The following is a 72,089-nucleotide window of genomic DNA, read 5'->3' as shown; positions in this document are numbered from 1 at the left end:
GATCTTACCAGTTATATAACAGTAAAAAAACAAATCTTTATAAAAAAAGTTGTTTGAAGGTTTTTTATTAATATAGCTTTTCAGAACTGTGGCTAGTTTGTTTGGCCCTGATAAACGTCATACCAAAGCCTCCCGTGACATCCAACTGAGCTTTTTTGTTAATTTATCTAATTTTTTTTCAAGAAAAACGCTGTTTCTCTGACTCCAAGCACATAGAACCAACTCAACGGTTCAGTTACAACAATCTCTATTCAAAAGTAGTCAGATGAGTTGAATCACAGGCCTAGATTACGCAAAAATTTTTATCACAGGTTTTTGTGGTGATAATATAATGTTTTTTTTTGATATATTATGTTTATTTTGAATATCGTAAATGGTCACTTCTCTTGGGCTTTCGTTCCTGAAGCTAATAAAAAGCTGGAGTAACAAAATTGGGCTCCAAAATTTTTTTGCCATAAAACAATTTTTCTCTCTGTCCTAAACAAGAAATTTCATATTGACCTTACCGGTAATACAGCAGTAAGAAAACCAAATCTTTTAAAAAACGTTGTTTGATGGTTTCTTTATTAATATAGCTTTTATTGGCTGTGGCTAGTTTGTTAGGCCCTGATAAACGTCATATCAAAGCCTCCAGTGATATCCGCCTGATATTTTTTATTAACTTATCTGACTTTTTTTCAAGAAAAACTCTGTTTCTCTGACTCCAAGCAATTAGAACCACCATAACGGTTCAGTTACCACAATCTCTATTCAAAAGTAGTCAGATGATTTGAATCGCATGTCTATGTTACGCGAAAAAGTCGATCATAGGTTTTTGTGGTGATAATATAACGTTTCTTGGTGATATACTATGTTTATGGCGAAAATCTTAAATGGTCATTTTTCTTGTGCTTCCGATCCTTTCCAAAATTATTCAAAATAAGAGAACGGCACTTCTACCGAGGCTAACAAAAGGCTGGGATAATAAAATTGGGGCCCAAAATTTTTTTGCATAAAACGATTTTTCTCTCGGGCCTAAACAGAGAATTTCACATTGACCTTTTCGGTGATATAGCAGTAAGAAAACAAAATCTTACTAAAAACGTTATTTGAAGGTTTTTTTATTAGTATAGTTTTTAATGACTATGGCTGGTTTGTTAGGCCCTGATAAACGTCATATAAAAGCCTCCAGTGACATCCATCTGAGCATTTTTATTGTTTTATCTGAATTTTTCTTGATAAAAACGCTGTTTCTCTGACTCCAAGCACATAAAACCACCACAACGGTTCAGTTACCACGGTCTCTATTCATAAGTAAACCGTTGAGTTGAATTTCACATTGACTTTACCGGTGATATAGCAGTAAGAAAACAAAATCTTATAAAATACCTTATTTGAAGGTTTTTTATTAGTAAAGTTTTTAATGACTATGGCTAGTTTGTTAGGCCCTGATAAACGTCATATCAAAGCCTCCAGTGACATCCATCTGAGCTTTTTTTATGGATTGAACTGACTTTTTTTCGAGAAAAACGCTGTTATTCTGACTCCAAGCACAAAGAACCTCCACAACGGTTCAGTTACCACGATATCTGCTGACAAGTAGTCAGATTAGATGAATCACAGGCCTAGATCACGCGAAAAAGTTGATCACAGGTTTTTTGTGGTGATAATATAACGTTTTTTGGTGATATTCTATTTTTATGGTGAAATTCGTAAATAGTCATTTTTCTTGGGCTTCCGATCTTTTCCAAAATCATTCTATGGCAGAACGGCACTTCTTCAGAGGCTAACAAAAAGCTGGAATAAAAAAATTGGGGTACAAGAATTTTTTGCCATAAAATTTTTCTCTCGGGCCTAAAACAAAAAATTTCATATTGACCTTACCCGTGATATAGTAGTAAAAAAACAATATCTTATAAAAAACATTGTTTGATGGTTTTTTTAATATAGCTTTTATTGGCTGTGGCTAGTTTGCTAGCCCCTGATAAACATCATATCAAAGCCTCCAGTGACATCCATCTGAGCTTTTTTTTATTGTTTTATCTGACTTTTTTTCCAATCAAAACGCTGTTACTCTGACTCCAAGCACAAAGAACCACCACAACGGTTCAGTTACCACGATCTCTGCTGACAAGTAGTCAGATTAGATGAATCACAGGCCCAGATCACGCGAAAAAGTTGATCATAGGTTTTTTATGGTGATAATATAACGTTTTTGGTGATATACCATGTTTATGATGAAATTCGTAAATGGTCACTTTTTTGGGCTTCCGATCTTTTCCAAAATCATTCTAAAGCAATCAGATGAGTTGAATCACAGGCCCAGATTACGCAAAAAATTGATCACAGGTTTTTGTGGTGATAATATTATGTTTTTTTTGATACACTATGTTTATTTTGAAATTCGTAAATGGCCACTTTTCTTGGGCTTTCGATCCTTTCCAAAATCATTCTATAGCAGAACGTCATTTCTACTGAGGCTTATAAAAATCTGGAATAATAAAATTGGGGTCCAAAAACTTTTTGCCATAAAACAATTTTTCTCTCGGGCCTAAACAGAGAATTTCATATTGACCTTACCGGTGATATAGCAGTAAGAGATAATAATCTTAGAAAAAACGTTGTTTTATAATTTTTTTATTAATACAGCTTTTAAGGACTGTGTTTAGTTTGCCAGAACCTGAAAAACTTCAAATGAAGGCCTCCAGTGACAACCATCAGAGCTTTTTATTGTTTTATCTGACATTTTTTCAAGAAGAACGCTGTCTCTCTGACTGACAAGCACATAGAACCCCCACAACGGTTCAGTTACCACAGTCTCTATTCCAAAGTAGTCAGATGTGTGATGATAATATAACGTTTTTTGGTGATATTCTATGTTTATGGCGGAATTCGTAAATGGTCACTTTTCTTGGGCTTCCGATTCTTTCGAAAATCATTCTATAGCAGAACGGCACTTCTACTAAGGCTAAAAAAGGCTGGAATAATAAATTTGAATTGCAAAATTTTTTGCCTAATAACAATTTTTCTCTGTCCTAAACAAGAAATTTCATATTGACCTTACCGGTGATACAGCAGTAAGAAAACAAAATCTTATAAAAAACGTTATTTGATGGTTTCTTTATTATTATAGCTTTTATTGGCTGTGGCTAGTTTGTTAGGCCCCGATAAACGTCATATCAAAGCCTCCAGTGATATCCACCTGATATTTTTTATTAGTTTATCTGACTTTTTTTTTCAAGAAAAACTCTGTTTCTCTGACTCCAAGCACTTAGAACCAACACAACGGTTCAGTTACCACAATCTCTATTCAAAATAAGTCAGATGATTTGAATCGCATGCCTATATTACGCGAAAAAGTTGATCATAGGTTTTTGTGGTGATAATATAACGTTTCTTGGTGATATACTATGTTTATGGCGAAAAACCTAAGCGGTCATTTTTCTTGTGCTTCCGATCCTTTCCAAAATTATTCAAAATAAGAAAACGGCACTTCTATTGAGGCTAACAAAAGGCTGGGATAACAAAATTGAGGTCCAAAATTTTTTTGCATAAAACGATTTTTCTCTCGGGCCTAAACAGAAAATTTCACATTGACCTTACCGGTGATATAGTAGTAAGAAAACAATATCTTATAAAAAAAAACGTTATTTGATGGTTTTTTTAATTTAGCTTTTAATGACTGTGGCTAGTCTGTTAGGCCCTAGTAAACGTCATATCAAAGCCTCCACTGACATCCATCTGAGCTTTTCTATTTTTTTTTATCATTTGAAAACGAAGAAGTTCGAAGTATTCTTGGCTTCAAGGGTATAAAAGACAGCTCGCATGGTGAATATTTTCATATTGGATACAAATCAAACAAAACTCTCAATAAACACCAAAGTGATTACCCAGTCGACATAAACTGTGGCTCCCATTTAATATTTGTCTACATCGACGTTATAGAAAATCAGAACATTGGTAATGTGAGAGCTCCTGTAATTAAAAATCTTGATTCCGAAGGAGGTTTGAGAAACGGTAGCATAAACACTGTAACAGCCATTCAACAAAATACGTTTACAATTCTGGATTACAAGCCCTTACTTTCTAGCAATATTCAAAACATTAAAGTGGAGTTGAGGAACGAAGCTGAAAAGCTCATTCCATTTGCTGGTACAGGAAAAGTGTTAGTAAGCTTAAAATTTCAACAAGTCAAGTGATATTGAAGCCTATTACAGCAATCAAGCATCACAATCAATGTCACTTTTCTTTGGCTATTATCGTCAAAGACGAATTGGCTTTGGAGCCCTCGCTGCTGATATTGGAAGAGTTGCCTTACCATTAGCAAGAAAATTTATATTGCCCGTTGCAAAAAATATTGGCCGAGAGCTTTCAGTACAGTGTGCACCCGAGTTGGTGGAAATAGCAAGGAAACGAAAGCCGATCAAGCAGGCGTTGAGAAGCACGGTTGCGAAAACAGCCCGCAAACAAATTGGTGGTTCTCGCTATTCACGCAAAACACAAGGCCGGCAAGCTATTAGACGTCAAAGACAACACTTTGCTACACTTCGAACCTACAAAACACGTTCCACTAAAAATTCATTTCTCGAAAACCCCAGCGAAGAAGGAGTCGACTTGATTTTTCCTCTCGAGTTAGAAATGCGAACTTATATTGTAATACCATCCGAAGCCACTCATAGCTCATTTGACTTATTTGAAAAACCACTTCTGCTTCTTACCTTTGATCAATCATTTGAACAAAAAACTGGACCCTTTTATCTTCCATCCGGATCATCGCTTGAATTTAAAGTGGTAGGTGATTGCAACAGTTTCATAGATTTGCAGAAAATTTAATTGGAAACCAAATGCCGAACACAAAACGTCGATGGAACTGATTTACGATATGATGCAGGTGATCCCGCTAATACTGATGCCGCATTTTTCGATTTTTCGTGAACAATGTCCTTCACTCCCTGTTTGCCGACTGCATTGTTTCTGCAAATGAAATAAAAATCTCTTCTGCCAATGGACACTATGTTCACAAAAGTTTCATTGAAACAAAATTCTCGCACGTGACATATGCAAAGAACACTTGGTTAAAGTGTCAGGGTTATGAGTACGAAGCAAACCACGCCGCAGTTGCAAATGCATTAAAAGACGCAAGAAAGCAGGCTGCGAGAGAATCAACTCGAATTATTTTTTATGGCAAACTTGCTGTCAATTTTTTCTTATGTGAAAAACAATTAGTAACTGGAGTTACCCTGAGAATTTTCTTCCGAAGACCTCGAGTTGATTTTGCTACAATAAGTGAAGCGGCTGGAAAAAGTTACAAAGTAGAAGTTGAAGAAGTCAATCTTTTTGTTAGAAAGATGACCGTATCAGACAACTTAGTCGGAGCCGTTGAAAAAAAAACACTTTTAAGAACACCGGCACTGTATCGATAAAAAGAAGTAATAAAAAAAAATTTCTTGCAACAACGGTTCAGCAAAGTTGGAAGCATGAAGATATTTTTACGAAAGAAACAATAAGACGACCTATAATTGCATTGCGTTCTGGCGATGCTTTCATTGGTACTAACACAGTTAACCCCATCAACTATCAACAATTTGTGTTGCGTGAGATTACAGTGTCCCAAAACGGTTTCGCTACAACCGGTCCACCAATGTCAACAATTGATCACAATTGTTTATACTACAATTCAATGAGCGCATTAGCATATGTAGAAAACGGTCATGGAATACCATTGAGTGAATTGTCAAACCATTTTATAATGGTTTTGACCTGACTAGTACGCAAGAAGCCACGCATGATTTTTTTTCATCCTGAACTAAAAAATTCTTCTATATCGGTGGAGATAAATTTTGATGCAGCTTTAACAAACAACGTCGAAGTTTTCTTCCTTGCGGAAAATCATCTACGGTGTATATTGACTCTGCAAAAAACGTATACAAAAATGTTCTGCCTCTGAACGCACACTAATGGACGAAGATCAAATTTAAATTCAAGTACAAAAGTGCAAACATCTTAAATTCAAATTTCGAGGTGTTTATACCGCTGACAATTATCCCCTTAATTTACCTGTAAACAGTTTCATAATTGTAAATGCATCGCGATCTGATTCGATTGGATCACATTGGGTGATGCTTGCCAAACGCTACGCATACCCAGTGCTATACTGTGCAGATCCGTTAGCACTATCTCTGACTGCCTACAAAAATATTTTCTCCCCTTTGCAGTAATGTAATGATTTGCATATGACGATGGGTATTATGGAGCACAGAACAGAAATTCAGTCTCCCCTGCAATCATCAGACTCGTAACTGTGTGGTTTAATTTGCATCTATATTGCTCATTATTTCTACAGCAATAAATTCCATTTGTACTGGATGTAAATGAACATTAATTGTTAGCATTTTCATTAGATATGAAGTAAAATTGAATTCATGTTTCTATGGCACCTTATTTTTAGACACTACATTTTTTACAGAAATGAAAGTTTATCAAATAGTTCGAAGTCTCACGTACAAAATTGCCGTGCCCACTCAAAAGAATATCCATAATCTGATAGAGAAAAGATGAAAGTTCACCAAGCATTAGTTGTCAAAACCGTCACATCGTAGATAGTAGAAGCATGTTTGTTAGAAGTTGTAGTAGTAATGGTTGTAGAGTAATTTAACAGGATTAGGCAAAGTAAGTTGTATTTTAGTTTTCTTGGTTTAAACATGAGTAAACTTTGACAAGTACTCCACAGCGACATGTAAGCTAGATACAATAGCACCATGTGTAACAAAATTATTTTCAGTAGGCAACATAAGGAATTTAAAACAAATCACTAGGCAAGGTATCGTCGCAGTAACATAAGAAGAAAAAACAATATTATCTTCCGGACTTGTGTCCTCAAAAATAAGATGCCAATGACTGGAACCAATTGAACAACCATCAATAACAGTCGAAGACCAATGATAACTGTACGCATAATTTTATATTCCAGAATCTTGAAATTTCGACTCTGTGCCGTAAATAATGTATTTGAATCGTTTTTGAACTTTTTTGATTTATTCAGGACTGTTTTCGTACATAGCCTCAACCATAGTAAGAGACTGAACTGAGCGAGGAAATAGTGAATTAGTTCTATGAATTACTGGGTTTGAGTTGAGAACACGATGTGAACAAAATTTCTTTCTAAGACGAAAATTAATTAAACTTTTGTCATTTTAACTGTTGTAAACAAAATCTGTCTAGACATTAAGTAAACAAACCAAGGTTCTCTTGTTTTTTCGACGCTCCGCAAATAGATCAAAGCTGTCGCATTTTCCCGAAGTTACAAAATCTTTAACCTGAGGTAAAGTTTTGGTTGTTTTCATTGCTTTTAAAAAAATTTTGTCTAGACATTAAGACAACAAATCAGGGCTGTCGTAATTTACAGAATTTCTGTACACGAATAAAAGTTGTTTCAATTTCCCGAAGTTCTGCATACTTTACTGTAATTGATCGACGACTCGAAATAAAACCTGTTTTTGATAACATAAAGATATATTTTAACTTTATTGTCCGTATTTTTTAATGAATACACCTTGAAGTTCTGCAGAACTTGAGACATTTTTTTACTCAAATTCTACGACTCAATTGAAATTTCCTTTTCTACAAAAAAAATATCTTTGATCATTCCATAGTTGAACCTACCCAGTTATAACGAAATGTGTGCAAAATATTGAAAGATAGCTAGCCATCGACTGTGAAAAATGTGGAAAATGTGTTGTAAAAAACCATATTGCTTGCCACAGAAAGACATGTATGATGGGCACTCATACTGTAAGAAAAAATAGTACTTTTGCGACAAAAAATCCTGCAGAATGGTCATATTGTATTGCGAAGGTTCACGGAGCAAAGTTCGTAACACACTGAACAAGTGTGTTGTCTGTCAGAAACATTTCCCAATTTCTACTCATTTCACTTTCATCGCAAAAAAGTACATCAAGCTAGCACAAAAATTGTGTCTTTAAGCGCAAACCGTGTTCGTGAGATTATGCAGAAAGGTGATAACGATAGCGAGTCCCTGAAAGAAGAACTGGCAGCGTGTCAGCATTTATTCGACGATATGCGTGCTGAGCATAGCAGACAGGAAGTTTTCATCTTCAGTTTATCTGATTTGGACACAAAAGAGACAACAAAAAACTCGATGAAGTTTTCGCAAACCTCAACTGTGCTGCAAAAATTAGCCTAGTTTTGGGGGTTCTGTTGCAAGATATAGAGACAAACGGTTACCGGTATTATTATTCGCATGCAAAGAACTTACTGCCGGACCGAGCTTTTCCGCTGAGCAATGGAAAACAATTTATTAAACCTTTAGAATGAAGTTGGGAAACTTGACTTAATTGAGACATGTACACAAAAGCGTAAGAACTCAAAATGACGATTCTCAGTAATTACAAATGTTACCGTCTTTGCAGCTCTTCATACGAATATACCTATGGGTTGCACTGATTCTTCTCTTCTAGAGCCAAGGAACACTGAAGTGAATTGTCTCGTTTCAAATGGATACGATGAACCTTATACCGATAAATTATGTTTATTCCGTGCAATTGCTATTCATTTATTTGGGTCAGTAGTAGATGTTGAACTACAAGCAACTGAAATATTTCACAATTGTGTTACTGCAAGTGATTGCGACCCCAAAAATTTTACGGGTGTTTCCTTTGATCAAATTCCAATAATTGGAGAACTAATCAAACAAAACATTTCGTCTACGATGTTGGCATTGAAGATGGTGAAATTACTGGAGAACTTCGACGCAGCGTTGAACAATATGGTGAAAACATTAAACTGCTTCGATATAACAATAATATCTGTTTTTTTAATGATATCTACAAATTCTTAAAAACTTTCTTTGTTTTTGTCCCAGCTGTGATGTCTTTTTCAAACATTCAGGTCATTTCAACCGGCACTTAAAAACGTGTAAAGAACTTGAGAAAAAGGTCTATTCGAGAGGTGCTTGTTCTTTGCAGAAAACACTATTCGAGAAGCTTGACACCTTCTTAATCGGTTATCCAAAAGAATATACCCTCTTCAAAAATTTTGTCGTCTTCGATTTCGAAGCAATATGTGTTCAATCAGTGGAAACCAATAACACAGCGACAACATCAGTTATTAGTACTCATGTACCTGTACCGGTATCAATTTCTTCAAATTTGTTGGACGCACCAGTTTTCTTATGCGAAAACGATCCCGATTGTCTCATCATATCCTTTGTAGCCCAACTGGAAACACTTGCAGCAAAAAGCAAAGCGGACGAGAGACCCAAGTTCTTGGCGGTGGAAGCAGAAATCAAAACCTGGTTGAGTGATATTTATTCTAGACTGCAAATTATTTCTGAAATTCAACCAAGTATCAGTAGCGAAACAGAAGATTGAAATTTGTCTGAAAATTTTTACGATTCCAGCAAAAGCAGCTCCTGGATCTCCAGCGTCATTTCAACAATTATGTTGACACTCTACCAGTTTCCGGATTCAATGACCTAAATTCAGTGGAAAAAATGACCTAAATTTAATCAATGCGTATCTCCTTCCTCATCTCTTTAACGATATATAGCTATTCAACCAACAATAATCAAAAAGGCAAATCTGTTTATTTCTTTCAAATTCGGTGATAATCAGTTTCTCAATATTTTGAACTTTCTAGGCGGGGCAGCATCACTGGATTCTTTTGTGAAAGCATATCAATCAGAGGAGACAAAAAAATTTTTTCCCATTTGAATTGTTTGATCCGTCGACGAAACTTCACTGCAATCATATTCCACCCTATGAATCTGCAAACTGAAAAATCTAAATCCTTTGGAGAAAGACTTCTGTCAGTTCAAGAAATTGACGGATTTTGGAAAGCAGGAATTAGATGCTCTCCGGGAAAATTATCTGGAAAACAGAATTATGCTCTCCTTGAAGAGTTGTGGAAGATAGAGACAATTAAAACATTTTGCGATTTCAATCGCTTGTATAGCAACAAAGATGTTGTACCAACTTTGCAAGCAGTGAAGAAGATGACGAAATTCTATCACGATCGAAAAATTGATATGTTAAAGCTTGGGTGTACACTACCCACTTTAGCAAAAATCTGTCTTCATAAATCGACTGATAGAACATTTCACCCTTTCATCACAGCTGACAAAGACTTGCATGAGAAAATACGAATTGAAATGACTGGTGGTCCGTCAGAAGTGTTTACGAGGAAAGCTGTTGTAGACAAAACGCTCATCCAGAGGTCAAACAATATCTGTAAAGGAAAAAATGAAAAAGATGCTGGCCAATTGTATCCTTTCTCCATGTCCCAGGCGCTGCCAACTGGACTCTACACTAGATGGGAGTTTGATACCAATCTTCAAAAGTTCAAAGCTCGTTAAAACAAAATCACGAAGTCTGAAAACATGGTAATGTCTTTCTATCAAACAACCAGACCCGAATGTACTACTGAGAGTTTCTATACGACTGGAAAACAGAAAAAAATGATTCTTTTATAGTGCCAAACAATTTTTGAAAACCTTGGATGCTACTACCATTTCCGGCGCTGTAGGGAAACTCAACCAAATCTCAGTGCGGATGAATTTGAGTCTGGTATCCGGTAACGTGAATCTGATAAGTTACGAAAGCTTTACCTGGAAAAGAAAGAATATAAAGTTATAGAGATGAGAGAGTGTGAACAGTTGGCTCATGTTCAGGAGAACTCCATGCTGAAGAACCACGTTAAAAAAATTTGCTCTACAAGTTACCTTTGAGCAGTGAGACCCTGTTGACTCGGATACACGAAGATAAAATATTTGTATAAGTACAATGCGATTTAGATTTTCCTGAAAGGCTTCGTGAACGATTTGCAAACTTTCCTCCCATTTTAAATAATTGTGATGTAGGAAGAGAGAATATAAAGAAATTCATGCAGGTGTATGCTGAAAAAATGCGTTATTGTTAAAATCTCAACGAATGTTGATTTAGAGTTACAAATTAAACAATGGAATACTCATAACACCATTATTAAAGTTTTATTTGACGCTGGTTCTACGCTGTACCAAAATCCACAGATTCATTGAGTATATCCCGCAAAAAAAGTTTCAACGATTTTGTACAATCTGTCGTGGATGCAAAACGAGAAGGTGATGACAATCCGGACTCTAGCGTTGTTGCTGAAACTATAAAATTACTTGAAAACTGCTCGCATTGTTATCAGATTATGAATCGAGGTCGGCACATAGAAGCTTTTTATCTTAACGGTGAAAAGACGCAAAAAGCTATTAATAACCGTATTTTTAGAAAATTTAACAACGTTTCAACAGATATATATGAGGTTGAGCTTGTGGAAAGCACTGTTGAGCATCGTGAATCAATAATTGTTGGATTCTTTATCTTACAGTACGCAAAACTGAGATTGCTGGAGCTCTACTACATCTTCTTTGACAAGTTATTTTCAGAAATTTGAGGAGCTTGATGGACACTGATTCTTTGTATCTGGCACTGGCTCATGAAAATCTCCATTGGTGCATTAAACCAGAAATGAGAAGTATTTGGAATGAGATGAGAAATAATGACTGTGCAGATTTTTTCATGCTAATAGTGTGGGTAATTTATTCCAAGAACTTGTTGCGATAAACATGTAAAGCATGACAAGCGTGAGCCTGGATTATTCAAGGAGGAATTCGGATGCACTGAAGTGCTATGTTTATGTAGCAAAACGTATGGTTGCTATAATTCAGTAACGAACAAAACTAAGTTCAGCAGCAAAGGACTCAGCAAGACTGTTCTGGAATAAAACATTGATGGTCTTTTGCAGAATTACAGACAAATCCTGGATGATGCTCGGAATATAGCCTCAACTAACAGATGATTCATAACTAAAAATCACAAATTCTCTCCTATGAGCAAACTATAAAAGGATTCTCGTTTTTCTATCCAAAACAAACTACGGATGCAGATGGAATTCATACGACATCTGTGATTATCTAAACTGTCTGATTGTTTTTCATACATTTTAATCTATTCAAATCATTTGTACGCTTGTGAAAATGTCATGTGATTGTAATTAAATTTTGTCACGTTGATGAGTCCACTGTTTAAAGTAAACATTCTTGAAGGGAAACCTGAACAGGGTTTTTTAATTTCCAGCTGAGCATGTAAAAGTTTTCTGACTCATTTCGCAAGGTCTTCATCAGATCTGTAGACAACCGTTGATGAAAAAAATGAGCAAGATATACTGTACTGATACAAATAAACCTGGAAATTTTTGTGTCCCTTTTGTTCTAGCAGCTTTGATTGAATAACTTTTACGTCACGGTTATCAATAAGATTTTGTTAGTGTATCAATGTAGTCATCAGTATAAGGAGACCAATACTGGTTCATTAGAGGTCTAACTCGAAGCTTTTTTATTCCAGTTAACCCAGATTTAAGTTGAGTATTTCATATTTTTTTAGTTGATTGATCGTTTCAGTTGTTTGAGATATTCCATTTTAACTGCACAGCCTCTGAAAATCGAAATTAGCAATAGTTTTCCATGACGTCATTCATGATAAATTTGTGCTTTATAAATAATAATTTACAACAATCATGAGTTTCATCGAAAAGCATTTTCTGGAAAACTCATTAATTAGAATTAGGTTGTTCTGATGTTATTCAGAATAATCAAAAATGCATTAGCACGGTAGAATTTTCTGTCTCGTATTTAGTCTTATCGAGCACTGTTTGCTATCAAGTACCCTAAAACATCAGCATCAAAATGATGACTCATCGTGAAAGAACAGGTATAACACCGCTTCATTTTCCAATTTGCTATCTGTTAGCTTTTTTTCTTAATTTGTATGAAAAATTTATTGAGAAATCTTACACATAAGAACTATTATCTATCCTAATGTGCTGCTGATTACAAATCTTAATACGTGTAAAATCCTTTTCCTATCTTCATACATTATTGTCAAAAATCAAATCTTAATACTTGTAAAATCTATTACATATATTTATACGTTGTTTCCATAACTCTAATATTAATATCTTTAAGGTCAATTACCTATCTTTATACTTTGCTGCAATAATTCAATGGCGACAAAGATTTGAAATCGCTGTAGCCTATCTGAAAACATGTGGGTCGCCACGCCGCCACCCCGGGTAGCTCCGTCCCGCTATATATTACTAATATTAGAGAAAGGACTATCTTTTATATAATATAAAAATCTAATTGTATTATAAGATTAATATCTAACTATAATATAAGATAAAGACCAATCTTTTTTTAAAGATATAAAATCTAATCTTTATTTATAGTTTTAATCTAATATTATTTATAGATATAGATCAATATTTTAATCATAGATTTAAATCAATATATTATTTATAGATATAGATCAATATTCATTCATAGATATTGATCAAAATTTATTAATAGAAATAGCCTAATGTTTATTTATGGATATAGTCTAATCTGAATTTATAGAAATAAATCAATATTTATTTATAGATGTAGTCTAATATTTATTTGTATATAAAGTCTAATATTTATTTATAGATATGAATCAATATTTTATATATAGATAAATATCAATATTCATTTATAGATATAGATCAATATTTATTTATTGATATAAACTAATATTTATTTATGGATATAGTCTAATCTTTGTTTATCGATACAAATCAATATTTATTTATAGATATAGTCTAATATTTAAGTGTAAATAAATTCTAATATTTATTTATAGATATATTTCAATATTTTATTTATAGATATAGATCAATATTCATTTATAGATATAGATCAGTATTTATTTATAGATATAGTCTAATCTTTATTTATAGATATAGGTTAATTTTTATCTATGGATATAGATCAATATTTTAATTATAGACACACACTGATCTCTATTGATAGATATAGTTCAATATTTATCTATAGATGTAGTCCAAATGTTATTTGGGGATATAGTCTAACATTATTTATAAAAATAAATCAAAATTTTATTTAAACATATAGATCAATTTTTATTGAAATATATAAGCCAATAATTATTTATAGATATAGTCTAATATTTACTTATAGATATAGTCTAACCTTTATTTATAGATACAGTCTAATCTTTATTTATAGATATAGATCACCATTTATTTAAAGATATAGATCATCATTGTAATTATAGACATAGTCTAATATTTATTTATAGATATAGATCAATATTATATTTACAAACATAGTCTAATCTTTATTTATAGCTAAAAATCAATCTTTTTTATAGATATAGTCTAATATTATTTATAGATATAAGTCAATATTTTATTTATAGATATAGATCAATGTTTATTTATAGATACAGATCAATAATTATTTATAGATATGGTCGAATTTTTTTTCTAGATATAGTGTACTTTTATATATAGATATAGATCAATTTTTGTTTATAGATATAGATCAATATTATAATTATAGACAAAGTCTAATCTTTATTTATAGATATAGATCCATCTTTATTTATAGATATAGTCTAATATTATTTATTGATAAAAGTCTACATTTTATTTATAGATATAGATCAACATTTATTTATAGATACAGTCGAATATTTATTTATAGATATAGTCTAATCCTTTATTTATGGATATAGATCTATTTTTATTTATAGATATAGTCTAATCTTTATTTAAAGATATAAGGTCATTTTTATTTATAGATATAGATCAAAATTTTAATTATAGATATAGTCTATTCTTTTTCATAGATATAGATCAAAATTTATGTATTGATATAGTCTAATATTTATTTGTAGATAATGTCTAATGTTTAATTTTCGATATATTCTAAACTTTATTTATAGACATAGATACATCTTTTTTTAGATATGGTCTAATCTTTATTTACAGATATAGTCTAATATTTTAGTTATAGATATAGTCTAATCTTTATTTATAGATATAGATCCATTTTTATTTACAGATATTGATCAAAATTTTAATTATAGATATATTCTAATCTCTTTTTACAGATATAGATCAATATTCATGTATAAAAATAGTCTAATATTTATTTTTAGATATAGATCAATATTGTAATTACAGACATAGTCTAATTTTTATTTATAGCTATAGATCAATCTTTATTTATAGATATAGTCTAATATTATTTTTAGATATAAGTCAATATTTTATAGATCAATGTTTATTTATAGATACAGATCAATATTTGTTTATAGATATAGTCGAATTTTTTTTTCTAGATATAGTCTACTTTTATATATAGATATAGATCAATTTTTGTTTATAGATATAGATCAATATTATAGTCTAATCATTATTTATAGATATATATATATATATATATATATATATATATATATATATATATATATATACATATATATATATATATATATATATATATATATATCCTCATTTTTGGATGTAGTCCAATATTTTTATGTAGATTTAGGTTAATCTTTAATTTTGGATATAATCTAATCTATATTTAACGAAATAGATCAATCTCTTTTTTTAGATATAGACTAATGTTTGTTTTAGATATAGTCTAAACTTTTTTATAGATATAGTCCAACATTTATTTTTAGATATAGATCAATGTTTATTTTTAGATATTATACATTTAAATTTTAATATTATAATTCTCAGCATACTCTTTGAATAGATCTTTGGTGTGTCTAAAGGTATATCTGTGTAAATATACACACAATCTACATTTAGCTTCCTTAGATCTGAAACCACTAATGGAGTGATTTATTTTACAAATGGCACATGTTAAATTTTAATTAGGATCATTATAATGTTCTGATAAATGATTAACATAATCTCTAGCTTTTATTTTTTGTTCACATACCAATCAAATATTTTCATTATCTGAACATTTACCACAACATTTTCTCGATGTTTTATCTTTACAGTTGTTACATTTATTTTCGATAAGTAAATTAACAAACTATATTATGTTTCTCATCACCAAGCTTTCTTTACACTTATTGCACTTGATTCTGGTTTGATATTATGAAAAATATTATATTACTAATAGTAAAATGGATTTAAAAAGATGTTTAGCTTATAGAAAACAATGTTATTCTGTCTGTGAAATTATTTGTCATGTTAACAATCCAAAACATGATAAATTAATTCATCATACTAAGTATGTAGATAAACCTGAGAAAGTAATAGATTTTATAGAAAACAATAAAATTATAATTGCTAAAGCTGAGCCAATGGGGGTAGTTATGGCAGAGTCGATGACATATAATATTTTGACTACTAGACCGGGGTAAGTGTTACTCGAACTAAAATAAACGAAAAACTATTTGAAGAAGCTGTGAATAAAAAACTATAATTCTTTATATAGACCAATAGCAGCAAGAAATAGTTCGCGCCCATCATTAATAGTTAGCTTTTTAATAATCTCAATGAGTAGATATGTGTCTTTGCCTATATCCAGTTTCCTTATTAGCTCTAACGATGCATTTTTGATTTTATTCATTAAATCTCTTTCGAAAAGAACTAGGTTATTATCACGAGGATCGCTTTTAATATTGTTTACAGAGAATCTCTTATCATCAAATGAGTTTAGGCTTCTTTTGGTTGTATTGACTGTGACTATATCTTTATGTATCTTTTGTATTCTATTTTCATTTACAGTTCTCTCGCTATTATACATTAACGCATTATGGTAGTCTTCATGTTTAGCTCTATTCTGATTTTTTATTCCTTTTCCTTTAGTAGAATTGCTCTGCTCACTATACTTAAAGCAATGTGTTTTGATAATAATGCTATAAACTCATCTATGATTTCACTTCGAAACTCATTTTTAATATTACCAGGTGCTTTATTATTGGTTTTGATTGACATATCAAGACTGCTTATGTCCAGGAACCGTCAGGGATAATACCTTCACTATAGCTTTTTTATGGAGCTTTCAGTATCCATATAATGGAGCTTTAGATCTTGGAGTGTTGGTTTCAGAACATTATAGAATGTATCATTCATAGGTAGTTTACTTAGTTCTATTAATGTAGCACCCAAGTATTTTGGCTCGTCATATTTTTTTCTTCATTATAAATTTCTATTAGAGCTGTGCCTCTATATCTAAATAGATCTTTGAATGTTGGTGTGGATACAAATTTAAATATTTCATATACATCTGTTATTATCTTGGCTTTAGAAGATTCTCACAGGTTTTGCCAAATAGCGCATTATTGATTAGCTTAGAGGTAGCTCTCTCAGGTTCAGTTTTAACATTACCTCTCATCGCAGTATTAAGATCTGTATAGTCTCTAGTAAGATAATTCTGTTTACATTTAATTGATCTATAAGCATTAGTAACCTCTGCCCGCATACTAACAACAAACTTTTACATTCTCTAGTGGATTGGATATTCTGTTTTATTGTTTTGGTCTAAGATTAGTCTCTGCTCTTGCGCTACTTTTCTCTCTTTCTCTGAAGCATAATTCATTATTTTCTTCTATTCTTTTTTAGTGGGAGTAGTTGTAAACACCTAGTATTATCTTTACATATATCTGTATAGTTTATATCACAAATATTCCAATACCCATAATCACTATCATCAGTAATATTTTGCACTTTTTCTAATTAAGTGTCTGTAAAGCTGGTCCGTTCGTACGGTAATTTCTGTCTTAGAGCGTATTCGTATATTTTGTTAGCCTCTATGTATTGGATGGACCTCTTACTAGAGCTGACACTAGAGTTGAAACTAGAGTTGAAACATTTCTTGAATTTATTACCTATGACACCACACATACCACCTCTTGTTGCATCAATGAAGTCCATCAACTTTTGTTTATCTTGAACGGTTGAAAGGTATCTAGAGCTACTCCACTTCTTCTTAGAAAACAGTCGAAGCTATAACCAGAAAGGCTTATGTAGTGTAGTGGGTTCAGTTTATATGTTTTTTATATTTGATCTAATATATGAGCTAAAACCAGTCTGTAATATATAAATATCAAAAAGCATGTATTCTGGTGCTGACTCTTTACCAGTCGTCTTGCCATCAGCTTTATTAAATTATCAACTTCTTCTTGAGATGGTAGTTTGATTGTCGGTGAAGATTTGAAGTCCTCTCAAATTAGGATACCTAAAATATTATAATACGATTTTTCTTCTTTAAAGTACTTGTATGGATATTGTTCGTATGGATATAATGATTCCTTTGTTAGATTATAAATCTCAGCTATTTTGCATATGGATGTGCCCATGAAATTATAACTATCCATAAATTATAATATACCTACTCTAAAGGATCTGGTTTTACCATTGCCACAAGGGAGAGCTTTTGTTTTTCTTTTATTATTATTTTGATTGAATATCTCATCAAACAGTAGATTGAAGACATAGCCTTTACCGTTGAGGAACACAACTGGTATAAATATCTGATCTTTATAACTGAGAATACATATCTTACATGCGGGGCTTCTGTATTTACCTGTTTTATGGCAATGGTCTCCGACTTTGTATATGCATTGTTTGTCGCATATGTGGCATATATTATTAGCGTTATAGTATAAATCATCTTCGGTAGGTTTGTTTAGTATGATATTACATTTACTTTCTATATCTTACAAGTCTTTAAGAAAACCTTTAATACAATCATTACCAAAGTCGTCTTTATAATAGTCATTGACCAAGCTAAACCCAACTGAATTAGGTAATGCTTAGATATTACAAACATGTTATCTTCTATACTTACTTTCCATATGGCTTTCAATATCAGCGTATATAAAATTCTCTACTACTTGTTGTTTGTGATAGTTCTTCAATGTTATATGTTTCTTTGTTGGACAACCAGTCTTGGCTTTATTTGTACACAACATTTGTGTTCATTACATTTAGCTTCAGGGTCGTACCAGTTTTAACAGTTATCACGATACCATAGTTTACATCTTGTGGTACTGGGTCTTTCTAGTAATACGTCTATATTTTTAATTAGTTCATAGTGTTCATTCCAAGCTAATAGTCTAATGTCCTTTCTATCTTTGGAATAAGTTTGAAATCTCACTAGTATTTCCACCTTACCATTGCCACAAGATGTATATAAATTATATATATATATATATATATATATATATATATATGTATATATATATATATATATATATATATATATTTATATATACATATATAAAAATATATATTTATATATATATATATGCATATATATATATATATATATATATATATATATATATTAAGTTTATATTTATCTTGGATTCTAGTTATATGCTTGTTATCAATTTCACCACGTTTATAATCATTGATTCAGTTAGATACATATTTACTTTCCCTAGTCCCATCTTTATACACAGGATATAGTGCAGCAGTGATTGATAATCTAACACAATTCAATTTTAAGTTTTTATGTTCGATATAGCCTGAGTTTTATTTTTTAAGTCATCTGATAAAGTAGTGGTAGCTCCTAATGATGGTATAGTTACTTCTACATTTAGCTGACTATCTACTACACCAACAAACTCATAGTCATAGCCTCGACCCTCAAATGTTTCTTTTAATAGCTCTAACCATTGGTTAAGATCTTGATTAAAAATTCTGGTCATGTATTCATCGGTCCTTGGATTTACTAGTCTAGTTTTTACCTCACCCTCAGGTGTTCTCTTCTTATATAGGAAGTAAGCAGGGACTTTATATTTAAATGATTCATATGGTAAAATATTATCTAAAAGATAGTTTACAGCTTCATTAATATCAGTAATATACCCTTGGTCTAATCTGCTGATACAGATTTGGTGATGATTAAAAGAAGAAGTAATATTAAATTTGTCACTAGCTTATAGAAAACAATGTTATTATGTGTGTGAAATTATTCGTCATGTTAACAACCCAAAACATGATAAATTAATTCATCATACTCAGTATGTATATAAACCTGAGAAAGTAATAGATTTTATAGAAAACAATAAAATTATAATTGCTAAAGCTGAGCCAATGGGGGTAGTTATGGCAGAGTCGATGACATATAATATTTTGACTACTAGACCGGGGTAAGTGTTACTCGAACTAATATAAACGAAAAACTATTTGAAGAAGCTGTGAATAAAAAACTATAATTCTTTATATAGACCAATAGCATCAAGAATTAGATCGCACCCATCATTAATAGTTTTAATAATCTCAATGAGTATATTTGTGTCTTTGCCTATATCCAGTTTCCTTAAGAGCTCTATCGATGCATTTTTGCTTTTATTTATTAAATCTCTTTCGAAAAGAACTAGGTTATTATCATGAGGATCGCTTTTAAAACTGTTTACACGGAATCTCTTATCATCAAATGAGTTTAGGCTTCTTTTGTTTGTATTGACTGTGACTATATCTTTATGTATCTTTTGCATTCTATTTTCATTTACAGTTCTCTCGCTATTATACATTAACGCAATATAGTAGTCTTCATGTTTAGCTCTATTCTAATTTTTTATTTCTTTGCCTTTTGGTAGAAGAGCTCTGCTCACTATACTTAAAGCAATGTGTTTTGATAATAATGCTATAAACTCATCTATGATTTTACTTCGAAACTCAAATTTAATATTACCAGGTGCTTTATTATTGATTTTGATTGACATATCAAGATTGCTTAAGTCCAGGAAGCTTCAGGGATAATACCTTCACTATAGCTTATTATGAAGCTTTCATTATCCATACAATGGAGCTTTAGATCTTGGAGTGTTGGTTTCAGAACATTATAGAATGTATCATACATAAGTAGTTTACTTAGTTCTATTAATGTAGCACCCAGGTGTTTTGGCTCGTCATATTTTTTTCTTCATTATCAATTTCTATTAGAGCTGTGCCTCTATATCTAAATACATCTTTGAATGTTGGTGTTGATACAAATTTAGAAATTTCATATACATCTGTTATTATCTTGGCTTTAGAAGATACTCAAAGGTTTTGCCAAATAGCGCATTATTGATTAGCTTAGAGGTAGCTCTCTCAGGCTCAGTTTTAGCATTACCTCTCATCGCAGTATTAAGGTCTATATAGTCTCTAGTAAGGTAATTTTGTTTAAATTTAATTGATCTATAAGCATTAGTAACCTCTGCCCGCATACTAACAACAAACTTTTACATTCTATAGTGGACTGGATATTCTGTTTTATTGTTTTGGTCTAAGATTAGTCTCCGCTCTTGCGCTACATTTCTCTCTTTCTCTGAAGGCTAATTCATTATTTTCTTCTATTCTTTTTTAGTGGGAGTAGTTGTAAACACCTAGTATTATCTTTACATATATCTGTACAGTTTATATCACAAATAACCCAATACCCATAATCACTATCCTCAGTATTATTTAGCACTTTTTCTAATTATGTGTCTGTAAAGCTAGTCCGTTCGTATGGTAACTTCTGTCTTATAGCGTAGCCGTATATTTTGTGAGCGGCTATGTATTGGATGGACCTTTTACTAGAGCTGACACTAGAGATGAAACTAGAGTTGAAACATTTCATGAATCTATTACCAATGACACCACACATACCAACTCTTGTTGCATCAATGAAGTCCATCAACTTTTCTCCACTTGTTCTTAGAAAACAGTCGAAGCTATAACCAGAAAGGTTTATGTAGTGTAGTGCTATCAGTTTATATGTTTTCATATTTGATCTAATATATGAGCTAAAACCAGTTTGTAATATATATATATATATATATATATATATATATATATATATATATATATATATCAATATGCATGTATTCTGGTGCTGACTCTTTACCAGTCTTCTTGCCATCAGCTTTATTAAAACTATCAACTTCTTCTTGAGATGGTAGTTTGATTGTCAGTGAAGATTTGAAGTCCTCTCAAGTTAAGATACCTAATATATTAAAATATGATTGTTCGTCTTTAAAATACTTGTATGGATATTGTTCGCATGTATATAATGATTCTTTGCTAGATTATAAATCTCAGCTATTTTGCATATGGATGTGCCCTTGAAAATATAACTATCCAAAAACTTTAATATACCTAATCTAAAGGTTCTGGTTTTACCATTGCCACAAGGAAGAGCTTTTGTTTTTCTTTTATTATTTTTTTGATTGAATATCTCATCAAACAGCAGATTGAAGTCATAGCTTTTACCATTGTGGAACACAACTGGTATAAATATCTGATCTTTATAACTGAAAATACATATCTTACATGCGGGGCTTCTGTATTTACCTGTTTTATGACAATGGTCTCCGACTTTGTTTAAGCATTGTTTGTCGCATATGTGGCATATATTACTAGCGTTATAGTATAAATCATCTTCGGTAGGTTTGTTTAGTATGATATTACATTTACTTTCTATATCTAACAAGTCTTTAACAAAACCTTTAATACAATCATTAACAAAGTCGTCTTTATAATAGTCATTGACCAAGCTAAACCCAACTGAACTAGGTAATGCTTAGATATTACAAACATGTTATCTCCTATACATCTATTCATAACTTTCCGTATAGTTTTCAATATCAGCGTATATAACTTTCTCTACTTCTTGTTGTTTGTGATAGTTCTTCAATGTTATACGTTTCTTTGTTGGACAACCAGTCTTGGCTTTTTTGTACACAATATTTGTGCTCATTACATTTAGCTTCAGGGTCGTACCACTTTTAACAGTTATCACAATACCATAGTTTACATCTTGTGGTACTGGGTCTTTCTAGTAATACATCTATATTTTTATTCAGTGCATAGTGTTCATTCCAAGCTAATAGTCTAATGTCCTTTCTATCTTTGGAATAAGTTTGAAATCTCACTAGTATTTCCACCTTACCATTGCCACAAGATGTATATAATTATATATATATATATATATATATATATATATATATATATATATACATATATATAAATATATATATATATATATATATATATATATGCATATATATATATATATATATATATATATATATATATATATATATATATATATATATATTAAGTTATATTTATCTTGGATTCTAGTTATATGCTTGTTATCACTTTCACCATGTTTATAATCATTGATTCAGTTAGATACATATTTGATTTCCCTAGTCCCATCTTTATACACAGGATATAGTGCAGCAGTGATTGATAATCTAACACAATTCAATTTTAATTCTTTATGTTCGATATAGCCTGAGTTTTATTTTTTAAGCCATCTGATAAAGTAGTGGTAGCTCCTAATGATGGTATAGTTACTTCTACATTTAGCTGACTATCTGCTACACCAACAAACTCATAGTCATAGCCTCGACCCTCAAATGTTTCTTTTAATAGCTCTAGCCATTGGTTAAGATCTTGATTAAAAATTCTGGTCATGTATTCATCGGTCCTTGGATTTACTAGTGTAGTTTTTACCTCACCCTCAGGTGTTCCATTCTTATATAGGAAGTAAGCAGGGACTTTATATTTAAATGATTCATATGGTAAAATATTATCTAAAAGATAGTTTACAGCTTAATTAATAACAGTAATATACCCTTGGTCTAATCTGCTGATACAGATTTGGTGATGATTAAAAGAAGAAGTAATATTAAATTTGTCACTAGCTTATAGAAAACAATGTTATTATGTGTGTGAAATTATTCGTCATGTTAACAACAAGTGTTATCTTAAGCTTTATCATTATAATTAGACTCAACCTTAGCTACAAAATCGTGTTTTTGCTCATATTCCTCTCTTGCTCCGTTTATGTGATAATCACTTAGATTGTGTTTGAGATAATCTTTCTTTGAGTTGGAATATAAATCGCAAATGTCACACTCGAATCGACTGTTAGTATTCATTTCTAATAATAAAAATATTGAATTTAAAAAACAGATAAAATGATTTTAAATTGTAATTATTGTGAGATCAGCCTTATCAGGGTTTTATATGTCATATCATAATAGACTAAAGAGATAGAACTGATCATATGAGTAATCACTATAATAACCCGGATCTATATATAACTTGTAGTTTGTGTAAGATTTATAAACATATTTCTTACTTTAGATTTAAAAAAGAAAAATCTCGATTATATATCTATTTGCAGAGATTAAGATTCCGTCATACTAAAGATAAGTTCGGATAACATGCTATTAAATATAATATAGACCTTAACCAAGTAGTGGGAAAAAAGTGTCCTGTGCGTCAAAGCTAGATCTTTTACAACAGCTAAGGCTCTAGCTCGAGTTGAGGCCTTAACTCTAATCCAAGTCTTAGTTTATATCAAAGCCAAAAACCAAGACAATGTCAAAGACAAAGTCAAGGACAAAAACATAGTTATTACCAAAACCAAGGCCCTAGCTTAATTTAAACCAAAACCATAACATAGTTGCCGAATCGCGGAACTACACTAGGGGTAAAGTTCTATTATAGATATAGTTAGAATATTAAATTTAAATAAAATTAGGATTAAAATAGTTGAATTTTAATAAAATTAAAATTTTAGCGGTAGCAGAGAGTGCTGTGTGCGCGCCGACGATAATGGTGTGTTGTGTGCGAGCAGAGCAAAGATATTGAAAAAACCCTAATTTTGCGCACAGGGCACTTTTTTCCCCACCACTGTCTTTTCTATCAGTTAAACAGACTACGGTAATCAGCTGGTTGGCATGGCGTGTTTTTGTTTCAGGGACTAGGGCGCTGGATAGCGGCTGTAATCTGATACTCCAAATTCAATTACCAAAAAAAAAGAAATAAAAACAGACCTTTTTCAAAAAATAAACATCAGCTTTTCAGCATACAGATCTCTTTATTATTTCTTTCTAAACCTTTGGGCAAGCGAATGCAGTAAATGTGGGAGGGGCAACATTTTGTTGCTGAATATTTTGTATAAGAAAAAATTAAGAACATCAGTTGTGGATAAAACAAGGATTCCAACCACCAGTAAAATTTGTCCCTTTCTCCTAACGCTAATCGCGCATGTCGAATCGGGCCAAATTTTACTGTTTGTTGGAATCCTTGTTTTATCCACTACTATATATTAGCTCTAAATTCAATAAAAAAAATCAATTAAAGTCAAAAATAAAACAAAAAACAAAAAATTAAAGCAAAATTTACATTTCACTCTTTAAGAGTGATTCACTCTTTTCGGAGTGATCCCCCAGTAGAAAGATCGCTCTTTATCGCTCTCAACGATTGATTCCCTCTTTTTTGATATATTTTTATTTTTTTATACTTTTTATTATAAATTTATTTCAAAAAATTTATATTTTCTTCAAAAAATTTATATTTTCTTTTACTTTTTCTATATTTATTCCATTATTAGTAAGAAATGATACAAAATTATAGTATTTACATGAACAACTATCAGTGAAACTGCTTCGCAGATCCTCTGTTTGGACAATAACTAAAGGACTTACAGCTCTAGGATTTTGTCTTTTATCTAATAAGCTTCTACTAAATCCTCTAGTTAACTCTACATCTGGATGTTGTTTCTTTACATGAGCCCGTATCCCATCATATCTCACAACAGAAGTACAATATGGACAATTAACTTTAGCTGATGTACAACCTCTACATGTATACTTACTCTCATCAAAATCAGTTAGTGGTTTTACATAATTACATTTATTACAACTTCTAATTAAGACTTCTGGGCTAAAGTTAGGGTTATGGTTAGGGTTAGGGTTAGGGTTAAGGTTAGGGTTAATGTTAGGGTTAAGGTTAGGGTTAAGTTTAGGGTTAAGGTTAGGATCTGAGCTAGAGTTAGAGCCATAGATAGAACCAGAACTAGAACCAGAACCAGAACTAGAACTAGAGCTAGAACTAGAACCAGAACTAGAGCTAGAGATAGAGCTAGATTCATTTTTTAAAGAACAACCCCATGGAGAAAAATTATTAGCACAAATACCACTTAGTATTATATTACCACACATATATTTATCAGTTTCATCTTTATGACATGATTCATAAAGATATTTTAAAACAGCAATGTTTCCATATTTATAGTTACACTCTAAACATTTTAAAAGCAATTATAATAGGGTAAACTATAATATTTACCTAATAATAGGACTTTGCCCACCAGTGGATCTGCTTCGCGGATAATATTTAACCATGATTTCAATTAAATCTTTAGTATTATCTTTAGATATGATACACTCTGCTAAATATTTATTTCCTAACGTATTGAGTGTATTAGTTTTACATCTCTTATCCAGAATCAGTTCAAGGTCTAATTCTTTTTTATCTCTAACAAAATTTATAATCTCTTCTCTAAATTTTTTCATTATTTCCATATAGTCTGGTTAAAAACTTTCCTCCCTTTCTATTCAAAATTCCCATCTCTTCATTGACGAAGTCACAGCTACACTGATTTATATATTCTTCTTGTATTGTATTTCGTAGATTAGTGAACGAACTTTGTTCGTGGTTCTCCAACAAACTTTGTTCGTGGCTTACCAAACTGCTTCGCAGATCATTATCCAACTCTTCTCCATATCCAACGTTAACTAATGTATTTACTCTACTCAACATTGTGCTTGCTCCCATTGCTACACTCCCAGCATTTCTTGATATTATATCAGGATAAATATAACTAAATATAAAAAAACCTGAGCTTATAATTCCACCAATAGTTGATAAACTTTTTATACTCTTTCCCATAATCATTTCTTTAGTTAAAACATCATTCTGTATTTTAATATTATTTAATTTAAGAAGTTTATTAAAATAAAATATATAGTTATTGTGATTAAAAACATTTCTATCTGTTGCATTTATCATGATTGGTCTCATATATGCTACAAGTTTATTTATATCTTCTCTTTCTAATTCATCTTTTAAACTAAGAGCTTTAAATCAAGGAAACCAACTCTTGAATTATATATCATTGTTTTATTACTATTAATAATAATAAAAGTATTTTCCTTCTTATTATATTTCATTATACCATAACGAAGTTCATCTGACATTCCATCTGTACGATTATAATGATTACTATTTAACTCACTAATTATTTTACTAAAGTCATGTTCAGATTTATATATCTCATTAAATTTTTTAAATAGATCAGTTCCATTATAAGTTGTTAAATAAATGGTATCACAACTCATTCTTGCTGTATTAATTATTTGAGCTGGTTTATGACACATTACAATCATTTGAATATTATAATGTCTACCTTCAGTAAAACAATAAGCTATATCCTTATTTAATCTATCACCCATATCATCAAGTACTATTACACAATTTTGAAATTTGTGCATATTATTTTTTGTGATCATATTTATATCACATTTATTAAACCAAGTACAAAATTTATTAGACTCCGGATCTAACCAGTCTCTGTCATCTTTACACACTATAACTATATTTTTAGCTTGGTCTCGGTTTTGGTTTTGGTCTTGGTTTTGGTCTTGGTTTTGGACTGTGTATAATTTTAAGTATTGTCTAATAAAATATGTTTTCCCTGTACCAGTTCCACCCTAAACAATAGCATGTAATGGTGACTTTTCATATTCAAATCTTACTAGATTTCTATTCATAAATACACCAAAGCTTTCTTCTAGTTTTGTGTATTTACTCGGTATTGAAACATATATTATAAAACAAAATATAATTATAATAATAAGAAAAAAAAGTATACCACCTTTGTCCATTTTTATATATAAAATTTAATATATAGAAAATGCTTATCCTAATTTTTGAGGAATTCAATAATAAATTTTATATTGATAACAATGCTATGAGTGATATCAGAATAAAAGATATAGGTAAAGATACAAGTCTAACACCAATTGAAATAGTAATGAGAGATGAGACTCCAGATAGTAACCGTGAAACAACTTCACCGATCTGCGAAGCAGGTTCCCTGATTGGGGAACCTAACTTCAACATTATTGTCAATCTACATCCAACTGATGGTACACATTGGGTTTTAGTTATAAGAAGAGAAGGTGGTCCTGTGTATTACTTTGATAGTTTTGGTGTCTAGACCCCACCATTGTTTTTAGAAGAATATGTTGATCTAGGCTCCAATGAAAGAATGCAACAATATGATGAATCTTATTGTGGGGCTTATTGTTTATATATGATCTATCTTATTGATAGAGGATTTAGAATTAACAATGCTTTGAATATTCTAGTTAATCAATGTAAATATCCAGGAATATATCATTCGTGTTTTTGTTTAGGCTGTAGTAAAGATCTACGAAGTAGCCTTGCTGAAAATGATAATGATAATGATAAAGATAATGATAGTGTTAAAGATAAGGATAATGTCAATGTCAATGATAATGTTAATGATAATGATAATGATGAGATTCTCTTTACACACAATGATTATATTTTTAGCTTGATCGGTGTAACCGCTTTGCGTATCAGTGAAACCACTTTGTGGATCAGTGTAACCACTTTGAGGATCTAAGTATAACTTTAAGTATTGTCTAATAAAATATGTTTTGCCTGTACCAGTTCCACCATAAAGAATAGTATGTAATGGTGACTTTTTGCATTCAAATCTAACTAAACTTTTATTCGTAAAGCCACCAAAGTTTTCTTCTAGTTTTGTATATTCACTTGGTATTGAATCATATATTATATAACAAATTACAATTAAATAAATAAAATTTATAACTGGGCTACCTGTCTCCATTCTTAATATAAAAACATAGAAAAATATAGACTTATAATTAGACTTATAATTATACTGATAATTAGACTTTTAATTAGACTTATAATTAGACATATAATTAGACTTAGACTCAAACCTATAATTAAACCCATAATTAAACATTAATAATTTTTATATAAAAAAAGTTTATTCTAACTTTTGAGGAAATCAATAAAAAATTTTAACTTGATAATAATGCTATGAGTGATATCAGAATAAAAGATATAGGAAAAGATATAAGTCTAACACCAATTGAAATTGTAATGAGAGATCAAACTCCAGATAACACAAGTGAACCCAACGTCAACATTATTGTCAATCTACATCCAACTGATGGTACACATTGGGTTCTAGTTAAAAGAAGAGAAGGTGGTCCTGTGTATTACTTTGATAGTTTTGGTGTCTAGACCCCACCATTGTTTTTAGAAGAATATGTTGATCTAGGCTCTAATGAAAGAATGCAACAATATGATGAATCTTATTGTGGGGCTTATTGTTTATATATGATCTATCTTATTGATAGAGGATTTAGAATTAAAAGTTCTTTGAATATTCTAGTTAATCAGTGTAAATATCCAGGAATGTATAATGAGTGTTTTTGTTTAGGTTGTAATGTTAATGTTAATGATAATGATAATGATAATGATAATGATAATGATAATGATAATGATAATGAAAATGATAATGATAATGATAATGATAATGATAATGATAATGTTAGGGTTAATGATAATGATAATGATAATGATAATGATAATGATAATGATAATGATAACGATAATGATAATGATAATGATAATGATAATGATAATGATAATGATAATGATAATAATAATGGTAATGATAATGACATTGATAATGATAATGATAATGACATTGAGAATGATAATGATAATGTTAATCAGGGAACCTGCTTGGCAGATTATCTACGAAGTAGCTTTGCTAATAATGTTAATGATAATGTTAATGATAATGATAATGTTAATGATAATGATAATGACATTGATAATGATAATGTTAATGATAATGTTAATTATAATAATAATGTTAATGATTATGTTAATCAAGGAACCTGCTTCACAGATGATAATTTTATATATCAGGGAACCTGCTTGGCTGGCCACAAGCAAAGCTCGTTCGCACATCTATTTGGTGAAAGACATCAAAAGGGTAAACCTAATAACAATAGTCCTACTAACACTATCCGTGAAGCAGTTCAACAGAATTGTTTTGCAAATTCACCGATCACTGTAAATATAAATGAAGATCTACAATCATGGCTAAATGATGATGATGATATAATTACTGAATCCACAATCCCAGATAACTTTAGATGTATAATATCTGGTCCTAGTGAATGTGGTAAGACATTCTTATTAAAAAAACTAATTCTAGCTAGTATATATTTTGATAAGCTATACATCATTGGACCTACTGGTGATCAATACAATGGATTAGAAAGAAAAAACGCAAAAACAATTATAGAATTTACTAAAGATATAAAAGATTTACCATCTCCTGATAAACTACCCAAAGACTTAAAGAAACTAACGATATTCGATGATGTTAGAGCCAAAGAACCAGTTATTAATGAATACTTTTGTAGAGGTAGACATAATAATTGTAATATGATATATCTTAATCAAAACCTGTTCTCTCTGGATAGGCAGAGTGTTAGAGTGAACTGTAATCTATTTATTTTATTTGAACAGAGAGTTAAAGTCCTAGCATCAATATATCAAGATTTCTTTAATAATGTTGAACTTAGTTATATTGATTTTGCTAATATATGTCATAAGGTATGGAAAGAGCCTTATAATTACATTGTCATTGATATAGCTGAAAGTAAAAATATTAATGGTAAACTAAGAATTAATTTGGATCGGAGAGTTTTGTAGTTTAGTTTAAGTTTATATCAATATCTACACCAGATGGGGCTTCGCCCAGCAAGTTACACTAGATCAACGAAATTGTTGACTACGTCAGATCAACGAAGTTACACCAAATGTAAAGTAAAACTTAATACATCACCATTAAAATCTATAGGTCTTCCATGCTCATCTTTAATTTGAAATTCTATATATTCTATTCTATCTTTGGTTACATTTTGATACAAGATATTAGTTGGTATAATATTTATCAGGTAATCTGGTGGTTCTGTTAGAGTAAAAGTTTATAATATATCTGTATCTTTACCATTATCTTTAGCTCCAGATATAATTTTGCAATGAATGTTATTTTTATTGAAACTCATAATAACAATAATTTTCTGAGATTTATATTTACCTTTTTTATAAACTATTTTTCTAAATCCTAGTGATGAGGCATTTGAGTTTTCTATATCAAAGCTGATTGCTCCTTGTTTTATTTCCATTAAACATTTCATCGTATTCTTATCAGGTTCTATTATAGCATTACCATCAGTTTCTTCTTTTATTAATTCTGCTATGTCAGTTAACTCATATGCTCCCGGTGTAATAGTTGAATATAGCAACGGGACTCCTTTATAATTATAATTAAGGATAGATGTAATGTTTGGGCTTGAGGTAGAGATAAGGTTAGGGTTATGGATAAAGTTAGGGTCAGAATTAAGAGCCTGAGGTAAGCCTTCATCGTCTCCTATAACAGTACTAGCAAATAAGAATTGATTATTCCCTCTATTCACATTAAACACCGAATTATAAACAGATAATCTAATTAAACCTAATTTTGTTGTATTAAGTATAAGTTCACTAAAATTAAACGTTTCTGTTGACTTTATCATTCTAAAGTTAAGTGTATGTTCTTCTTTAGTTTTAGTTAAAGCGTCATGTATCTTTTGCAGTTCCCATAAGATTAAATTTTCTGTCATTTTTTATCTAATAAAAATGGATTTTAATTTGGATACAACTTATAGTTATAATAATGATGTACACAAAAGTAAGATTATAAAATTTAAACGTAATAATCTAGCAACAATGAATACAATTAATACTAACATTAATATCATTCTCAATAGAGACGAGAATCATTTAAATTTGCGTGATTCCTATCTAGAGATAGAGTTTGTTGTATCAGATGATGATGGTGGTGTATTTGCTAATGATGCTAATATCAGATTAGTTAATTATGGTATGATGGCATTGTTTAGTTCAATTAAGCTTGAAACTAGTGGTGGTAGGACTATTGAATATATAGATCACTGTCATCCTAATCTATTGAAGTATAAGTTTTTAACTCGTACTGATGATGAATATGAGAGTGGTTTTGTTAAAAATCAAGGCAATAGAGATAGTCAACTTAAAGGTGACCATATTGCTGCACAACGAGGTCATATGTATATGATGATTAAGATCAGTGATCTATTTGGTTTCGTAAATGATTTATAAAAGATTATATATGGATTAGGATTTAAACTAATATTAAAAAGAAATAATAATGATAGTGCTCTATATAGAGTTAATAGAGTTAATCCTGGTGCAGTTGCTAATGATAGTAATATAGAAATTAGAGATAAATCATGGTGTGTACCTAATATTGATCCTAGTAATGATAATAGAATTATTGAGCAAAAGGGTTTAAATAAAAAGAATAATGTAGACTTTAGCTATTATGAAAGAAAGACATTTTATAAGAATGTACCCAATGTTACTAACCTCTTGTTTGATCTTGGTATGGAAAGTGGTATGGAAAGACCACACTATATAATAGTTGGTTTCGAAAATAATAATGTTAATGAACAAACTCATGATGCAAGTACATTTGATATAATGAATGTTACTGAATGTTATTGTAAGAGTGGCAGTGAGTTTTATCCCGAGGATAGAATGAATATTAATTATGGTACCAATAATTATCATTAGGCTTTTAAAGAGATTGTTAGCTTTAATAAAGATTATAATGGGCTACCACATAATATAAAACCATATATAAATCAAAGAACATTCAAAAGTAGCTATAGAATATATGTATTCGATACTAAATATCAAAGGAATCATATAGGACCACAACCAATACAACTTAATTTTAAATTTAGTGCTGCTGTTGCAGATGTTATATGTCACGCATTAGTATTAACTAGAAAGGTTATTAGTGTTAATAGTGGTGGTAATAAGATGGTTGATATAGTTTCCTAAGGAAACTAATCAGTGAAACTGCTTTGCAGATGACCGAATGTCTATAATCTCATAGACATAGTCTTAGATATAATTAGGTCTTAGTTATAATTAAGTCATAGTTATAATTATAACTATAATCCTTCTCATTATTTCCTACTAGTCTTAACAAAACCCTCAGCATAAATAATATCTAATTTCTCTTTATTCTCTAGAGATAGACACTTAGCTTCAAGCTTAATCTTAGCCTTTGGCCTAACCTTGGGCTTAGGCTTCGAGCTTCGCTCGCGGGTGGAACCCGTAGACTTAGGCTTAATAACAACAAAAGGATTATACTTTTTAACTTCCATTATTTTTTATATATAGAAATGAGTCTTTTAAATAAGTTCAAAACTAATTCTTATTGTGTTGGTGGTAGACATTATAGTGGTACTAATAATATAAGAGGTTTTATTACTTCAAAAGGTACTAAAATGTTAAAGGGTAATTGTTTTAAGTGTAAGAGAAATAAATCAATGACTGTTAGTGATGCAACAATAGAAGCAAAGGGATTGAAAGATTTCTTTAAAAGTGTTGGTAGGGCTACAGTTAACTTTGGAAAGAAAGTTGCCAATAATCCAGTAAGAGCATTAGAAATAGCAAGTAAAATAGGAAGTGCAGCTGTGTCTAGAAACCCTAGAGCTGCTTTATCAGCCACACCCGATTTAATTAAATTTGCAACTACTGGTGAAGGTATAAAGGTAGTACAAAAAGGAAGAGGGTTATACTTACGTGCTAAGAAGAGATAATTAATTGATTATAATCAGGATTAAATTTATGATTATGTTTATATTTATGTTTATGATTATGATTATATTATATTTACAATTATTGATAAATATTAATACTGAAATTATTATTACTAAATACATTATTATAACTAAACACTAACAATTTTACTTTAAAAAAACATTCAGCTTGTTTTTCTTGTTCTTCTTATAATCCTCATATACCTTAACTAATTCATTGTACTCATCATTATCTATTTTATTATCATTCATTGATTTAGTATATAGTCTATTAAATTTATTACTAAACTGTTTACTTAAAAAATACATTTGTGATTACTATATAATTTTATTTCTAATTTCAGTATTAATTGTTTTTGATAATGAACCACAAACAGTTGCCGTAGCAAAAGCTGTTGGTATAGAATAAGGTAATCCTATACCTGTTTATGCAACTGATGTTGATGTTGCCGTTGTTGCAGTTGATGATAATACTATTTCTGTTATCTCAGCTACGTTAATATAATTCTTATATCTACTTAACTTATTATAGCTCTTAGTTTCAGTTTCATAATAATTTCTAATATCTTTTATAATGTTAATATTGTTGTTAAATTTATTATTAGCTTGAATCTTTTCGTTTATCAATCTTTCTGATACTGATGACAAATCTGGATATAGTAATCTCTCACTCGGTGATGTTGGGTTATTCAAAGTTTCGGTTATTTTAATTAGTAAAAATTCTTTCTATTTCTTTAGTTTTATCTTCTTGTTTAAAACCATAATGCATCTCAAGTCTTGCTTGCTCTTTATTATCAACTAACGTACTTCGTAAAAGTACAGCAATTATATATTGCACTATTGTCCTTTTATTCTTTAAAAAGGCTTCATCTATAAAAGAATTCGTCTTTTTATTAACTTCTTTAAATTCTTTTAGCCCAGTAGTAAACATTTCATCTAGTTGTTTGTTAGTGATATTTTGGTCAAACTTATTATTATCAAATTCTTGTTTTAATTGATTATATTATGAGATAGTATCAGACGCAACTTTATTAGAAAAGTTTACATTATTTGTGATGTCATTTGCTGATTCAATAAACTCATTAATTAGTTCATCATTAACTCGTGTTATGTTTTAATTGTGACTTTATCAAAATGACCTTTCCTTAGTTCAGTTATGTTTTTACTTAAAATGTCTATTTTATTAGAAGAGGATAATAATTTTATTGTCACAATACTCTTTATTAACAACATCTTTTTCATCTATCGGAGGATGTACATTTGTAATTTTATAGGTATCCTTCATATCAATATTATCATTATCTTCTAGGAATAACCCACGAGCCTTACTTAGTGTTAAGTTGTTTGTTGATGTTAAAGTTGATTGGTGTTTAGACTGATTGAATCTGTTTCTTGTCATTATTTTTTTAAGAAATATATTTAATGATTCTAAAACTTTATTATTAGACTCAAAATCAAACTCGGATTTTAATAATTCCTGTTCGTAATATTTACCTTCTATTATCTCACCTTTAATATCTTCTATTTTATAAGTTGGTGGTTGTGTTTTTAAAATCTCATTAACTTTAAACAGCTCTATATTCCAATTAGAAGTGTATCCCTTAGAGAATATATTACGTTTATCTACATTTTTAACATAATCACCGACTTTAAGTTTAGGTGTTGCTTTGGTAGATTTAATCTGCGAAGCAGTTTTACTGATATAGTATTTAACTCTATCAGGATTATTAGATGCGTCAACTGGTGTCATATTAATTGTTGAGTGAATGTTATTGTTATATGTTACAACAGCATCATTTAATATATTTACCCAATTACCATCGCCATTGATAAACATAGGTTTATTTATTATGTGTAATAATGTTCTATTAAATCTCTCTATGAATACAGCCTTTAAATCACAATAAGTAGAATATAGCTCTATCCCTGAAGCGGCTTTGCCGGTTCCATATTCTTTAAGTAAAGATTTAAATGTTGTTTTGTAAAACTCATTGCCTCTATCTAAGCATAACTTTTCTGGTTTTCTAGGTTCAGAGCCACCTTGTGGATGTTCACTAATTATTATTTTAGAACCATTAGTTATAGATAAACCAGATTTATTCTTTAATGGAATAGCCCATGCATGTTTTGTGAATATATCTATAACAGTTAATATAAACTTATATTTATTATTGTATTTACTTAGAGATGACTTATCAATTAAATCAGCTGACTATGTTTCATCTTTATATAATGGTATTATTCGTTGTCTTCTAAACTTTGTTATTTGAGGACTGAATACTTCTTTAGCTAGTTGTTGTTGTTGTTGTTGTTGTTGTTGTTGTTTATCCATCATTATTTATTTACCATAGTTAAAAACAAAAACGTCTAGTTGTTCTTGATCAATAATATCCATAGATAATAGTTGCTTAGATATATCTAGCATTTCATCATATAATCCATCATGAGCAGATTTTGTTTCTAGTATTAATAACTCTAGTCTCTCTATTAAACTATTTGGATCTGGGTTGCTATTTAATCCCCTACCATATACATCATATTTTACCCCTATTATACGTTTTATTGTTCTATACCTAGCGGTTTTCTTATCCCTTTTTCCTAAATCATATCTAATATCCTTTAAAAACCTTTTAATTTTGTTTTCATCTTCCTCGATTTCACCATGTTTTATATTAGGGTTAGTAAGAAAATTTGTAAACTCATCTGACAATTCTTATATATTATCCTTAACTATAAATGCATTTTCTTGGTAAATTAGTTTAACACCGTTCATTTCAAATTCACTAAAATCTAAATTTCCGAACTTTAACTTTAATTGAGGGTTAGATTGAACTGACATTAAATTAGTAATTTGAGCTGTGTCTTTATCTACTAAAAGTCCTGGTTTATCTCGAGCTTCCTCTACAACTTTGCCATTGGACTTCATTAAAGCTTCATTAAACTGGAGGCCAGCTTGCTGGATCATCTTAGTTTGTTTATCTAACTCTTGATTTTGCCAATCTGTTGCCCTCAATGTTTGTTCACCTAATGCTAGATTCCGTTCAGTGTTTGCATTCAGTGTTTTAGTTAAAGGATCAAATAACTCTTCTATTTCTCCGTAATATTCTTGTTGTTTTAATTTATGTTCTAATCTATTCTTTCTGTTTAGTTTTTCTAGATAGTTTATTTCTATAAGTTTATCTAGCTTAGCCATTTTATATGTATTGAAAAATTATAATAAGAGTAAAAATGGATAATGAAAATTCTATTGATGAAAACTACCCTGAGTTAAAAAAATGTTTAGCTTGAGTAAAACAATATCGGACTATCAGGGAACCTGCTTCGCAGATGGAAGAGTTTATAAACCATGCTAAAGATCCCTGGCATGATGAATTAATAATATCAAGTTATTCTAATTATATAGACGAAAGGGAAACAAGTAAAATAATAAAATTTATAGAATATAACAAAAACAAACTAACTAGAGGAAATAGTCATTTGGAAATAATTTTCGGAGGGATAATGATCTATAATGTACTAACTACTAAACCAGGAGATGCAATTGATCATTTTATAAAAGGAGTTATAGAATATTATTAACAGGTTTTTATTATGATGATAAATCACGGAGAACCTGCTTCACAGATAGTGAAACTGCTTTGCAGATCATTATATAATCTAATAGCGGCTTCAATAATTTTTCTATCATGTTTAGTTCTAGAATATTATCAACCAGTTGTTCTTTGTTTAAATTTAATGATGCTTGGCTTGCCATGGATGAAGTCCGTTGGATAACCACAGACGAAGTCTGTTCACAGATTTTACTTACTAAATCTCTTTTGAATAGATATAGATTCTCATCATGAGGATAACTTTTTATATTGTTTACATAAAACCTTTTATCATCAAATATATTTAAACTAATCTTACTTGTTTTTGTTGTTGTCATGTTATCGCCAAATTTTTGTATTCTGCATTCATCTATAGTTCTCTGTGTATTATTTATTAATGCATCATAATAATCTATGTGCCTAGCATTATTATGCCTCTTTATTCCTTTTTCTTTAGTGTTTTTAGGATAATTTTGTGAAGCTATATGTTTTGGGGGATAATGCTATAAATTCCTCAATAATCCTACTCCCCAGCTCGTGCTTAAACTTGCCGGGGACTTTATTACTAGTTTTTATAGGTATGTCTAGATTACTTAAATCCATATGCTCATCACTAACTTTACCTTCACTATAACTTAATACGAAACTGTCCGTATCCATATAGTGAAGTGTTAGATCTTTGAGGGATGGTTTTAGAATATTATTAACCAGTTTTTATTAAGATGATAAATCACGGAGAACCTGCTTCACAGATAGTGAAACTGCTTTGCAGATCATTATATAATCTAATAGCGGCTTCAATAAACTTTCTATCATCATTAATGTTTAGTTCTAGAATATTATCAACCAGTTGTTCTTTGTTTAAATTTAATGATGCTTGGCTTGCCATGGATGAAGTCCGTTGGATAACCACAGACGAAGTCTGTTCACAGATTTTACTTACTAAATCTCTTTTGAATAGATATAGATTCTCATCATGAGGATAACTTTTTATATTGTTTACATAAAACCTTTTATCATCAAATATATTTAAACTAATCTTACTTGTTTTTGTTGTTGTCATGTTATCGCCAAATATTTGTATTCTGCATTCATCTATAGTTCTCTGTGTATTATTTATTAATGCATCATAATAATCTATGTGCCTAGCATTATTATGCCTCTTTATTCCTTTTTCTTTAGTGTTTTTAGGATAATTTTGTGAAGCTATATGTTTGGGGGGATAATGCTATAAATTCCTCAATAATCCTACTCCCCAGCTCGTGCTTAAACTTGCCGGGGACTTTATTACTAGTTTTTATAGGTATGTCTAGATTACTTAAGTCCATATGCTCATCACTAACTTTATCTTCACTATAACTTAATACGAAACTGTCCGTATCCATATAGTGAAGTGTTAGATCTTTGAGGGATGGTTTTAGAATATTATAGAATACATCAAACATATGTAAATTGCAAAGTTCCAGTATTGTTACTCCTACATATACAGGTGAGCTATATTCTATTTTTTTCTTTATATATTTTATTTGGCTATAATCTCTATATCTAGTCATATTCTTAAATGTTGGTTTACTTACACTTTTCATTATCTTTTCTTCATCATGCAAGAACTTGCTTTGAAAGAAGTGTAGAGGATTCATGCACATTCTTCCATATAATGAGATATTCATTAATTTCCTTACATCGTCTTCTGCTTCAGTTTTAGCTGTTGCTCTTTTATTTGTATTGTTTTGTATATAATCTCTACATATATAATCTTGTTTAAATTTAATTACTCTGTGTTTTTTTGTTACTTTTACTCCCATCTTAACATAAACTTTAACCTCCTATAATGAACCATATATTCTGTTTTGTTGTTTTGGTCTAAGATTAATTTCTCTGATCTTGCCTTGCTTCCATCTCTTTCTCTGTAACCTAATTCATTATCATTTATCTTTCTCTTATTAGGCATTAGTGCTAACTGTTCTGTTCTCTCTTTACATTCATTAGTATAATCAATATCACAAACTATATAGTAACCATGATCACTATCATCTTGAGTATTTAATATAGTATCAAGAGTAGTAGTAGTAAACTGGAAGTCTTTATAAGGTAGCTTTTGCATAATTGCATAGCCGTATAGGTTGTTTGCATCAATGTACCATATGGTCTTACCATCACTGTTATCTATATATCTATCACCCATTATTCCACATATACCACCTCTCTTTGCTCCAACAAAATCATCTAGCATTTGTTTATCTTGCAATGTATCTAATGTTACATTGCTTGACATTAACCAACAATCAAAACTATAACCTGGGAGACTAACGTAATGTAGTGGATTGAGCTTGATTTCTTTCATACTTAGTTTAACATATTCCTTCATGCAGTAGTCTAATATTTCCGCACCACTTTGTAAATACTCTATAGTTAGATCTTTACCAGTTTTATGACAGTTTTCATCATTAAAGTTATCTACTTCTTCTTGTGTTGGTAATTTATTATGTAGAGAGGATTTGAAGTCTTTTCTTTTAGCTTGCCTATATTTTCTTGGTAGGTAGCTTTGCTACCATTGGCAACTTCGCTGTCATACGGCTTTGTGGTGGTTCCCCTGCCATCTAAACCAAAGTATTCATATGGATATATTGTCTTAGTTTTACATCCGTATATTTTTGCCATTTGATCTAGAGGCATAGCTAAGAAGTTATAGCTATCTAAGAATTTAAGACCCCCATTGCTAAACATCTTAGACTTACCAGCAGCTAGTGGTATGCTATCTACTTTTCTTTTATCATTATTCTGTTTGAAGAGTTCACTGTATAGTAGGTTGAAGTCATAGCCATTTCCATTATGGAATATTACTGGAATGAATTTTGTTGTTTGTATCTTAGATTACATATTTTACATGCAGGTCCTCTATATTTACCAGTTTCATGACAATGATCTCTAATTTTATTATTACATGTTTTGCTGCAGATATGACAGGTGTTATTGGTTTCATGATATAATTTATCCTCTTCTGTGAAAATCATTTGTTTGTTGCGCTTGAAGTTATTCTCAGTTTCTATTTCTAATAGATCTTTTTTTTCTCAGGACAAACAATCTCTGGTTTGAATGAGTTGTTGCATTCGTGTTTATCATATTTAATTTGTGAGTTAAACCAATAGGTACACCTATCACAATAATAATATTTAATGTTGTTTTTATTTGGTCATTCTAACAGGTTTTCTATATTTTTTATTAGGGCACAGTGTTCTATTTAACCATTACTCCAAACTATTATTCTTACATCTTTTCTATCTTTTTTAAAATCATCCACTTGTTTAAACAATTCTATTTTGCCCCCACCACAAGGTGTGTATACCCAAATATTAATATTATACAATTTCTGTATTCTTATTATATAAGCAAAATCATCTTCATGTTGTCTTGGTTCAATTAGTTTATCTACATATTTACTTTCTCGAGTTGCATGGTGTGGGGCGGGATGTAGCCAAGCAGTTATAGTTAGATGTAAGCAATTGTATTTATAACTACGTATATTTAATATTGATTTAGAGTTTTTGAGATCGGGAGGTAAAGCTATATAACTACCAATAGATGCTCTAGTTGGTTCAATGTTTAACTGAATACTTCTTATTCCAAGAAACTCAAAATCATAACCATAACCTTCATATATTTCCTTTTCAAAATCTAGCCACCGATTGAAGTCACCATATTCATATATTGCATTATTAATAATATAATCAGTATTGAAGAAAATTTTAGTAGTTTTAACTTCTTCTTTTGTTCTCTTCTTATAATCACATTCAGCCGTGATCTTAAATTTAAAACTCTTAGCTTTTTTGAACTGGTAACAGTTTGTAATTTCTTCTAAAGAGTAATTAGTTGCTTCATCTATATCTTCAATGTAATTCCCACCTTTATCAGTAATAAAAAATTCTCTCATGTTCTGACTTGAGTTTATATCGAAGTCTTCTGTGTTTTCTAGATACATGCGATTGTGACTGTATGAGTGAGTAGTTAGAGCTATTTTATTCCTAAATTTTTCATGACATTCTTTACATTCATACTTAAATCTAGTGGAGATATCCTCTTCAGTTTTAGTTTTAGGTTTGGTGGCTGGTTTAATTTTAACAGTATAATCATCTTCATCCGATTTATACACCCTCTCAGATATTTCTTCTTCTTCAGACTCAAACATTTTCTACAATAAATCCTTATGTTTGAGATCGTATGATTGATGCCATGGAGTCAGACATGACTTCCAAAAAGGAATATTTAATATTTGAAAAACTTTATTCAGAAAGACTGAAATACTCTTTCCTGATTGGATAAAAATGATATATTATTTTATCCTCCTTTCCCTTTATGTGTTTACCCATCTACCCTCTCTCAGCAGAAGAGAAAGTAATTTAGTCAGTACCAGTTACCATCCTGATTTAATAATAGAGTATATTTCTCTCTCTCTACTCCGCTCTTGTTTTGTATTGAGATAAACGTTAGACCGTAGCATTGGGGCCCGTGCACCGTCTACTGAAGCTCAGATAGAAGAGTAACAGACTAGAGGAATAGAACTTTAGTTAGTCAGGTAAGCCTTAAGATTAACTATTATTCTTGAGACAACCATAAGACTGTTCAGGAAGTATCCTAACAAAGGTAAGCTCTAGAACACGTCTTATCTGGTGCGACCAGTGCTGAACTAAATTGGGTAAACAATTATAATTTCTGAGGGATATAACAAAAACTATTGTTAGAAAAACAGAACGGATTAAAATTCAAAGAATAACAAATGGCTTCCAAATTTGATACACAATCAAACCATAATAACGAATTAACACCTTTTGCTATCGCAAATGATTGTCCACAAGAAAATACAGAATTAATTTACAGAATAATCCTAAATTTGAAGAGAAACCTCTTCAAAGAGACAGATCATATACAACAAATAAAAATCAACCGCAACCATTTGACACACTATCTACCAGTAATACTACTGAATAGTGATAGATACAACAGAAACTATACATTCGTATTAACAAATGAAAATAACAACAGAAGAACATATTTTAATTTCCAAAATGAAACAACATTAACAGATATGCTAAAAATATTTTTAAAAAGACATGAAGAATCACAGGATAGAACAAAACTAACAGCAATAACATCCACAACATACAACATAATAAGAAACACAAGTGGATATCTCAATGAAAGTCGTCAACAGGTACAGTCTGTGAATGACAGATTAAGATCTGACATCAAAAACTATAATAATTGGCTGACAAAAATAAAAGAACTAAAACCAGAAATAAAAACAGCATCAATAGATATCATAAAAATAGTATCTGAATTTACTTTCCTCTTTTGGTCAGACAATTTTGAACATATAAACGAAAAACGAATACAGTTCGGAGAGACATATCCTGACGAAATAGGATATCTCTGTGATGAACTTAAAAATATTTGGGATAAAGAATATTGTTCAGAAAATTTTGAAAGCACTTTACAGATGAGTTCAGACAGTATTAATTTCATTGAAGGAATAGAAAACTACGTGAAAATACTGGATCAAGGACAATCAGGATCATCATCATTTAATATAACAAAAAGTTCAACATCAACGTCAACACCAAAAGATACACAACTGAGCAACAATTCACAAATAAAACAAAAATCAACAATAAAACCAGATAAACTATTAACATCAAATTTGTTCGGAAACAACAATAATACAATAGAAGATGTAGACAATTCTGATTCAGATGAAAGAGAAATTAGATCTGACAATCAATTTCCACCATCGGTAAACCAAAACAGACGAAAATACCAAAACAAGGACGAAATTAACAGCAACAGAATGTACACCAACTCGGTAGATAACAAATATAGAAACCAAGAACAAAATTGGGAACAACAACAATATAATTATGAAGACTTAAAAAACGAGATTACACAAACAGTAACAACACATACTAATAAATTAATAAATAACCTAGAAGAAAAATATCATCGAATGAGCCGAAATATGGAAAAAAGACAAGAAGAAGCACTAGAAATGGTAATCAATAAATTGGATAGAACTCTTGACAATCTACAAAGACAAAAAATAACTATAGAACGGAATACGAACATCCATTATATAACAGAAATCAAGAAAATCCTTTTCATAACAGAAATCATGAACATACAACAAATGAAATCATACAAAATACTGATAGACATAATAATCAACAACAAGGAAATCAAAATAGAAGAACAAATTCAATCACAACAGAAGAAAGGGAAACAACAGTAGTAGAACCACCTTTACCATTTTATAAACAATTAACATCAATGAGCATAAACGAAGACCCTCAAATTGAACAAAACATTAGCAGTGGTTCAGTACCAACAACAATAAGACCATTCGATGGAACAGACCCAGCATATACTGTTGAAGAATATTTAAATAGCATTGTCGCTGCTATGATATTCAGCAGTGGCATTGAACCGGTAAATAAACCAGGGCATCACCAATGGAAAGTAAAAAGAGCAGCGTTAATACTACATACTTTACAGGGACCTGCACAAAAATGGTATTCGACACTTCCAAGTGAAACAAAATAAGATTGGGAAACATTTTGCAAAGAATTTTCAGATATGTTTGATTCGGAAAAATCAAAACAACAAGCAAAAATCATACTACAACAATTACAAAAACATACAAACGAATCATTAAGATCATTAGCATTAAGAATAGAAACTCTTGTCAAGACTGCTTATTCTCTATACACAGAAGATTACAGAAATAGTGTTATGAACCAAACTTTCATAAGATGTTTAGACAACGAATTAAAAAACGCAGCATTAAAGAAACATGCAAACCACAAACAAACTCCACGAGAACCAGAAATGCCATTCAAAACATTAGTAGAGAAAATAGACCAAATGGACCTAACAAGAACAATAACTAATAATCACAAAAGATTATAAGAAGTAAACCAAAGTACAACAAATATCAATGAAGATCTAAAACAAATGAATATAGCCTGTAATAATATAAATGAACTTAATCAAAACGACTTAGAACAATTCGAAGGAACAATATGCAATGTTCTAAACGGAATTAACAATACATATGACAAAAAGAATTTTAAAGGAAGACCAAAGTTTGCACTGTTTTGTAGCTATTGCAGCTCACATGGACACACAAAGGGAAGATGTTTCAAGAGACCACGTCGAGATAGTGTTACAAGACCGAAAGAAAGATCATTTTACAGTCACATGAGAAACAACCAAAACTTACCAAATAGAAGAATTGACTCAAATAATGTCAATGGCAGACGACTACCACCGACATCACCAATATATAACAACTCCAGAAGTCGGACACCATACAGATCACATTCAAGAAATAACTACCATAATAGAAATTCCAGAGATAGTAGAAACAATCAAGGATATCAAAGATCAAATAATTATAATAACAGAAGTACTAGTTATAACAGGAATAACTACAATAGAAACAGAAGCAACAGTTACCATAGAAGCAACAGCTATAACAAATATAATAATAATAATAATAATAACAGATCAAATTCAAGATACAATGACGGAAATTATTCAAGACAACAATCACCTTATTCAAGACAACAATCACCTTATAATAGTAACAAAAATAATAATAATAATAATCGACAAAGATACAACAGTAAAGATTCAAATAGAAACGATAACTATAGACAACGTTCTAATAGTAACAATAGAAATCATTCAAATAACAATAGCAGAGATAATAGAGGATACTCATCCCAACGAGAACAAAATAACAGACATTATTCAAAAGAACGGAGAAATGATGGACACAATAATAGCAAAATTAGAATAAATAGCGTAGGACAAGAAAAATCAAATAACGATCCACCAGGAATCAACGAATATGAGTACACATCAGAGTCCTCAGAAGAAGATCAAGAAATACTAGATAAATTTTACAATGCCAATGAAGATACATGCAATACTGTAATAAATACGTTAGAATGTAACCCAACATGGATATTACCAATGTATCAATATCAAAAATTTGAACAGGACTTTGCAAAACAAAAACCTATGTTGGAAATAGATTTTCTATTAGATTCAGGAGCAACATTAAACCTACTAAATGAAGATACATGGAATGAAATCAAATACAATAATACAGAAATGATCTTGGACAAAGCAAGCAAAACACTAACAGCTGCAAATAATACAAAAATAGACACATTCGGAACAGTAACACTGAACTTAACACCAGACAGAATTTCTAACAATAGAAACAAACCACAAAACAATTTTTGCATTCACTTCTATGTAACACAATGCAATCATAATATACTGGGTACACCATTCTTCAAAGAATATATCGAAACGATAAATGTTAATAACAACAAACTAACATTAAATACAAATACAAATTTAGACAACGATATTATATTCTACATGAATAGTACTAAAGGTTATCCTTACTACTCTCGATTATACACAATCATTAATAGAGAAACAATCTATATAGAACCAATTCAACAGAAAAGCATAACATTTCCAATACCAATATTTAAACAAATGAAACACTCAAATGATAAAATAATACAGAAATTGAAATTCTATTTCGAACCAATAAACAAATATCATAACGTATCATTTTCAGATATAAAAGATTTTTCCTCAGACGAAGAATACTTTATGGACATACTATTGATTAACAAAAATAGACACCGAATAACAATAAATACAGGACTCATTGGTTTCATGAACAGAAATATTAGCTTCAAAAAACAAGATAACGAACTATACCAAACAAACTCTATCGACTTATTCCAAGCACTATACCATCTGACATACGAAAATGAAAACGATATCGATGAAATATTAAACATACAAGAAAACGAAACTATTGAACAAGTCGCAACATTTGAAAGAAAACCAAACTTCAAATGAAAATTTAACACAAACAAATATTCAGAACAAGAAAAAGAATTCATAAAAATGTTTGATTTTCAACATTCACACTTAACACAAGAAGATTTTGAAAAAGTAGTAAAAATCATATTAGACTATAGACAAATCTACGCAACAACAAAATTTGACGTAGGAAAAACGAAAGTAAAATTGAATCTACCAATAAAAAAAGATGCAATATTCAAAAAACAAAGAATAAGTAAAGTACCTATACATCTTCGAGAACGAATACAAAAACTATTAGATGTTCTCAAAAAATATGACATAATTGCACCTGTAAATAAAGAACAACTATCAACAGGAAATACATTCACAAACCCGGTAATAATACTACGAAAAGGAGGATCTTTAAAGATTGTACTAGACGCAAGATATTTGAACAGCATGATAGATGAATCAAAGTGCAACTGGCCCATTGAACCAGTTGATGTAGCTTTAACAAGAATAAACGGAACAAAATTTACAACAGCAGATCTTAATAGTGCATATAACCAAATACCATTAGACGAAGAATCAATGAGATATACACATTTCACAATTGGAAACGAACAATATTGTTTCAAAAGATTATTCTATGGAATATCAATAGGACCAGCAGCATTTGCATCAATACTAACACATTTCCTTTACACTTTGATCAGAAAAGGAACGGTTATCACTTAAGTAGACGATATCTTTATACAAACAAATTCTTATGACCAAATGTTTGAAACACTAATAGAATATCATAAAGTACTGCTTAAAGAGAATCTCAAAGCAGCACCCGATAAAACATACTTCATGTTAAAGAAAGTAAAATTCTTAGGTCACATTATCGAAGACAAAAAAGTAAAACAACTTACATCACGAATTGATGGATTCCAAAAACTGGAACCTCCAACAAGTATGAAAGCTTTACAACGATACCTCGGAACAATAATTTTCTTAGCCAAATACGTCTATGGAATGCAACCCATATTACAACCATTATACAATCTATTACACAAATAAAATGATTTCAAATGGACTAAAGAACATCAAAAAATATTTGAACAAATGAAAAAAACAATAACACATAACCTAGAATTAACAATACCAGATACAACAAAACCATTTTACATTATAACAGATGCGTCCAACACAGGCATTGGAGCAGCATTACTGCAACAACATCCAACTGAAAAGAAAATGCGATTAATATCAGCAAATTCTAGATTTTTCACACCGATTGAAATGAGACTATCTACACTAATTAGAGAATGTTCAGCGATTATTTTCGCACTCACAGAATACGAATTCTTATTAACAGGTTCAAATCACCCAATTATTTTATTTACAGATCACAAGCCAATCATTTAGCTTTCTACACAAAAGAATAAACCAAACCACAGAGTTTACAGATTTCAATTGATACTAATGAAATTTCCTAACTTACATATTATATGGACTGAAGGAAAAAACCTAGCTTTACCAGATCTACTCAGTAGAACAATAGATGAAGAGCATTTTACAAAAACACGTGATATTACAGTGGAAATACCTGAAAACATAAAATTCTTCTTTGCAAAAACACCATTTGCAAATAACCTCGAATGCAAATACAGCATTTGCAACAATACAAACAACGATAACAAAGACACAACACATTATCCAGTTCTAGCCAATATACACAACAACTACTTTGAAATTAACATTGATAAAAACGAATACCATCCGATATCATATGAAAAATATAATACCGAAACCAAAACAAATTTAGTACCGAAATATAAACCAAAAACAAAAAACTGGCAATCACCAATTGTTGAAAAAGATGACTTAATCATAGAGAAAAACCAAAAAGGACCATACATAACTCATCATAACGATGACCATCTTAGATTAATCAACAATGTAAAACAAGAACAAAATTTCGACCATGCAAAAATAACAGATATTTTTTATGATGAAAAAACAAAAGTAACAGAAGAGTTGATTAAAGAAACACAAATAATAGATCCAGTAATTCATAAAGTCAAAATGTGGAAAAAAAATAACAATAAACCACATTCAGTAACAATGGACATACGTGGAAATAAAGGACTATTCGCGTATTACAGAAAATTTAAATCAATTACAATTGACGAAAAAACTAACATAATGAAAATGATTATTCGAATAAAAAAACAAACAATACAAAGAATCTGTTTACCACTAACATTACTATTATGTGTTTTTTACGAAAACCATTGCGTAGATACAGTTGGTCACACGGGACTTGAAAAAACAAAAAGAAACATAATGGAAAAATATTACTTCCCAAACTTAACAACTTGGATCAAGATACTGATCGCAGATTGCATACAATGCCAAACAAACAAAGTTTTCGCTAACACAAAAACAAAAAGTAAGCAAGAACAATTAGCACCTACAAAAACATACTTTATTGAAATGATTATGATAGACAAAAAAAGGTCCAATACATCCTACATCTGAAGGAAATAATTTTATCTTTGTGATAGTAGACGCATTCTCACATTACGTAACAATGTGTGCGCCTCAGAACAATGCACACTATGCAGTTACAGCATTATTTGAACATTGGTTTATGAATTTCGGACTACCAGAAGAAATTCGTTCCGATAACGGATCGGAATATATAAATACAGAATTAACACACCTTTGTAATTACTTTGAAATCAAATTTAAACCAAGCACAACATATGCACCCTGGACAAACGGATTAGTGGAAGGAACTAATAGAATAATTGGACAATTTATCAGAACATTACTCAACGAAAAGTACCAAAACTGGTCTAGAAAAGCAAAATTCTTTCCGTATGCATATAACACGCAATACCAGACAAGATTAGGCATGTCACCTTATGAAGTTGTTTTCAATCAAAAACCAAGAAAACCAACAAAGATTAAACTTGGAACAACTACAGACGAGATGGGAAACTGTAACCCAACAAGAACAAGCGCATGCAAAACACAACCCGCACATACTCACTTAGATAAACAATTCAGTCACCCAAAAATAGCAAAACTACAAAACGGAACGTTCGCAAAAGGGTTTCTTGACAAAGAAAAACATTATAATGACACATATCAAACCATAACAAAAATATTACGAAATAGAAAAAAGTTAACTGATGAATTAAATTCAAGGTTCAGAACAGCGAAACCACTTGATAAAAACATATTCGTCTTGATCACAAATCAACAACAGATTGACGGAGTATCAAAGAAACTAATACCTCTAAAAACAGGACCATATTTAATTGTTGATAAACCCACAGAAACAACATACATACTGAAGGACAATACTAATAAACACATTACAATACATAGAAATCATATTGTACCATACTTTCCGAAAGAAAAACATATTAAATTAGAATTACAAAACTACTTATTAACGAAAGAAATCCCAACGCTAAAACAACCCAATACCCAAACAAAATCAAAACAGTATACTCCAACTGATGAAATCACACAATCTCATAATTACAAACTTCGAAAGAGGAAAATAACAATTCCCCAACCTTGTCAGTAAATTTTACTATAAATAATAATTAATAATAATAATAATAATAATTATGGTAATAATAATTATTATTAATAATAGTACTAATGCCATTAAAGTACTACCTCCATTTAAAGTATACAGTTCGTTACTCCTCAATAGCTAGTGTAACAACCTAAAGTGGAAAAATTACCTACTCAACAACTAATATACTAACACGGCTATTTTAGCACAAACTAGTTATAAAGTATTCCTTTCATCCAATACAACACCTCAATAGTGTTCAGTACCCCTACACTTTATGTCCAACATTTTCATACTATGTTTCATATGTTCAGTATTTATACAAGACACACCTTCCCCCCTAACCCGAACCTTGTGTGTCATAACCCCCCCCCCCCCATAAAATCAAAACATTAAAAAAAACATATAAATTAAAAAGTACACAAACAATATGAATAACAAACAGAACAGATATATAAAGAACACTACTAAAAGGTGCTCAAATCCACCTAACCTCTAACCCATAGAGAAATCACACAATACCATTGCAATTTAACTTTTACATCTCATTTGATGCAAGACCCATAATTATGATTTTAACAAATGTTATATTACCCAACCGTTAACACCTTTTAGTAACAGGGATAAACATTTATAAAAGACAAAAAGAGAAAATACACAAATTAGGATGTAACTGTCAACGTTTACCAACTGAATATCTGTACTCAGAACTGAAGAGTCTTTATTAACTGACAACACACATCTCCACCGAAGATGTCAAACACACGTCTCCAACACACACCTCCACCGAAGATATCCATCAATAAAACAATAAACAAATAAACAAATAACAAATGAAAGTATCCGTAAAGGATATACTGAAACAAATTGGTAATTGATAGTAGCCCACGAAACCTCAAACTGAAGATTAACAAGGGTAAATTCTCATGTAAACAAGAAAACAAGTAACAAAATAATTCAAATAACAAAGAGTATATTTTTGATGTTCCAAAGCTTGAAACTGGAATAGACAGTATGTGAAGATTGATATTTACAATAAATAAAGAAACAAAACATAATAATAAAGAAACAAAGAACAAAGATCAAAGATCAAGAGTGTTATAATCTTTAATAACGTGAACACTCTCGGAATAGAATAGATACTTTGAAATCGTTAACAATTCTACTAACCTAGTTGAGGTTAGTATCCTAGTTGAGGATTACAGAAAGGGAAAAGTTTATCACAAATAACAGTGATGACTAACCACATAGAAAAACGATGAAAATAACGAAACAGAACTAATTAGAATAACAATACAAATACAATTAATGTACACCGTGGCATAATAACCGCGTAAACGAAAAAGCAAAGATACAAAATAATGAGTACAAGAAACAAGAGATAAGATACGGAATAACTCAAATAAGGTGTCAGTCAGACGAATAAACGAATAAGCCGAATACGCAAATAACAATCCTCAGCTATAACAAATGCGAACAACGTTATTAAGAATAACTTCCTCTATGCAAAATAATGACAGAAACACAGAATCTCCACCATTCCACCATTTCATATCCAACACCTCATAATCACCACAGACCAGATCTAAAACATAAATAAACATTTCTATTTCATTACATTCGAACATATCTATGTATATTAACCACATAAAACTCATAATACATTTACACATTTCGACTAAGATATCTTCGATAATATGAACGTTTTGCACATTTTTGCAAACCAATTTGCAAAAACTTTACATATACGTCATTAACTAACACGTCATATACCTCATTAGTGAAAAAACGGACGTTATCCACCTAATTAGTGCAAAATGCGGACATCATACAACTCATTAGTGAAAATACGGACGTTATTATTTTACGGACGTCAATAACTAAAATGTCACAGACATCATTACATTAGTAAAGACGCCATCTTCCGTATTAACAAAGAAACGGGCGTCATATACATCATTACTATACCTCATTAGTAACTCAAACTAAAACTAAAACCAATTACAGGGAAAAACTTCCCAAATTGACAACATCTTAAACAACAAACGTCAGAGACAAACGGTCTCTATGCAGACGCAATTAGTAACAAAACATAAATGGTAAACCAATTAACATTTACACCGAACACAATGGTGATTAACAAGACAGGTCTTACAAAGATCATTAGTAGATGAAATAGACATTTCAACTACGTCAATACTTTACCTACGTCACTAATTAAATATGCAAAGTTGCAATATCAAAAGCAACACACAGACATACCATATGGCTAATTAGACCATTTGTACCAAATTGATTGGTAAGAACTAGCGCCACTAACCATCATCTGCTGGCGCCACTAACCACCACTAACTAACAATAACTAACCATCAATATCGCACCACTAACAATCTCCATGATCATAGAGATATACTTCAAAACAAAAGACATAGTATAATTGGCACGAAAACAGCAGACTAGCATTATTGAAACCATATAACTGGCACCAAGGAAGAATTAACATACCACACTGAAAGTATACCATCTAACCATCAAACAGATGTCAACATACCAATTACAAGGAAATCTCGAGAACAAAGAGAATCAGAACAATCAGAAGAAAGTCCAATTCATCAAACGAGGAAACTAACACCATAATTGGACCCAGTAATTACTAAAATTGACAACTTAAGATGCAAAAAATGAAAAACGGAAGATATGCAAATGTCACCGACATTATAGAGAGCCTTCGAAAAGAAAGTAAAAATCACAATTCTGATTTTGCCTCGCACAAACCACAACCGTTAAACTTGTTCAAAAATCTGAAAAAATTTGCGAAAAAACTCAGCTAAGCTGAAAATTCTAAACTCCACAAATACAAAATTTAGTCTTAAGACTAAAAATATTCTATCTCAAAAAGAAATTCATATATTTCAATATATCTAATAACTAAACAAATTTTGAATCACTTCATAACTTCTTTCATAACTTTTTCCATATTTGTCGCAACTCGTTCATTTATCCTTTTCAATCAACAATTCAACAACACCAGGTAAGCTGAATCCTTTTAACTACTCATTAAACTATTTGAACTTCTTCTACCAAAGATTAATCCATCACTACAGTCACCACAGTGATGAAAAACCACCAATGATAAAAGTGTCAGAGTTTTTGAACTCTTTGAACACAAAACAGTTTTGTATAAAAATACAAGTCCAAAGAGAAAACTTTGCAAAATTAGATTACTCATTTGGAAACCAAATTCATTTTGATAACGATAGTATAAGAACAACAATTTGTCAATTCTCCGATAAAGATTGTTTATTTATTATTGAAGGAAAAACAGAAAGCGGACAAGAAGTAAAACTATTTTGGGGAGAAAAACATTTTGAATTACTAAAACAAATAACCATTTGTAACGAAACAATCACAGAGTATAACTTACTGAAACAACAGATCCAAACAGATCGATGTATTGACCTTAACAAACTAAAAACAGTTTTTATAGTTGTATGTAAAAAAGACGCTATAACACTTATAGACGATAAAAACACCTCTTGAAAACAAAACCAAAGAGAAAAACTTTAACAAATATATTGCCACACAAACTTTCAGATATGATACCAGTAATCGTAATAGTAATCTACAGATAAATACAGTATAATAATATCTGTAGTGCGGCACGGTTAAGTGTCAGTTACAATTGAGCAAATAACTGTCACTTCTCAGTGCAGCATTACACCTCACATTTACATAATTAATAACAAAGTTACACATTTTATTTATCAGTTTCAAAAATAGATTTCAACGAATCCTTAATCACAATCTACTTTATACTATCTAAAGTAATATTCTTCCTAACAATACTCCTGGTACCTTGCATTGTAGTAATATCGACATATTTAGCTATTATAACAATAAGCGAAGTTATACGCAACCGCCGAGTCGTATATGCAAGCCCACCAGTACAATAACCCGATGCATGAAACCCACCCCGATATTTACCACATATGTAAAACAAACATAGATATTGTCGAATTAGAAATATTTAAATTTATAAAAATTGCAATTATAATATACTTCTTCGTACGTATGTGCTTAGGACTAATAGAATATTTTGTAAACACATAAAAATTGATCCCAACCCAGACATTGAAGAATCGATATATCATACATTACATACACAAAAGTTCTACCTCCAAATTGGATTCCCCAACACATCACCATTACATGGTAACATTGTCATATATCAATTAAATATTAGATTAACAACTAACGAAATTTGGATTACAAACCTAGGAGCTCAAACACACCAACCAGAACAAGAATTAATACCAGTAGTTATACTAGCCCCACCGTACATACAACATCCACCACCCGGACCAAGTTCTGGAGCCTGAAATTATCTAAAAACAGCAAAAATTGCTTCATCAAACAATATTAACAATAGTAACAATCACCCAGAAAGACCACATCACAACGAAGTAACAGACCTAACAAATATACCCACATCACCAGAAATAGAAGAAACAAACCCCGAAAACGAAAACCCATATACAGTAAGACGAGCAAGAACAGATACACGACATCTACTAAGAGGCAGACGTAGAGCATCATTATCATTTCCTACACAAGATTCTACATTAGTATCATACGGATCAACTGATATAGAATCAAATATAATAAGACCTTTAGAAGCAGAACAAACAGAACCACCAAGTCGATTAGGTACACCAACATTAACAAACTTTAGTATCGCGTCACCAAGCCAGTCAAGCGTTCATACTATTCCAACACCCACAACATCAGAACTTCGAGCTAACCCATTTTTACCGCCAACAACACAACAAAGACAAGATTTTAATTTTGTACAAGAACACTTTCGTGTACAACCAATACAATCACCAAATAGCTCACTTTGGTCAGCAACATCACCGCAACAATCCGCAAGTACAAGTTCAACACCACGAAGAACACCAAGAACATCCTCATTAACAAATACATCTATTAGTGTACCACGAATAGAAATAGCAAATTCCCTACAACCACCACAAAACACAGCATTATCACCTACTTCATTTATACCAGAAATAAGATTATCATCTACACACCCTGGAAGAACTAGAGCAACACCCGTACTCAATCCAAATCCACCTACTTTAAGTAGAACTAATGATCATACATATCTTTTTCCATTAGATCATAAAACCTGGAATCCACCTCCACCATTATACGGACCAACTAATCTTGGAGATACTCTCACAAATTGGTCAAGAAGTAGACTTACAAATACCTTAAACTTAACACATCGCCAACGAAATTCAGCACTTGAAGTTCTAGCAACACCATCTCTAGAACTAAAATTCAATACTACAATAAAATACGACACCATATTTAACCACCCATTTCACGCGACCACACCATCTATTGTAACAACAACGATACCAGCACCATTTGTTTGCATTGATTTCATCTACAAATTCGATCGATACACAAAACAAACTTTAGGATTTGCAACATTCTATAATCCCCACACAGGACTATCATACACATGCCGCTTCAATTAAAATCCATAATACTAATATTATTACTAATAACATTATTTATCTATATGAAAATAGACACAGAAATAAGATCAAAATATAAAATAAAACAAAATATCAGAGAACAAATTAAAGAACACATACAAGAACGTATAGAAAAACATATAGAGAATTTCCAAAAGAAAAACAAAACAAAAACAAATAACATAAATGTAACCGACCAAGATAACTTTAACAAGTTAATGGATCATGTATTTAATAACAAAACAAAATTTGAAACGGAAATATACGAATTACCACCAAAGTATACATCACCAGACTTAACAGAATTCAAAAATAGTACAGATTACGAACAAATATGGGAAATAGCCATAGATAATTGGACACGAAATTGGAATTTTTTCAGAGAACAATTAACAGACAGTATTTTGGAAAAATTCCAACTAAATAATAAAAGAAACAAACGACAGACAAAAGGAGATTACGTTGAATTGAAAGGACAAAACATTAATGGATCAGCAGTAGGACCTCAAGACATTTTTATCGAACACTACGACTGCGACGCAGAAGAAATAACAAACGTAAAATACTACGAACTGAACAAAATCAGCACATGTAAATTTAAACCATTAGACTTAGAAATGACAAAAACAGAAGTTCAATTATTATCAAAAGCACAAGCTGTAGAGATTAAAGCATATGCTGTTACAGGAACGATCAAAGAAAAAGTAGAATGGTGTTCACAACACACTCATTACATTAGAGCAAACAGACCGAGCTATTATGTATCAGATGCACGAAGAACGAAAATCTTGGACCCAGACGAAGTTCGTAACGAACTCGCCAGAATTAACTTGCCTAAAAATACAAAATACAGGCCAACAAGGCATAACATATCATTCAATTACTTATCAAACCCACCATTACAAAAAAGACTAGAAAACGTACAGGGAAATATACAATTCAATGTAGACACTCCTATGGTACCACCATATGGAAGATTAGTATATGATTACACAAACCCAATGTGGGTGCCAAATGAAATCAAAAATGCACAATCAAACTGCCTATCAGGCGTCAAAAAACAAAATAGAATTGACATTTTAGATTGGACTCTAGAGATAAAAGAAGTCTCATTAATACTAAACCTTGATACAAAAGAAATATCATATATGGGAACAAAACTACCATGTGATCTCCACAAGGGAGAATGTTTACCAACACCCTTTACAAAAGCAACAATCATTTGGGAACCCCAAACACATTGCCAACTATTCGAACTTATTCGGTTTGATGCATATATGGTTAAGTATCAGGAACGATATTGGATAGAAACAAACGCGGAATGGTCATCAATACAAAAACCAGTTGTAGAACAAACAGTAAAATTTAATGATACATCCTCAATTGCAACAAGATTTGAAATCTACCCATTGGTTGAACGAGAATGTGGATCACCACAACCATTACATAAGACAGAATACGATGATATCTATATAATATACGAATATGGTTTTGATATGCATACAGGACTTAAAGTAACAAGAAAAGAAGACAAATTTGAAGAAGAAAAATTTATAAAAATAAAACCACAGCAAATTATGGCAAATGCATACACAAGATATGAAGACGAAGAACATCAAAATTATTATTATGGTTTTGTAAACGAGAACACACATCTACAAATGAAAATGGACCTCTATATGAGTAATATATATTCACGCATTAGTCTACAGGCAATCGAATTCTATTCACAGATATGCGAACAAACTCGCAATATTCGACAATTGACACTAACACAAGTAAAAAAGAATACACCACTATTAGGATACATCCATACAGGAGATAGATCCATATTTGTGAAACAAGAAGGAGTCAATGTGATGAAAATGTACAAATGTGCAAAGAAATCATCACCACTATACGTACCACAAACACGTGAATGTTACGACAAAATACCAATACTATACAAAAATAGAGTACAATACGTACATCAACTAACACGACAAACATATCTTTGGGCGAAAACAGTCCCATGTTCACATAGTAATTTCGATCAACTGATCTCAATAGACACAGAAGGAACAGTAAGATACAGATTGACACCATATCCAATAAAAGTAGAAACAATATTAGAAACAATATCACCGGAAGAAATAGTACTTGATAATATGTTCAGCAAAGCAAGCCTCATTGAAAGTGGAATATTTAGCAAAGAACAATTAATACAAGAACGAAAAAGAGATTTACTACACGAATATATGAGAGATCGCGAAAAACCGCTTCAAGAAGCACAATCTGCTAACGCACAAAAACTACTCGAATTAGAACAATTAGGATTATTACAAACATATAAAAATTATGAACATTCACTTAAATGGTTAAAAGACTTGAACATAAATGGATATAACTTTCAGATTGATCAACCAAGTATAAACTGGAAGGAAATTTTCGACGCAGCATGGCTCAAAGATCAGATACTATCTATCTTTGGTTGGCCATGGTACATACTTGAAAAAATGGCTATCATCTATGCGATGATGAGCATGATATTATTTGTAACAAACCTAATTATAAAATTCTACAACGCTTTTGCAATACATAAAGCGATTGGGAAACAAGCAAGTATAACAAAAATATTATTAACAGGAATTTTTGGAATATTCTCACAAACACTAACCCAACTAGTTGCACTAATACAAGAAGATGATTACGACAATGATAACGATAATAGTAATGATGATAACAATTCACATTACAGTAAAGGACATAATAATTCACGAATACATATTCAACATTTCAGACGACATTCAACAGAAATACCAACATTAACTCGTAGAGATAAAACGACAGAACATTATGTGGATACGAACTATAAAAACTATAACACCACTATACGCAGGACAGAACATGGTTTACAACTACGTACATTGGAGTCACCAACAAAGAAACAAGCACCACCACTACCAGAAAGAAAACACAAAACAGAACAATTCAAAATGGAAACATTAACAACAATAAATGAAAATAAAACCCAACCACTACCACCAATACCACCACAACTTATAACACCACCTCCAGCGTACCAACGCTTGAGTAGTCTACCACCTGTACCAATCCCAATACCAATTCCAAGCGCACCTAATATAGAACAATCGCACATGCCCATTAAACCCTATTCATACGAATCACCTATAACACAACCGGCACCATATGAAATTCCTCAACCATCAAATAATCAACATAATCAACATAAACTAATACCAACTTCCAGACTTTTAGAAATACAGAACCCGCCGCCAATAGAATATTTGTTAGTTTCAACCAATTAAAACTAACAAATAACAAAATGCAAAATCGTAGCTACAGCCTAGATATTCTTAAAAATGATCAGCCACATACAAATGAAGTCACATACTACGATACTCATTCGGCTGATACATACGAAATCTAAAAACAAACAATTCCTTTTAGTAACAACTAACATTACCTCATCACCCGCCATCACTTGCCAAATTTTTTTACTTTACCATTTCATTTTTTAGAACTCATCCATTCATAAAGAACAATAAGATTAAAACAAACTAATTATAAGTATTTAATATACTAACGACCTACCATACAAAAAGTATACACAAACGGGATCAGAATGTGTAACAATTTTTATTATAACAAGCATATGATAAATCGAAGATATAATTCAGACTAAACTAATCGTATTTGAGTTTTAGCATTCAACTATGGCATCTAACATGGAATACGACTCGCCATACAAATCAGACTCGCCATTCTCCTACGAAGTGGAAGAAGGAGAGTTGAGTTGTGAATCAGGCAGATCCAGCCCCGGGACTATTCGGGACTGTGCATCTGACTGTGGAACACAGACTGAAACCAATATGATCACAGATGACGAGAAAGTCAAAACATTCAGAGTCGAACTGGAAAATGAAACACAAATCGTGCAGACACCACAAGAAATAGCACGAAAAATACAAAACAAATTTGGTAATAGACGAAATCTTCAATCTTTTGATACTAGTAACAATAACATTAACAACATATCAGAACAAGGAACAAATATAGCTGCACATAGCTATCAAAACACAAGACCAAGACAAAACTATAACCAACACAGTAGTGACACATACATGTCACCACCCCTACCAAATTACCCCCCGCCAGTACGTCCACCCCCACCATCAGACAACTACATAATTGATCAACCACACACACAGAACAATGTTAGACAACGTTTATTCACGAGAACAACAATCCCAAACACTAACAATCTAAGATTTCCATATGCGGTGACACCCCGCTCTAATAACAGAAAATCGTTCTTTCATCAATCCACAAACGAACAGACTCCGACCGAGACGGTCATGGAGACGATTTGGTTCCAAAACAAGGATCCAAAAAATCTTAGTAACCCTCACGGAATGAACTACAATCCACTCCTCTCGTACCGAAATTGGGCAGAAATGCCATTTGATTCTCGATCCTACAATTTCTTTATGGCACCATTACATACACTGAAAGACCGTGTACCAGAATTTTTTCCCCCACTCCCATCGGAAAATACGAACACTGTAAAAAGAAGCACAAAAAATATGGGTAGAGATAAAATACACCAATCTCAATACCCTAAGCTAAAACAATTTTACAGTCTTACGGAACGTTTCCTGTACGACTACGATTATGAGTTTCGATTACCAGTAGACTGTAATTTTGATCTTTTAGTGGCAAAAGCCTCTCAAGATCTATCCGCGTACAGCGTCTTTACACAGCAACATCAGATTTTTCAGTTGAGTTTTAACTTCCTCCACCCTACTCCAAAGGACGTTCAAAGTAACAATTATAGAGTACATGAGACAAAATTAATTCACAATCTGATATACTATACATTCCTTAGAGACAAACAACATACAGAATCTAAAAGCTACGTCCATATCAATGACCAATTGACATCACCATATTTTCTAAATTACAGCTACAAATTAAAATGGAATTATACTATTGGAACATTGAGAAACTTTGACCCAATTAAGAACTACTACGTGTTCCAGCCAAAGGACGCACCAGAGCGACCGCTCATGGTACCTCTGGAAGCAATCGAACCTTGTGAGGAGTACCATGTATATCACCTCACAGGGAGCGTAACAAATAGGGCAATTACAAACCGCCTAAACTTTAATAACGAACGAAAGATACCAGTCACAGAAAAAGAAATTTGTAACGCCTTACAAGCATCAATAACAGAAACCCCCTTACAGGAAATAGTTAACTTACTTGGATACTATCTTTCCAAAGACGAATACTTCTTGAAAGAATATAATCATTACTGTGAAAGGAGTAACCATCCGAAATAAACGCAGAAGCTATAGTAACGCTATCATCGTAACAAGTAACAATTCAACGTCTCAGTATATAACGAACTGAGGTACAAAATACAACAAACTGTAATATCACCAAACCATGTTTGTAATCCTTGCATATGTTTGTAAATCTTTATCATTTCAAACAAATTCTCCCAAATATTTAAATAAATTTGTAAATTAATGATTTTGGATTTTACCCCTGACTATGGAACATACCTCTCTTTTTATGTTATTTTCCATATCCATTTCTCATACTTAATGTTCACCAGTTTGAAATAAAAATTTTAAAGCCAAAAACAAGTTTTTATTTTTTAGATACAAACTTAACCTACTTTATAAAACTGTATATGTAAATATGCAAAGATTTCTCCATAGTTAGTTATATGCAACACACATGCAATTTTGTAAATAAAGCAAATAGACAAATAAACTAAAAACAGAACAAACAAACTACATGAATAATGTGCATGAATAATGTGCATAACATTTGAATAAATGACTCATAAGCCATGTTAATAACACTGTGAGTAACACAATACTATAGGACATGACATTTTCTCATAAAACAGATTATAACATATTGAATACCTTAATACAATTTCCAATTTAACCATACAAAAGGTACATTACAAATTTATTATTCATAACAAACTTTAAATCTAAACTAGAGTAACATATACGAAACAGTCAGATTAAAAACAAAAGAGAACAGAATTTTCACTCAAATCGAAATTTTCACATGCAAATTTGTAAAAGTGACAAAACAAAATACATGAAATATATGTAACTCAAACAGCTACTATACGACGATAGCTATAGTAACAACTAACAATCCGATATCATTGTAACAATTCACATAGAAAACAGTATTCAGATCTCGGGAAACGTCGATCCTTAGATCGTAAGCGCGCAGACAGAGACGTTACATTAATTCATGAAATTGAAGCAATAACTGTTAATTGGGATTAGGAAATTGTCATCCGTGTGCATACCCATTACAAACTACTATAAGCGAGATCTGTAACCCTTTAAAAAATTCATAAGAGACTAGCGTTTAATGAAACAATATACCAAAGTGATAAGCAGCATTTTCACACTCTTACAGACACGAAAAACGTTTCCTCAGTAACAACTCACAAATGGGCAATCGTAGAAGTATGACAAAACAATTGTAAGAATTAATACCATTGAAATAACTCATGACTTCAAACAGGAGCATTGATTGATATATTTTCAACTCCTGTAACAAAATTGACCAGCATGGCCGACAAATCACATGTCACTGAAAACAAAAACGTTATTAGCCATTTCGTTGACATAATTTCCTTTATGTCACTACCAAAACCATAGCTTGTTAAATAACAATTAACACATAAACATATAACATACATCTCTAAGTTTTCTTTCCAACCGGAAGGGATACTACGTATATCTAGAACATGTAGTGAATCTAAAAACGATTCTTAACATCTAACAGCTAACAGAAACAAACCAAGCAAACCAGGTAAGTCAGGTAAGTCGATGCCGGACATCAGGACGCCTACAACATCAACGACGGGCCTACCCAGAAGGATCTCCGCCCACTGGATAGTGTGGTGGTGGAATAGATACTTTTGTGGTTGTTGATGTTCACTCTTTGCTCTTTGGGTAACCGATGTTTCGGAATCGACTCACAGACGAGCCGATCTTCAAGCAACACAACCAAAAAAGAAAGAAAATCCTTCAGAGAGACTACAGAGAAATTAATAAACTATATTCTACTATATTCGATTGGAAGACTTTCAAAACAACTCTAAACCCCGGAAAGATGGAGTCAGACATAACTTCCAAAAAGGAATATTTAATATTTGAAAAACTTTATTCAGAAAGACTGAAATACTCTTTCCTGATTGGATAAAAATGATATATTATTTTATCCTCCTTTCCCTTTATGTGTTTACCCATCTACCCTCTCTCAGCAGAAGAGAAAGTAATTTAGTCAGTACCAGTTACCATCCTGATTTAATAATAGAGTATATTTCTCTCTCTCTACTCCGCTCTTGTTTTGTATTGAGATAAACGTTAGACCGTAGCATTGGGGCCCGTGCACCGTCTACTGAAGCTCAGATAGAAGAGTAACAGACTAGAGGAATAGAACTTTAGTTAGTCAGGTAAGCCTTAAGATTAACTATTATTCTTGAGACAACCATAAGACAGTTCAGGAAGTATCCTAACAAAGGTAAGCTCTAGAACACGTCTTAGCCAGTATAAACCCTTCCTTGATTCAAAGGATAGATTACAGACATCTCAGAAGTTTATGACATTAGTTTTAGTTGATTGGGACATGATGTATTTATTTAGGTTAATAATCAAAAAATAATATTTCGAAAAATGGAAATGAAATGCAAAAAGTGTATAAATAAACCTTGGGATGAATGTTGAAATAATTGTAAAAAATTAGAATATTCTTGTTATGTATGTAAAAATATGGTTAAAGTGAACGATTATATAGAACATTTGGAATATCATTATTCTGATCCTGATCAATATCTAACATGTAGTATGTGTAATGTTTATAAACATATATCATTATATAGATTTAGAAATAGGAAATGTAGACTTTGTATTTATCTTCATAGATACAGATATGGTCATACTAGAAATCAATTCAGGGAGCATGTTTATAAGTATAATATTCAAGAAGACATAGAAAATTACTAATCACTGTGTTTCCACCGATCTCAGTGTTTTTGATTGTGCTCTTTTTGTTCAACTTATCCACGAAGTGGCTTCAGATCCACGAAGTGGTTACAACAATTTTCGTAAGTTTGGTTTTACATGTTTGTTACACGATCTCAATAGTTATACTGAAAAACACTAATCACTGTGTTTCCACCGATCTCAGTGTTTTTTGACTGTATACCCATCACAGTGTGTCGCATATACAGTCTCACTGTAGGGACCACTGATCAACCTTACTGTGAATTTGTTTTTTTATCTCACTTAGTTTCATAGTATTTCATCAGAGTCGGGGGACGTTCACTGGAGTTAGTGATGAAGGAACCCCAAACCTTCCGTTTGCTAAAGCAAATTAACTAGACTCGATGATTTAACCACTACACCAAGTGAGACAGAAAGTTTTAGTTTTAGATTGATTAAATATTGATTAGGGGGATATATGAAAATTTTATTATTTTAATATTTCTTTCAATTTTTGTTCAAATTTTCTTTTTTTGTTAAAGTTTTTTCACAAATTTGTTTACGTGCTTGTTACACGGTCTCACTAGTTTTATTCTAGTATCTGGGGACGTCCACCGGAGTCGGTGGGGATAGAACCCGAACTATCCGTCTGATAATGGTTAATTCCCAGCTTAACTCTGTACTAGTGGTTTGCAATAAGTGAGACAAGAAATGATAGATTTAAAATATAAAAGAAGTGAATTTAGAGCTAATATATAGTAGTGGATAAAACAAGGATTCCAACAAACAGTAAAATTTGGCCCGATTCGACATGCGCGATTAGCGTTAGGAGAAAGGGACAAATTTTACTGGTAGTTGGAATCCTTGTTTTATCCACTACTAACATCGTGATCTGCGGATTAGACGTTGTAAGAACCGAATTAAAATAAATTAGACAAAGAACACATTAAATATTAATTGCAGATTAATATTATGACAAAACCAAATCAATGGGGAGATGAATTTTAAATAAGATGCATTTTTTAAACTAATAGTTGAATTAGACAAATTTAAGGGATAATCAAATCCTCTGATCGTCTTTTCAGGTCTAAATCAGTTTTGAAAACAATCTGACGTCTATTGATTTGGCTACAATGCAAATTAAGAACTAATTATTTTCTGGAGATGATAAAAACTTAAAGAATTTTATCCAAATTGGTTTGCAGCAATAAACTGCTTTAGATGAAACTCAAAAAAGTTTTCAACAAAAAGAACATTTAAAAAATTGCTAATTGAACTTTGGTAATTGAATAGAACTTCTGCTAGAATGTACGGACAGAAAACTAATTAAAATTTATTATCACTTACCAAACGTACCTGAGAGAATATGGGTTAAAACTTAAGCCTCATTTAATATTTATAGTGTGAAAAAAAACACGTTTCAAAAGCACTCGATAACTGCACCGCAGTTTTGTGGTAATAGGACAGAGTTCTAGCCGATGTGTGTTATCTGCAAAAAGATAATGTAACATCATAGTCCGAGACCATCTTCAGAAAAAACTTTTGCTCGACCCATGAAAAGAACACGCTAGGATAATCCGACTTTGGTTGTTTCTCGCGGAAAGCATGCCAGTTTTAGCGATCTGTTGAAGAAAAATTTTTGGCAAAAATTTGCTGTAAGGCTGACGTCGGCATTTGATACTTTAAATTTGTTTCTTACTGCTCTCAGTGTCCTATTCCGGGTATTCTCCGGAAAATTTCCGTCAAAGTTTTGTCAAAATTTTAATGATTACCAGCTAAATTTACGGAATACATAAATGCAAAGCGTATAGCTGCTCGAGATGTACAGCGTGACTTATGACAGAATCATGAAACTGTGATTGACAGACAATTTAGTAAATTCCAAGAAATCATGAAGTTTTTGTTTCTGTCAATGTTTGCATGAACTTCTATCTAGAATTGCAATTTCTGGCACAGCAGATCTTCGCTATTTTCATGAGAAACTTGCATGCATGTATCATTGTGGATTATTTGGATCTATTCTGTTTGCCCCCTCCCTCCCAGCTTAAACTTTTACGCCCAACCCCCCCCCCCCCCCCCCCCCAGGCGCACGTGTTACAAAGTAACGTGCTATATGACAACACATAAATTGTAATGGGGCGATAAAAAACACTGGGTGCCGAAACAGAATCGATCCAAAGATTGAATGAAAGACAACCTTGGTTTTATAGACTATAAATAATCCCTTAAGATCCTCTCCCCATTTGTTCCTTCATACATTGTAATGACTGGCTCTTATCAGGATACCACCATCAGTGCGAAAACACACAGCATAAAAGTTATTTTCCCGTAAAACTCCCCCCCTCCACGAAAAAAACTGTCCTCCTTATGGTAGAGAACGTTAATTTTGATGGGACAGGGTCTCGTGTACTGTCCTTCTAAAAGGAGATGCTATACAGAAACGGAAACGATCTCGTCAAACAGCTATTTTATGAACCGCTCTCTTAATTAGATTTCCGATGCTGATTATATGATCGTTGTGTTTGAAATCTGGACATCACAAAGCAAAAGCACTTCAAAAGTTGCTGAATCTGCGCTCTTAACCGGGGGCGTAGCCCCGTGGTGTAGTCATTGGAACTGCAGAATTCAAATGAGGTATACGAAGTAGGTCGGTGGTTCGAACCCCAGTTGAGAAAACAGTCTTCACAGGTTGTGCGAGTAACAAAGGTAGATAAGTCGGATGACAATGAGTGTGCAGAACGCCAGAAGTAAGAGATTGAATGTATGCCAATTCTTTTTTGCACTGTAGCAACAGTCATTCTATTTTCTCCGATTAACATCATTGATAACCAGTAGCACTGACGATTTGCGAAGAGTCTAAAACTTAATTGAAAAGTTGTTTTTAAAAAAAAAGATTTTGAGCCTTTGAGTGGTTTCGGGATCTACTCTGTCCCCCCCCCCCCCCCATACTGATTCATCATCATCATCGTCTTTGATTTACTCTGTCACTAACATCGGGTGCTGAAACAGAGCAAAAAAAGTGCGTACTGGAACCTAACAAGGCCCACTTACATAGAAGGAGGCTGTGATTTACAAAATATTTAGAAGAATTAATTATATAGAAGTGAAATGTGATTGCAGAATTTACATAAAAATTGCATAAATCGAGGATATACCACTACTTGTTACGCTCACGATATAAAAACGCCTGTACATGCGCCAGTGGTAGACAAATTGGCAGACAATTGGGCGATATAAAAATGTGTATACGAGTAAAAAATTTCTAAAAATTATGCTGCTGTTCCAACCATTCTTGAATTAAATCCCAATAAATCTCTAAAAGTTATTAAGTTCTTCCTTGATTCCAGTGTCTAAATCGTTTATGCTTCATATCCCAAGTGGAATTGTAATCCTTTTTTGAATTTGATTTGGATTAATGTAGAATAGTTTGTTGTTTTCATTTGTAATGTTTTCAATGTCATTGCATGGTCTAGGAAATAAACCCCCACGGAAAATAACCCCCACGGAAAACAACCCCCACGGAAATAAACCCCCTTTTTAAAATTGAATTTCGGTCGTGATAATTTGTTCGGTTGTGATAGTTTCATATCAAGTCCCACGGGCCGCTGAGGCATGGCCATGGCCCGCGAGGCATGGCCAAACAAGCTAAATGCGCAGCTCTTTAATAGTAAAGGGGGGGTTTAGTTCCGTGGGGGTTTATTTCCGTGGGGGTTTATTTCCTATCTAAAATGAAGTGGGTTTTTTTTCGTGGGGGTTTCTTTCCGCAACCGGTTGCATACTATTACTCCATCTTTTATTTGAGATAACAAAGTTTTCTATTGCTTACGAAGTACTTCGCCAATTTCCATTTTGTCTGTATTCGAAGAATGGAACGAGATTTCTCGAAAAAAAATTAAAAAAAATTGAGTTCGGACAAACTTATCATTTATGTTTTGGCGTGCAATAAAATCAGATGGACGAAAAATGCTGGTTAAGAGTCCAAACCCTAAGCAAACGCTTGTACAAGCTAAACGCTGTAGGTTGTTTGAAAATTTGTAAAATATACGAAGAAAAAGCATTTTCAGGATATTTTTTGAACAAGATAATATTCCTGTTCATAAATCGAAGATTATTGGCATTTTTTCCAAGAAAACGAGTGGAAGGTACTGGAAAACGAGTATTCGGGTTTTGAATTGCGACTTTATTGACACTTATTGTTTTCAGTGGCGTACGGAATCCCATTGGAAATGTATGGGCAATTTTGAAGCACCAATAGCGAAAGCAGACAGTTTTTTAGGGAAATTTTAGAAAACAAATGTGTCTGAAATTGGGAACGAAACTGACAAGTCGTTGGTGAGAAACATGTATGTAAACTATACAAACCGTCTGCTAGACGCTAAAAAAACTAAATGTGCAATGACGCTTTATTAGAAAACAAATTTGAACTCAAAATGTTATCTAATGTGATGTTTGTAATGCGTTCAAATGTGATGTTTGTAAACTAAATCTTCAAGTGTACGTAAGTTTTTAATGCCATAGTGTATCAAATTTCGGTTGAACATTTGCTAGGCGCTAATATGTGATTAGTCGATAATTTTCCTCGCAAATATTTTTTTAAACAAACTTTGAAGACATTTTACTAAAATGAAGAATTCATAGCTGCAAAATTAGAAGTTATCTTTACCACTGCAAAGCAAAAAGAGATAAATACAAGGCGGATCGGTAATGTGCGATGGCACATAAGGTTCCGACCCCGCCCATCCACAATTTTAGCATAATTGTCTACCAAATAAGGAACAGATAGGGAAACCCAAAAATTATTTTTTGCGAATCCCAAAAAAGCCCAAGTCTTTTTCAAAAAATTCTGTATGAACGATAAGATAGCCTCCAAAGCAAATAACTCAGTGGAATAAAAATTTATGCCTTAGATTGCTGTGATATGCCAATATTAAGAAAGCGAGTCAAGACGAACAGTAAAATCAAACAACAACAACTACAAACATTAATTACATCAAAAAATTTATGTCCCTCTTGAAAACTAAATTTAATAACAAAGTCAACATACCGTCAGATAAAACTAAAACTAAACAAATATAACTTATAATTATCCAGAAAACATATGCGACCAGTCCATAAAATGGTTTGGTAACAATTATACAAAAAGAACAAATATAGTAATGTAATAAATTTAACTTATTTTTTTGAAACAGTTAACTTCAAAGTAATAAATACCATCAGGAATCAATTAATATTACCACAAATTTACGATTATCACTGCTTCTATAGAAGGGCATTAGGAACTGTCTTTATTCATTTTTTAAAGCGGCGAAAGAGAACAACAAAAAAAAACAAACAAAATTTCAATTGAAACTTGCCAGAAAACGCTTTCAAAACCGTCAAGCCATATTTTGGCCCTTAAAATATATTCGATTGCGCCCTCTTCAAACAGCAATAATGTAGTACGTGGCCATTCGATATTAAGACTAGGTAACAAGTAGGCAAAAAAGCGAAGTGCTAAAGTATGTAATACTTTTAATTTTTTTTTCGAAACAAAATTACATTCAATGTCATGAAAGGCATTATTTACAAAAAGAACTATTTAAATAGGGTCGTTTATTCATGAAAAAGAAGCCCTCGAGACCTGCAATTACCAAGAATATTTCTTGCATCTACAAAAAGAACGTCAAATATGACAAAGTTCAAATTGATTTACTTTTTTGTGTGAAAAACCGGTGTCGAAGCCAGTAAGGTCATAACAAATTCCTTAAAAAATAGATTTTGGGACACCAATCCCTTTTATTCTTCGGACACCCATAATGTCATATTTGACCTGTAATTAACTAACGAGATTAGGTAACAAAAAGAAACATAAAAAGAACAAAATTGCGAAGTTAAAAAGTTTTTTTTTTAATTTTTGAAAACGATTGTTTTCAAAGTCATGAGAGCCATCAGCTACCTACTAATATCAGAATATCGGTTCTTCTATTCTCCCATGAAAAGCCGATGAAGGCTATCACTATACAGGAAGTTTCATACGACCGAAACGGTAAAGTATAAATGACAGTTACAGACAAAATTAAAAAATTCAATTGATTTCTTCAAGAAAGAGGCGTCGATGCCGTTAACACGATGATGTATATCTTTCAGGATTTTATTATGTTAAATTGTTTCTTATTCTGAACGCTAATAATGGGACATGAGAACTGTCAATAATGTGATAATGTGACAAAATTAGAAAACGTGAAAAACTGGCAAATATCAAAACAAACAAAAATCTGAAATCTTGTAGTATCAAAGCCAGAAAACAATAACTTCAGGCCTAAAACTGCAACCGAGAATAACTGTTAAATCAGTAGAAAGAAAAAGGATTCTTTCTTTGCTGACACTAAGCTGGAAGTTGGACAAATTAAGAAAAAAATAGAGGAAAAGTTAATTAAGCCATTATTTATTGAAAAGTCAATTATTTTTAAAAAAAGAAACGACCATAAACTTTCAAGTAAAAAACTAAATGCATTAGCTTCGCGCTGCTTATTAAGCGAATTGGTTGGTCCTATCACTCCTGAGCTTTGATTTGATATGTTCTGTTCTTTATTATTATAAAAAATGTCTTTTTTTTAAAAAAAAAGACCGACTGATTACAACCCGATTTTCTTTGGATTGTAACAGTCCAAGAATGGCCCAAAACTAGCCCTGCTAATGCTTATTGTCCGTGAGGAACAATTGATTTTTCGAATGTTGTAGATATAGATAATTTGTTAGTTGAAAACTCAAAATAAATTCTGCATTTTTGATAATCAACGAGTAAAGTTAGCAAAAAACGGCAAAGTTTTAACTACAGAGCATTATCAGCGGACTCTGAAGTAAAAATAGCCCCCTCTGAGTCTACAAAGATTGTATGAGTGTTGTTTGGGGGTGTACTGTCGGCAAATTTGATCAAAGTGGACTAAAGTAGCTTATTTCGTGCTGTTTTTGATGAAAAAGGCTAAATTTTGAAATCTTTATCCAAATTTTTTGACCAAAAAAATAAATCAAAACAATCAACAACGCTTTTTCGTCTTCAAAAATAAAATCAACGACACTATTCTTAAAAATTATAACAAATTTTAGCAAAATTGACGAAAATTTAGGCAAAAATTCCTGAAAATGTGAATAAAAACACTCTACTGTTCTCAGAAGTTTAAACCTCGATAACTCCCTGTAGAAAACGGAAATTAAAAAAAAAACTTTTTAATTCCATATTCTACGCTGGACGAGCTTTCTAATGATACCAGTCTCAACTCTCTACGATGAATATATCGATCGGCGAAAATTCACGGAACAAAAAAAAACCCATTTGAATATATAGTTCCTCCCCCCTCAAGAGGGTCGGAACAAAAAGTACTAATGCACATCGTTTACTTTCAATAAACAAAACACATGTAGTCACCGAGCTCAATTTGCACACAAAAACGCCCAACCTCATTCAATTTTTTCCAATAAAAATTTGGGCCTGTAAGTAAGCAACAAAGAAGTCAGTCCATTTCACGAAGCCACGCAAATTCACGAATCAAATTGCTACACCAATACTAATGTATTCATCTTCCGTTTCGATATTACCATTAAACAATTCATTTGCACCTCAAAATCCACCCCAAATTAACTTTCCATCCCAAAAAGAGAGCAACGGTAATTATTTCCCGCATTTGCATCATCCAAATCCAATTAAATCCGCTCTAAAATGGTCAAATTCCAGAAATAACCTAAAAGTTCAACACCAAACAATACAGCTTCCTCAACATTACATCTAGAACAAGCCAGACGCTTAATGGGTAATCAAGTTAAAACAAAGCAAATCTATACCAATTTTGGGGCTCAAATTTGCCATCCACTACGACCTATAAGAATACTAATCTGGACGGAAACAAGGAACAAAAACATTTTGCTGAAATTAAAAATGGCTTTCTGAATTACATGTCTGCAAAGAACAATAACATTTTTTTTTCGAAGCAACGATCTTTCAATTAACTTGGTTACCATGACTAGGTTTATAAAACAGCAGATCACCAGTTTAATAAATCTATTTTCAACAGTTCATTTCAGATTTCCAGATATGAAATATATGTTTCTATTCTCTTCACTTTGGTCAGGTATGAACAAACCCTCATAATTTATTAAATCAAGCTATTGACAGTAGAGATTTAGTATTAGCTGGCTTCAAACAAAGACTAGCATTCAGCAAAGAAGCTAAACAAAATCCTAGCACGTTCTACATGGAGTCTGCTTTAAAGTAGGTATGATATCAACTACGTAAAAAACGCAAAAAAAATACAACAAAGATTTGCGCGTCAAAACTCACTTTGAAAGAAACCACAACACCTTGCCTAGTAGTATATGAACCCCTCCTCAATCATCTGACTTAACATATTTAATCACTATTAAGGCACAGAAACGGTGACCCCGGGAACTATCCCAACTGACAGCGAACTCTAGGGACGGGTACCGCACCTATATTGAGGTGGAAAACGCATGACGTGCGCTACGCGAATCACAGGGGGCGGAATGCTTTGGATAGTGAATCACGCGTTCTTCACTCAAGGGATTTATGAGAGATTCATCGAAAAAGAGTGTCCAGCTCAATCTAGCGCGAAACAGCAAAAACCAACGCGGATTTAAGAAAAACCTAACTTCGGAACCAAGAGTAATTGTAACAAAAACAGACGACCATTCATCCCGAATTCAGTGACCCGGCAAATTTGCAGTAACGATCAAAAAGTGATCTTGCCGAATTTGGTATGCGCCTGGAAGGAAAAATACCGCTAAAATTGGGTCTGTCCCATTATATCCCCCCCCCTATGGTATAATTACCATGATGGGGGGGCTATAGGTTATCTGACCACTAAGCTGGGGGGGCTATAAATTTCAGTTGCTGTTTTTATTGATCTAGCTAAAGCATTTAATTCAATATCGCACGAAATTTTTCTCAAAAAAATTGAAGCTTACGGTTTTTCAGAGAGTGCAGTTGAATTTTTTGCTTCATTTCTTAAAAA

The sequence above is a fragment of the Convolutriloba macropyga genome, chromosome 2 (assembly GCF_964194025.1).
Source record: "Convolutriloba macropyga chromosome 2, txConMacr16.3, whole genome shotgun sequence".
Lineage (NCBI taxonomy): Eukaryota > Metazoa > Xenacoelomorpha > Acoela > Convolutidae > Convolutriloba > Convolutriloba macropyga.
The sequence above is the reverse complement of the archived record's forward strand: the minus strand, read 5'-3'. Positions refer to the sequence as shown.